Source organism: Rutidosis leptorrhynchoides, chromosome 4 (assembly GCF_046630445.1).
Source record: "Rutidosis leptorrhynchoides isolate AG116_Rl617_1_P2 chromosome 4, CSIRO_AGI_Rlap_v1, whole genome shotgun sequence".
Taxonomy (NCBI): domain Eukaryota; kingdom Viridiplantae; phylum Streptophyta; class Magnoliopsida; order Asterales; family Asteraceae; genus Rutidosis; species Rutidosis leptorrhynchoides.
This window is the reverse complement of record NC_092336.1, coordinates 492,855,993-492,928,081: the sequence shown is the minus strand read 5'-3', so window position 1 is coordinate 492,928,081 and position 72,089 is coordinate 492,855,993. Positions and strand designations below refer to the sequence as shown.

At 35.7% G+C, this 72,089-nt stretch overlaps 1 protein-coding gene across 1 annotated transcript; it reads right to left on the bottom strand.

The window, feature by feature from the left end:
• Positions 1–42,230: 42,230 nt before the first annotated feature.
• LOC139844678 (protein RICE SALT SENSITIVE 3-like) lies at positions 42,231–45,700 on the bottom strand. Its single transcript, XM_071834903.1, has 7 exons — positions 45,546–45,700; positions 45,318–45,365; positions 44,716–44,898; positions 44,519–44,624; positions 44,142–44,183; positions 43,962–44,018; positions 42,231–42,941 (listed from the first exon to the last, which is right to left on the bottom strand). Exons 1-7 carry the CDS (start codon positions 45,683–45,685, stop codon positions 42,390–42,392), a joined length of 1,128 nt encoding a protein of 375 aa, XP_071691004.1. The 5' UTR covers positions 45,686–45,700; the 3' UTR covers positions 42,231–42,389.
• Between the last annotated feature and the right edge of the window lie 26,389 nt (positions 45,701–72,089).

The window sequence follows — 72,089 nt, the reverse complement described above, 5'->3', positions numbered from 1 at the left end:
TTCCGGGATTTCAGGTTGTTGAAGTAGACCTGATGGTTTCTGATGCTCAGCTTTGACCTTAGAACACGTCAAACATTCTCCTACGTATTTAGCAACATCGGCTTTCATACCCGGCCACCAAAAATGTTTCTTGAGATCCTTGTACATCTTCCCCGTTCCAGGATGTATTGAGTATCTGGTTTTATGAGCTTCTCTAAGTACCATTTCTCTCATATCTCCAAATTTTGGTACCCAAATCCTTTCAGCCCTATACCGGGTTCCGTCTTCCCGAATATTAAGATGCTTCTCCGATCCTTTGGGTATTTCATCCTTTAAATTTCCCTCTTTTAAAACTCCTTGTTGCGCCTCCTTTATTTGAGTAGTAAGGTTATTATGAATCATTATATTCATAGATTTTACTCGAATGGGTTCTCTGTCCTTCCTGCTCAAGGCATCGGCTACCACATTTGCCTTCCCCGGGTGGTAACGAATCTCAAAGTCGTAATCATTCAACAATTCAATCCACCTACGCTGCCTCATATTCAGTTGTTTCTGATTAAATATGTGTTGAAGACTTTTGTGGTCGGTATATATAATACTTTTGACCCCATATAAGTAGTGCCTCCAAGTCTTTAATGCAAAAACAACCGCGCCTAATTCCAAATCATGCGTCGTATAATTTTGTTCGTGAATTTTCAATTGTCTAGACGCATAAGCAATCACCTTCGTTCGTTGCATTAATACACAACCGAGACCTTGCTTTGATGCGTCACAATAAATCACAAAATCATCATTCCCTTCAGGCAATGACAATATAGGTGCCGTAGTTAGCTTTTTCTTCAATAACTGAAACGCTTTCTTTTGTTCATCATTCCATTCAAATTTCTTCCCTTTATGCGTTAATGCAGTCAAGGGTTTTGCTATTCTGGAAAAGTCTTGGATGAACCTTCTGTAGTAACCAGCTAGTCCTAAAAACTGGCGTATGTGTTTCGGAGTTTTCGGGGTTTCCCACTTTTCAACAGTTTCTATCTTTGCCGGATCTACCTTAATACCTTCTTTGTTCACTATGTGACCGAGGAATTGAACTTCTTCCAACCAAAATGCACACTTTGAAAACTTAGCGTACAATTCTTCTTTCCTCAATACTTCTAACACCTTTCTCAAATGTTCACCATGTTCTTGGTCATTCTTTGAGTAAATAAGTATGTCATCAATGAAAACAATGACAAACTTGTCAAGGTATGGTCCACACACTCGGTTCATAAGGTCCATGAACACAGCTGGTGCATTAGTTAAACCAAACGGCATGACCATAAACTCGTAATGACCGTAACGTGTTCTGAAAGCAGTCTTTGGAATATCATCTTCTTTCACCCGCATTTGATGGTACCCGGAACGTAAGTCAATCTTTGAATAAACAGACGAGCCTTGTAGTTGATCAAATAAGTCGTCGATTCTCGGTAGTGGGTAGCGGTTCTTGATGGTAAGTTTGTTCAACTCTCGGTAGTCGATACACAACCTGAATGTACCATCTTTCTTCTTGACAAACAAAACAGGAGCTCCCCACGGTGATGTGCTTGGTCGAATGAAACCATGCTCTAAAAGTTCTTGTAATTGGCTTTGCAGTTCTTTCATCTCGCTGGGTGCGAGTCTGTAAGGAGCACGAGCTATTGGTGCAGCTCCTGGTACAAGATCTATTTGAAATTCAACGGATCGATGTGGGGGTAATCCCGGTAATTCTTTCGGAAATACATCGGGAAATTCTTTTGCAATGGGAACATCATTGATGCTCTTTTCTTCAGTTTGTACTTTCTCGACGTGTGCTAGAATAGCATAGCAACCTTTTCTTATTAGTTTTTGTGCCTTCAAATTACTAATAAGATGTAGCTTTGTGTTGCCCTTTTCTCCGTACACCATTAAGGGTTTTCCTTTTTCTCGTATAATGCGAATTGCATTTTTGTAACAAACGATCTCCGCTTTCACTTCTTTCAACCAGTCCATACCGATTATCACATCAAAACTCCCTAACTCTACTGGTATCAAATCAATCTTAAATGTTTCGCTAACCAGTTTAATTTCTCGATTCCGACATATATTATCTGCTGAAATTAATTTACCATTTGCTAATTCGAGTAAAAATTTACTATCCAAAGGCGTTAATGGACAACTTAATTTAGCACAAAAATCTCTACTCATATAGCTTCTATCCGCACCCGAATCAAATAAAACGTAAGCAGATTTATTGTCAATAAGAAACGTACCCGTAACAAGCTCCGGGTCTTCCTGTGCCTCTACCGCATTAATATTGAAAACTCTTCCACGGCCTTGTCCATTCGTGTTCTCCTGGTTCGGGCAATTTCTAATAATGTGGCCTGGTTTTCCACATTTATAACAAACTACATTGGCATAACTTGCTCCGACACTACTTGCTCCGCCATTACTCGTTCCGACACCATTTGTTCCTTTCGTTCTATTAACCCCTGGTCCGTAGACCTCACACTTCGCCGCGCTATGACCATTTCTTTTACACTTGTTGCAAAATTTGGTGCAGAACCCCGAGTGATTCTTTTCACACCTTTGGCATAGCTGCTTCTGATTGTTGTTGTTGTTGCGGTTATTATTGTTGTTGGAATGATTGTTGTAGTTGCTGCTGTTGTTGTTGTTGTTGTTGTTGTTGTTGTTGTTGGGCCGTTTGTTGTAGTTGCGATTGATGTTGCGATTGTTGGGATAATTGTTGCGATTATTGTTGTAATTGCTGTTGTTGTTGTATTGGTGATTCTTATCACCGTTTTCCTCCCACTTTCTTTTGACTTGCTTCACATTGGCCTCTTCAGCAGTCTGTTCTTTAATTCTTTCTTCAATCTGGTTCACTAGTTTGTGAGCCATTCTACATGCCTGTTGTATGGAGGCGGGCTCGTGTGAACTTATATCTTCTTGGATTCTTTCCGGTAATCCTTTCACAAATGCGTCGATCTTCTCTTCCTCATCTTCGAATGCTCCCGGACACAATAGGCACAATTCTGTGAATCGTCTTTCGTACGTGGTGATATCAAATCCTTGGGTTCGTAACCCTCTAAGTTCTGTCTTGAGCTTATTGACCTCGGTTCTGGGACGGTACTTCTCGTTCATCAAGTGCTTGAATGCTGACCACGGTAGTGCGTACGCATCGTCTTGTCCCACTTGCTCTAGATAGGTATTCCACCATGTTAACGCAGAACCTGTGAAGGTATGCGTAGCGTACTTCACTTTGTCCTCTTCAGTACACTTACTTATGGCAAACACCGATTCGACCTTCTCGGTCCACCGTTTCAATCCGATCGGTCCTTCGGTTCCATCAAATTCCAAAGGTTTGCAGGCAGTGAATTCTTTGTAGGTGCATCCTACACGATTTCCTGTACTGCTAGATCCAAGGTTATTGTTGGTATGTAGCGCAGCCTGTACTGCGGCTATGTTTGAAGCTAGAAAAGTACGGAATTCCTCTTCATTCATATTCACGGTGTGTCGAGTAGTCGGTGCCATTTCCTTCAAAATAGTTAAATGGAACAAGTTAATCATACAGAATATTAAGAGTAGTTAATAGTATTTCGTAGCATAATATGAACTCATTTATAAAAGCTTTTTCTTCATATTAGCGTTTTATAAGTTTAAATTCGGGTAGTACCTACCCGTTAAGTTCATACTTAGTAGCTAATATACAATTCAACTACTACAATTCTATATGAAAAACTGATTATAATAATATTTCGCGTTCAAACTTTTATACAATATTTTACAAACTTACAATACCGCTTATTTTACATAAAGCATGAAATATAGCACACAATAACTTTGATACAAGATAGTTGTGAAGACAATTCTAGCTAGTACACAAGTCGTTCAGCAAAGGCAATAAAGACACGTAATTCATACGTCCAGAAACAAGTCATGCATTCTGGTTTTACTAGGACTACTTCCCATCCTTGGTCTTGTGCAACATAACCGTTATGGCCGTTGATAAGACAGCGTGTTGTAACGTCATCAAAGGGATGAGGGTTACGTAATGTCCAACAGTCCCGTAATAATCTAAAAACCTCATTTCTTACCCCAATTACCGACTCCGTCACTTGTGGAAACGTTTTGTTTAATAGTTGTAGCCCGATGTTCTTGTTCTCACTTTGGTGAGAAGCGAACATTACTAATCCGTAAGCATAACATGCTTCTTTATGTTGCATGTTAGCCGCTTTTTCTAAATCACGAAGTCCAATATTCGGATATATTGAGTCAAAATAATTTCTTAACCCGTTGCGTAAAATAGCATTTGGGTTCCCCGCAATATATGCGTCAAAGTAAACACATCGTAACTTATGGGTTTCCCAATGTGATATCCCCCATCTTTCAAACGAAAGTCTCTTATAAACCAAGACATTCTTGGAACGTTCTTCGAATGTCTTACAAACTGATCTCGCCTTAAATAGTTGTGCCGAAGAATTCTGGCCGACTCTAGACAAGATTTCATCAATCATGTCTCCGGGTAGGTCTCTTAAAATATTGGGTTGTCTATCCATTTTGTGTTTTTAAACTGTAAAATAGACAAGAGTTAGATTCATAAAAAAAAATACTTATTAATACAAGCAATTTTTACATATATCATAAAGCATAAGAACACTATATTCCATATATTACACCACACGAATACAACTATCTTATTCCGACTCGCTCGTTTCTTCTTCTTCGGTTTTGGTTCGTTTTGCCAAGTTTCTAGGGATATATGATGTTCCCCTAATACGAGGTTTAGAAAAACCTGGTGGTTTAGAGGTTCCCGGGTCATTGTTACAACTTAAGGACTTCGGGGGTTGACGATACATATAAAGTTCATCGGGGTTGGAATTAGATTTCTCTATTTTTATGCCCTTTCCCTTATTATTTTCTTTTGCCTTTTTAAATTCAGTTGGGGTAATTTCTATAACATCATCGGAATTCTCGTCGGAATCCGATTCATCGGAGAATTGGTAATCCTCCCAATATTTTGCTTCCTTGGCGGAAACACCATTGACCATAATTAACTTTGGTCGGTTGGTTGAGGATTTTCTTTTACTTAACCGTTTTATTATTTCCCCCACCGGTTCTATTTCTTCATCCGGTTCCGATTCTTCTTCCGGTTCCGATTCTTCTTCCGGTTCCGACTCTTCTTCCGGTTCCTCTTCGGGAACTTGTGAATCAGTCCACAAATCATTCCAATTTACATTTGACTCTTCATTATTATTAGGTGAGTCAATGGGACTTGTTCTAGAGGTAGACATCTATCACATAATATCAAACACGTTAAGAGATTAATATATCACATAATATTCATATGTTAAAAATATATAGTTTCCAACAAAAATGTTAAGCAATCATTTTTAAAGAAAACACGGTCGAAGTCCAGACTCACTAATGCATCCTAACAAACTCGATAAGACACACTAATGCAAATTTTCTGGTTCTCTAAGACCAACGCTCGGATACCAACTGAAATGTCCCGTTCTTATTGATTAAAAACGTTCCATATTAATTGATTTCGTTGCGAGGTTTTGACCTCTATATGAGACGTTTTTCAAAGACTGCATTCATTTTTAAACAAACCATAACCTTTATTTCATCAATAAAGGTTTAAAAAGCTTTACGTAGATCATCAAATAATGATAATCTAAAATATCCTGTTTACACACGACCATTACATAATGGTTTACAATACAAATATGTTACAACAAAATAAGTTTCTTGAATGCAGTTTTTACACAATATCATACAAGCATGGACTCCAAATCTTGTCCTTATTTAAGTATGCGACAGCGGAAGCTCTTAATAATCACCTGAGAATAAACATGCTTAAAACGTCAACAAAAATGTTGGTGAGTTATAGGTTTAACCTATATATATCAAATCGTAACAATAGACCACAAGATTTCATATTTCAATACACATCCCATACATAGAGATAAAAATCATTCATATGGTGAACACCTGGTAACCGACAATAACAAGATGCATATATAAGAATATCCCCATCATTCCGGGACACCCTTCGGATATGATATAAATTTCGAAGTACTAAAGCATCCGGTACTTTGGATGGGGTTTGTTAGGCCCAATAGATCTATCTTTAGGATTCGCGTCAATTAGGGTGTCTGTTCCCTAATTCTTAGATTACCAGACTTAATAAAAAGGGGCATATTCGATTTCAATAATTCAACCATAGAATGTAGTTTCACGTACTTGTGTCTATTTTGTAAATCATTTATAAAACCTGCATGTATTCTCATCCCAAAAATATTAGATTTTAAAAGTGGGACTATAACTCACTTTCACAGATTTTTACTTCGTCGGGAAGTAAGACTTGGCCACTGGTTGATTCACGAACCTATAACAATATATACATATATATCAAAGTATGTTCAAAATATATTTACAACACTTTTAATATATTTTGATGTTTTAAGTTTATTAAGTCAGCTGTCCTCGTTAGTAACCTACAACTAGTTGTCCACAGTTAGATGTACAGAAATAAATCGATAAATATTATCTTGAATCAATCCACGACCCAGTGTATACGTATCTCAGTATTGATCACAACTCAAACTATATATTTTTTGGAATCAACCTCAACCCTGTATAGCTAACTCCGACATTCACATATAGAGTGTCTATGGTTGTTCCGAAATATATATAGATGTGTCGACATGATAGGTCGAAATATTGTATACGTGTCTATGGTATCTCAAGATTACATAATATATAATACAAGTTGATTAAGTTATGGTTGGAATAGATTTGTTACCAATTTTCACGTAGCTAAAATGAGAAAAATTATCCAATCTTGTTTTACCCATAACTTCTTCATTTTAAATCTGTTTTGAGTGAATCAAATTGCTATGGTTTCATATTGAACTCTATTTTATGAATCTAAACAAAAAAAGTATAGGTTTCTAGTCGGAAAAATAAGTTACAAGTCGTTTTTGTAAAGGTAGTCATTTCAGTCGAAAGAACGACGTCTAGATGACCATTTTAGAAAACATACTTCCACTTTGAGTTTAACCATAATTTTTGGATATAGTTTCATGTTCATAATAAAAATCATTTTCTCAGAATAAAAACTTTTAAATCAAAGTTTATCATAGTTTTTAATTAACTAACCCAAAACAGCCCGCGGTGTTACTACGACGGCGTAAATCCGGTTTTACGGTGTTTTTCGTGTTTCCAGGTTTTAAATCATTAAGTTAGCATATCATATAGATATAGAACATGTGTTTAGTTGATTTTAAAAGTCAAGTTAGAAGGATTAACTTTTGTTTGCGAACAAGTTTAGAATTAACTAAACTATGTTCTAGTGATTACAAGTTTAAACCTTCGAATAAGATAGCTTTATATGTATGAATCGAATGATGTTATGAACATCATTACTACCTTAAGTTCCTTGGATGAACCTACTGGAAAAGAGAGAAATGGATCTAGCTTCAATGGATCCTTGGATGGCTCAAAGTTCTTGAAGCAAAATCATGACACGAAAACAAGTTCAAGTAAGATCATCACTTGAAATAAGATTGTTATAGTTATAGAAATTGAACCAAAGTTTGAATATGATTATTACCTTGTATTAGAATGATAACCTACTGTAAGAAACAAAGATTTCTTGAGGTTGGATGATCACCTTACAAGATTGGAAGTGAGCTAGCAAACTTGAAAGTATTCTTGATTTTATGAAACTAGAACTTTTGGAATTTATGAAGAACACTTAGAACTTGAAGATAGAACTTGAGAGAGTTCAATTAGATGAAGAAAATTGAAGAATGAAAGTGTTTGTAGGTGTTTTTGGTCGTTGGTGTATGGATTAGATATAAAGGATATGTAATTTTGTTTTCATGTAAATAAGTCATGAATGATTACTCATATTTTTGTAATCTTATGAGATATTTCATGCTAGTTGCCAAATGATGGTTCCCACATGTGTTAGGTGACTCAAATGGGCTGCTAAGAGCTGATCATTGGAGTGTATATACCAATAGTACATACATCTAAAAGCTGTGTATTGTACGAGTACGAATACGGGTGCATACGAGTAGAATTGTTGATGAAACTGAACGAGAATGTAATTGTAAGCATTTTTGTTAAGTAGAAGTATTTTGATAAGTGTATTGAAGTCTTTCAAAAGTGTATAAATACATATTAAAACACTACATGTATATACATTTTAACTGAGTCGTTAAGTCATCGTTAGTCGTTACATGTAAGTGTTGTTTTGAAACCTTTAGGTTAACGATCTTGTTAAATGTTGTTAACCCAATGTTTATAATAACAAAAGAGATTTTAAATTATTATATTATCATGATATTATGATGTACGAATATCTCTTAATATGATATATATACATTAAATGTCGTTACAACGATAAACGTTACATATATGTCTCGTTTCAAAATCATTAAGTTAGTAGTCTTGTTTTTACATATGTAGTTCATTGTTAATATAATTAATGATATGTTTACTTATCATAATATCATGTTAACTATATATATAACCATATATATGTCATCATATAGTTTTTTTACAAGTTTTAACGTTCGTGAATCACCGGTCAACTTGGGTGGTCAATTGTCTATATGAAACCTATTTCAATTAATCAAGTCTTAACAAGTTTGATTGCTTAACGTGTTGGAAACATTTAATCATGTAAACATCAATCTCAATTAATATATATAAACATGGAAAAGTTCGGGTCACTACATTACCAATTCTACGATGAATCGGATTCCGACGAGAATTCCGATGATGTTATAGAAATTACCCCAACTGAATTTAAAAAGGCAAAAGAAAATAATAAGGGAAAGGGCATAAAAATAGAGAAATCTAATTCCAACCCCGATGAACTTTATATGTATCGTCAACCCCCGAAGCCCTTAAGTTGTAACAATGACCCGGGAACCTCTAAACCACCAGGTTTTTCTAAACCGTTGTGGAAAACGAAAGCTCGTATTAGGGGAACATCATATATCCCTAGAAACTTGGCAAAACGAACCAAAACTGAAGAAGAAGAAACGAGCGAGTCGGAATAAGATAGTTGTATTCGTGTGGTGTAATATATGTAATATAGTGTGCTTATGCTTTATGATATATGTAAAAATTGCTTGTATTAATAAGTATTTTTTTTATGAATCTAACTCTTGTCTATTTTACAGTATAAAAACACAAAATGGATAGACAACCCAATATTTTAAGAGACATACCCGGAGACATGATTGATGAAATCTTGTTTAGAGTCGTTCAGAATTCTTCGGCACAACTATTTACGGCGAAATCAGTTTGTAAGACATTCGAAGAACGTTCCAAGAATGTCTTGGTTTATAAGAGACTTTCGTTTGAAAGATGGGGGATATCACATTGGGAAACCCATAAGTTACGATGTGTTTACTTTGACGCATATATTGCGGGGAACCCAAATGCTATTTTACGCAACGGGTTAAGAAATTATTTTGACTCAATGTATCCGAATATAGGACTTCATGATTTAGAAAAAGCAGCTAACATGCAACATAAAGAAGCATGCTATGCTTACGGGTTAGTAATGTTCGCTTCTCACCAAAGTGAGAAAAAGAACATCGGGCTATAACTATTAAATAAAACGTTCCCACAAGTGACGGAGTCGGTAATTGGGGTAAGAAATGAGGTTTTTAGGTTATTACGAGACTGTTGGTCATTACGTAACCCTCGTCCCTTTGACGACGTTACAACACGCTGTCTTATCAACGGCCATAACGGTTATGTTCCACAAGACCAAGGATGGGAAGTAGTCCTAGTAAATCCAGAATGCATGACTTGTTTCTGGACGTATGAATTACGTGTATTTATTGCCTTTGCTGAACGACTTGTGTACTAGCTAGAATTATCTTCACAACTATCTTGTATCAATGTTATTGTGTGCTATATTTCATGCTTTATGTAAAATAAGCGGTATTGTAAGTTTGTAAAATATTGTATAAAAGTTTGAACGCGAAATATTATTATAATCAGTTTTTCATATAGAATTGTAGTAGTTGAATTGTATATTAGCTACTAAGTATGAACTTAACGGGTAGGTACTACCCGAATTTAAACTTATAAAACGCTAATATGAAGAAAAAGCTTTTATAAATGAGTTCATATTATGCTACGAAATACTATTAACTACTCTTAATATTCTGTATGATTATGTGACGATCGCTCCAAATCCATATGGACGAACACGTCATTCATCGATTTCATTGCGAGGTATTTGACCTCTATATGAGATGTTTTGTAAACATTGCATTCTTTTGAAAAGGCACACCATAAATGAATATTTAAATCAAAGGTTTTCGACATTTGATGATTTCTACATATAGACAATCACCGTAAATAATAGTTTACAATAGTACTTCCATTGACAATGCAGTCAAAATAAGATACACGGTGATGATTTGGTGAATGCAACGTTTCCTTGATAAACATGTCATGTAAGACTCCATGCACATAGCTTGTCTAACATATAAACAAACAGCGGAAGACTTCTAGGGAACCTGAGAATAAACATGCTAACAAGTGTCAACACAAAGGTTGGTGAGTTCATAGTTTTAATGTTTCGTATAATCTGTATATAAAGGTGGATCACAAGATTTCAGTTGTTTCATCCAGAAACGTTTATCAAAATATTCTACAAGATTGAGCACCCTGGTAAATAAACTTAACGTATATATAATTTGTACCCTTTGTATAATCATCTTAAAAATGCACGCAAACCAACGTGTACGCTTCTCAAATAGCATACGTCCGTTAAAAGGCTAGTGCTCTAGCTCGGACGAGGATGTCAAGTCCTATGGATCCATATACTACTACTCGCGCCCACCAGTTCTTATAACTGGCAGTTACTAGTTACCAAAGCTAAGGGATTTTCGGTTTGAACTCAGTGTAGAATTTAGTATGTACTTGTGTCCATTGCGTTTAAAATAAATTGCATGTATTCTCAGCCCAAAAATATAGATTGCAAAAGCAATTAAAAAGGGAGCAAATGAAACTCACGCATATAAATATTGTATATCGATTAATAAAGCATTTGCATGTATTCTCAGCCCAAAAATGTAGAGAGTAAAAGGGATCATATGAAACTCACTGTTTAATATTGATATACAATATTGCAGAAAAGCACGTAGACGCATCGGAGATGATAAACACGAGGTTTGATTCACAAAAAAATACCCCCGAACATTACCCATAACCTCCTTGGCAATAACCCATAATTTCCTTAGCTCTAGCTTGCTCGAAAACTCATTTTGAAAATTACTTGGACAGCACTCCGTCGTAATATTTGATGTACATTATTATTTTTGTATCGCAAAAATAATAACACTAATAATAAAAAAATAATAATAAGATTAATAATAATCTTATTAATAATAATAATAATAATAATAATATAAATAATAAATAAAATAAATACGGAGTAATATGTATGTGTGTGTTTTTTTTTTCTTTATTCGGCAGAAAATGTTGCAATTTATAGAACCTGGCCTGAAATCTGCAGTCATGCGACTCGCATGGAAATGGCCTTCTGGCCATGCGACTCGCATGAGGACCAGGGACAGCTCACATTGTTTTGGCTCCTAGCTTGTCGACATAATATAAAATAAATATAAATATATAAATAATTAATATAATTATTTATATATTATATTTTATTCTTGTGCATAGTAGACTAGATATTTTTGGTCCGTTGCGTCGGGCGTTTCTTCTTGACTCGGGTCCCGGTTCCGGATTTTCAGACGTCCTTGCGTACTATTTTATATCGTGTACTTTGCGTTCCGCAACTTGTACTCTTGTCATTTTTAGACGTTCTTCATCAATAATTTGAACCTTTTTAATTGTATCTTGTACATTTGAGCATTTTGGACCTTTCCGTCTTCAATTCTTCGTTTTCGCCTTTTGTCTTCGCACTTATTAAATATAAACGAATATTACTTGAATATGGAACAATTACAACTAAAATCCTGTCTTTCTTGGGAGATAATGCTATGAAATATATGTTCCTTTTTAGCCTTATCAATAGCCTTAAATTATCCCTTAATTATATCACTCAAAGTGTATCTTAAACTTTCGAGTGTTTTGGTCATTTACTTCTATAAATCATCGTCTCGCTATTTGTTAAAATACATTTTTATAATAGCGTTTTACTGTAGCAATTCACTGTAGCAAAGTCAATTTCACTGTAGCAAATAGTGATTTTCGAAAACACTGTAGCATTTTGAGTAATGTGGCAATTTGAAAACACTGTAACAAATTAGTGTTTAACTGGTTCATCTTAAACGCTTTAGTTAACTTATCTAAATATCAATTGAATCAATAAACGAATGTTACTATCGTTTATTATATATATGTATATATCTTTTTAATATACATAAATCAGTTTTTAAATACACATTGGAAGTTATTTATAAATAAATTTTAATAATAAATATTTCAACTTATCATATACATTCAAATAGATATTTAAACCAATAAGTTTAATGTACGGTATCAAACAATTAATACATTGTTACCTTTTCATGTTATAGTATATATGTATCTATTTACATATAATTGTTCGCGAATCGTCGAAAACAACCGAAGGGTATTTAAATATATAAAAGTAATTCAAAAATTTTGAGATTCAGTTTTACAGACTTTGCTTATCGTGTCGGAAATGTTAATCATACAAAGATTAAGTTTAAATTTAGTCGAAATTTCTGGGTCATCACAGATTAACTTGTTCCATTTGACTATTTTGAAGGAAATGGCACCGACTACTCGACACACCGTGAATATGAATGAAGAGGAATTTCGTACTTTTATAGCTTCAAACATAGTCGCAGTACAGGCTGGGCTACATACCAACAATAACCTTGGATCTAGCTGTCATAACCCGTCCTTAACCATAAGAACGTGTTAGATAACGTATGATTTCATTGCGAGGTATTGACCTCTATATGCGACATTTTTAAAAAGGAAAACTGCATATATTATACATTACAAACCAAACCATTATTTTTGTACAAGCTTTAGACAATAAAAAGATGATTATCGTTTAACGATAATCTTCGACTTACAAACTTTACAAATGATAATAACAACACGATTTCTAGCATATTTTACAACACACGTCCTCGGATATGCAGTTTTATTTTTGACACAAATATGAGTACGCATGATCCTGCTTAGATTCAACATAATGCAGCGGAAGCTTTAATTATCACCTGAGAATAAACATGTTTAAAAACGTCAACATAAAGTTGGTGAGATATAGGTTTAGTGCGCAGCAATATATATATATATAGACCACAAGATTTCGTATATAAACATTTCAATAAAAATATTCTAAGTGGTTGAGCACTTGGTAACCATACTTAACATTTTCACGTCGCATATTCCCTTTAATATGAAATCTTACTACACCGTACCAAGTGTAGTCACAAAACGAAGTACTGTGCAACCGTTGAATACTGGTCGTCCAGTCCGATTGGGGTTGTCAGGCCCGATAGATCTATCAACAGGATTCGCGTTTACAATACCGCTGTAAATATTAGTTACCAAGCTACAGGGAAGTATGCCAGTGGTACAACTCAACGTAGAATATATTTTTCAGTTACTTGTGTCCATAATGTAAAACATAAAATACATGTATTCTCATCCCGAAATATTTAGAGTTTAAAAGTGGGACTATATACTCACTCTTGTCTTGATGATATATATATTTTGACTCGGTCTTCCGGTTGATATCACGAACCTATCCATATATAATATATCAATATGTTTTCATTTTAAAACAAACGTTATATATATATATACTTGTTATACTTTTAATATTTTGAATATTTCCTTAGTCCGTAGTTAGCATTCCGATGTTAGTAATTCAATTTTTAATGGTTCATTTTTAGATGTTTAATATACCCGCAATAAACAAAACCCCCAACGAAATAAATAAAACCCCATCGTATATGTATTGGTCGAGATTAATCTTGACCCATGGTACCGGTGTTGTCAAATGACGTGTTGCGTACAATCATGGGATCTTATGATTAATCTTCTCGTGTTGTTTACGGGTGATCCTGAACCATATAAAATTGAATTATAAGTACATATATATAAAATATCATGTTATCTTAGAAATATGTGATTTATATCATTTTTTCCAATTGATCCCGTAGTTGAAATGATCTAGGATAACCAATTTTGTTTCGGTCATAGTTTCTTCGTTACAAATCCGTTTTCGTTGATTCAAATTGCCATCTTCTTGGATCGAGTTCTTCTTTAAGACTATGAACTGTAAATACCTTGGTTTGTATTCAAAATCACACGGCATAAGTGAAACATTAGTGAAACATATGAAGTTAAACATTTTTGTTACAACAAAATCATTTAATGACCATTTTTCTAAAAATACTTATACTTTGAAAAACCAAGTTTTACCTTATTAAATTAGTATATACATAAGTTATATTACAGGTCTTGAAGTATTTTAAAAGTTAAGTTAGAAGGATCTATTTAGTTTGCAAACAAGTTTGAAAACATTCAAACTATGTTCTTGTTGTTAAACTTTTGTACCACAAAATAAGATAGCTATATATATATGAATCGAATAAGGTTATGAACATAGATTCTACCTCAAGTTCCTTGGATAAGTTTGCTGTAAAAGAGGAGTAAGAAGCTAGAATCAAAAGGGTGATAGAAGTGGATGAAAGATTGGAAGTAAGTTGGTGTTCTTGGAGGGTTTTCTTGAAGTGTTTTTGTATGGTTTTCTTATGGTGTTTTAGTATGGTTTTTGAAGCTAGATCTTTATGGAACTTTGCTGGATTGTTATGGAGTTTAGAGAGTAAGAAAGAGTGTGTGTTTTTAGTTAAGAGATTGAAGTAAAAATGAATCAAAAATGATGATACATATATACTCCTAAAAATGTGATCTTTAAGGATAACATGACAAAATTTTAGTTTGTATTTTTGTAATTAGTCTTGCAATGATTCAAAAGTAATTACCTTATACATAAGGCATGAATAAGGGCTGGTTAGGTGGTGATTTGATGTGTATATACCAATAGTAAATACGTATAGAAGCTTGGTATGATACGAGTACAAATACTCTAGGTATACGTATAGAAATTTTGTGAAAAATGGAATGAGGATTCAAATATAGCTATCTTTTGTGAATACACTTATATGATTTTATGTATTTAAGTTCTTAAAAGTGATTAAATACATTACTTATACAATATATGTATAAACATTATAGTCTTAAGTATTTAAGTCAAATAACGTTACGTATTGTTATCGTTTTGAAAACTTAAGTTAGTAGTTTCAAAATACACATATAACTTGTTGTTATTAATACAAAATGAGATATTAAAACATTCATTAATCATGTTAAATATGTATATATACATATATATACACAAACGTATAATTATCATATATTGTATAGTTCGTGATATCATCGGTCAAACTAGACGGTCAAACGTTGTGTAAAACTCTTTTCGGAAATATAAGTCTCGACAATTTGGATTGCTTATCATGTTGGCAAGGTTTAATTTATGTAAATATTAATCTTATAAGTATAGTATGATCGAAAAAGTGCGGGTCGTTACATTACCTCCCCGTTAAATAAATTTCGTCCCGAAATTTTAAAATTGTACCTATTTTGCGTCATCGAGAAACAAGTGTGGATACTTTTGCTTCATCTGATCCTCTCGTTCCCAAGTAAACTCGGGACCTCTTCTAGCATTCCAACGAACCTTAACAATCGGTATATTACTCTGTTTGAGCTGTTTAACTTCACGGTCCATGATTTCGATTGGTTCTTCGACGAATTGTAGTTTCTCGTCGACATGAATTTCTTCAAGAGGAATGGTGAGGTCTTCCTTTGCAAGACACTTCTTAAGGTTTGAGACGTGAAAGGTATTATGTACTCCGGCGAGTTGTTGCGGTAACTCGAGTCGATAAGCTACCGGTCCAATGCGTTCGATGATCTTGAACGGGCCTACGTACCTTGGGTTCAGTTTACCCCTTTTGCCGAAACGTATTACACCTTTCCAAGGTGACACCTTTAGCATAACCATGTCCCCAACCTGAAACTCTAATGGTTTCCTTCGAACATCGGCGTAGCTCTTTTGGCGACTACGGGCTGTTTTCAATCTCTCCTTGATTTGCACTATCTTCTCAGTCGTTTCATGTATGATCTCGGGACCAGTTAATTGTCGATCTCCTACTTCATTCCAACAGATAGGAGATCTATACTTCCTTCCGTACAATGCTTCGAATGGCGCAGCTCCAATGCTCGCATGATAACTATTATTATACGAGAATTCTGCTAACGGTAGATATTTATCCCATCCGTTTCCAAAATCGATCACACATGCCCTGAGCATGTCTTCGAGAGTCTGAATCGTTCTCTCACTCTGTCCATCGGTTTGTGGATGATATGCGGTACTCATATCCAACCGAGTTCCTAGTGCCTCCTGTAGTGATTGCCAAAACTTTGAGGTAAATCTACTATCACGATCGGATATAATGGAAATAGGTATGCCATGCCTTGAAACAACTTCCTTTATATACAATCGTAATAGTTTCTCCATTCTATCCGTTTCCTTTATAGGCAAGAAATGTGCAGACTTGGTGAGACGATCAACAATCACCCAAATGGTGTCGTATCCCCAGGCAGTCTTTGGTAACTTCGTGATGAAATCCATGGTAATACCATCCCATTTCCATTCTGGGATTTCTGGTTGTTGAAGTAACCCTGACGGCTTTTGATGTTCTGCTTTGACTTTGGAACAAGTCAAACATTCCCCAACATATGTTGCAACGTCGGTCTTTAAGTTAGGCCACCAATAACGTGTCTTAAGATCTTGATACATCTTTCCAACTCCAGGATGTATCGAGTATCTTGTCTTATGTGCCTCGTTCAATATCAACTTCCTTAATCCACCCAACTTCGGTACCCAAATACGATTTGCAAAATATCTAATTCCGTCTTCCCGTATAACGAGTTGCTTCTCATACTTCTTCATTATTTCATTCTTTATGTTTTCTTTATTGAGTGCTTCTTGTTGAACTTCTTTGATTTGTGAGTTGAGATTCATGCGAATTTTTATGTTCATTGCTCGTACTCGAATTGGTTCTCGTTCCTTTCTGCTTAAAGCGTCAGCCACCACATTCGCTTTCCCGGGATGATAACGAATTTCACAATCATAGTCGTTTATTAACTCGACCCACCTACGTTGCCTCATGTTCAGCTGTTTTTGATCGAAAATATGTTGAAGGCTTTTATGATCAGTAAACACAGTGCATTTAACCCCATACAAATAGTGTCTCCATATCTTCAATGCAAACACGACTGCTCCCAGTTCTAGATCATGCGTCGTATAATTCCGCTCGTGAATCTTCAATTGTCGGGATGCAAATGCAATTACTTTCTTTCGTTGCATAAGAACACAACCAAAACCTTGTCGCGAAGCGTCACAATATATTTCAAAATCATCGTTCCCTTCTGGTAACGATAAAATAGGCGCCGTAGTTAACTTCTTCTTCAGTATTTGAAATGCGTTCTCCTGCTCCGAGGTCCATTCATATTTCTTCCCTTTTTGCGTTAACGCTGTCAACGGCTTAGCTATTCGGGAAAAATCTTGAATAAACCTTCTATAATAACCGGCTAAACCCAAAAATTGGCGTATCTGCGTTGGTGTCTTAGGAGTCTCCCATTTTTCAATGGCTTCAATTTTTGCTGGATCAACCTGAATTCCTTTGCTACTAACAATGTGGCCAAGAAATTGTACTTCTTTCAACCAGAAAGCACACTTAGAAAATTTAGCATAAAGTTGTTCTTTTCTCAACAACTCCAGTATCAACCTTAAATGCTCTTCATGCTCTTGCTCACTCTTGGAATAGATAAGAATATCATCAATGAAAACGATAACAAACTTATCTAAATACGGACTACAAACTCGATTCATGAGGTCCATGAATACAGCTGGCGCATTCGTCAATCCAAACGGCATAACCAAAAATTCGTAATGACCATAACGTGTCCGAAAAGCAGTTTTCGGAATGTCCTCTTCTTTAACGCGTAGTTGATGATAGCCCGATCTTAAGTCGATTTTTGAATAAACACATGATCCTTGCAATTGATCAAATAAGTCATCAATTCTCGGTAGTGGATACCGATTCTTGATAGTTAACTTATTTAATTCACGATAGTCTATACACATCCTAAAAGATCCATCTTTCTTCTTAACAAACAAAATTGGAGCTCCCCACGGTGAAGTACTCGGTCGTATGAATCCACGGTCCAGTAATTCTTTTAACTGACTTTGAAGTTCTTTTAACTCGGACGGTGCAAGTCTATATGGAGCACGAGCCACTGGTGCAGCTCCTGGTACTAAATCTATTTGAAATTCTACCGATCTAAATGGAGGTAATCCCGGCAATTCTTCCGGAAAAACTTCAGGAAAATCTCTTGCCACAGGCACGTCGTTGATGCACTTTTCTTTCTTTTCGACTTTATTAACATGTGCTAAAATAGCGTAACATCCCTTTTCTAAACACTTCTTGGCTTTCAAACAGCTAATGAGTTTTAGCTTTGAATTACCCTTCTCTCCATAAATCATCACTGGCATTTTATCCTTACCAGGAATACGAATTGCCTTCTTGGCACAAACAACTTCCGCTCCTATTTTGGACATCCAGTCCATGCCGACTATTACATCAAAACCTCCTAATTCTACGGGTATTAAGTCGATTTTAAACGTTTCTCCGGCTAAATTTATTTCACAATCACGACAAATTTTATCGGCTTCAATTAGTTTACCATTAGCTAACTCAATCAAGTACTTAGCATCTAAAGGTAATGATGAACAATTCAATTTAGTGTAAAAATTTATACACACGTAGCTTCTATCGGCGCCAGTATCAAATAAAATAGATGCTGATAAGTTATTAATGGTAAACGTACCCGTAACAAGCTCCGGGTCTTCTCGTGCCTCTCTAGCATTAATAACAAACGCTCTTCCACGTGCAGGTCCGCCATTCTGATTCGGGCACTGACTCTTATAGTGACCTTGTTTTCCACAACCAAAACAAGTAATGGTAGCCAAAGCAGTTCTATTTGCGTTGGTGGCAGGAGTCTTGTTGCCATTTGTAACGAGAGCCTTACAATCTTCCGCAAGATGACCTTGTCGATTACACTTGGTGCATAACACACTACAGTAACCAAAGTGATGTTTGTGGCAACGGTTGCATAAAGGATTTTGTCCTTTATAACCAAAGCCTGAACCACTACTCGCACCTTTTGTGGTTTCTTGTTTCTTATAAGGTTGTTGTTGGTTACCTCGATCATAACTTCCATTCCACTTTTTCTTGTTTCCCAATACCTTCACCTCAGTATTGAATGCTTTCTTGTCCAAAATGACCTGATCCATTAGCTCGTTCGCCATGGTTATAGCTTCATGAATTGTCTTAGGTTTCGATGCTGTAACATTTGCCTTGACCTTTTTGGGCAAACCAGCTTTGTACATTTCAATCTTCCGTTCTTCGGTTGGAACCAATTCAGGACATAGCAAAACTAATTCCATGAATCGCTGGTTGTAGTTGGTGATTTCAGTACCAACCACCTTCAAACTTCGTAACTCATCTTCTAACTTAATAACCTCATTCCTTGGACAATACTCGGTGATTATCATTGCTTTGAATTCTTCCCATGGAGTATCATAAGCTACATCTCCTCCTACCGCCTTCACATAATTCTTCCACCATGTGAGTGCACTATCTTGTAAAGTGCACGATGCAAACTTGGTCATGTCTTTTTCATCACAACCGCTGATTTTGAACACCGTCTCCATCTTTTCTATCCATCGGGTTAAACCGATAGGTCCTTCCGTTCCACTGAATGATGATGGCTTGCAAGCTTGGAACGTCTTGTAGGAGCATCCTACACGAGGATTTGGATTAACTGCAGCAGCTCTTGCAGCCTCAACCCATAACATTCTGTCGTTCACTCGCTGGTTGATGAGTTCCTCGAGTTCTTGTTCCGTCATTCGATTCAATCGCGCCATTTCCTAATGAAAGAAAATAATTATTCACATGGATTATTATAGATGTAGTGTGTATTTATAGTACATTATAGCTTATTAATAATATGAACTAGGTATTATTATAAAAGCCTTTTCTTCTTATTAGCGTTTTATAATTATATCTTGGGTAGTACCTACCCGTTAATGTTCATACTTAATAGCTTAGTACAGAATCAATTACTACAATCTAAATAATACTTAACCATGGAAAATTATTGCATTTCATACTTCAATATTTTACATATGCTTATCTTACATCGAACATTAAGCAAACCACACTATTAATATTATACAAAACATTATTCGGTTCCATGGTTTGACACAGCAGCGCATCGTTTGATCTATTTTCTAGGACGTTTAGACACAAAGATTTGCTTAACGCTTATCCTAACTGTCTGCCTATATTTTGGCTGTGGGACTGAAGAACTGGATGCCGGGACAGAACGAATAGGAATAGCGGGGGTAGGGGTGGTAGTGTTGAGTGGAATTGGTGCCACATCATTCTCATTAAACTCGGGATTTGGATTTTCTAATTCATTAGCCTTTCGTTTCTTTCCTAGTTCGAACTCGTCTTTTGTAATTTCCTGTATTTCTTCCTCGGGTTCACTTTCCTCCTCGGGTTCACTTTCCTCCTCGGGTTCACTTTCCTCCTCGGGTTCACTTTCCGGGTTCTCTATAGTTGGTTCATTCGGAATTTGTGAGTCTTCCCCAAGGATATCATTTTCGTCATCGGACAGGTTAATGACTGGAACGCCATCTGAAGATTCTGATTCGGAGTCGTTGATTGTGATAACAATTTTTGAGCTCGACATCTATCACACAACAACTAACCCATTAGTACTTATATAATATTTACATATAAATTTTAACCAACAGTGATAAGCAATGGTTTTTTTTTTTAAATCAGACCCGGTCAAAGTCCAGACTTACTAATGTATCCTAACGGCTTCTCGGTTAGACACACTAATGCAGACCTGGTTCGCTAAGACCAACGCTCTGATACCACATGTCATAACCCGTCCTTAACCATAAGAACGTGTTAGATAACGTATGATTTCATTGCGAGGTATTGACCTCTATATGCGACATTTTTAAAAAGGAAAACTGCATATATTATACATTACAAACCAAACCATTATTTTTGTACAAGCTTTAGACAATAAAAAGATGATTATCGTTTAACGATAATCTTCGACTTACAAACTTTACAAATGATAATAACAACACGATTTCTAGCATATTTTACAACACACGTCCTCGGATATGCAGTTTTATTTTTGACACAAATATGAGTACGCATGATCCTGCTTAGATTCAACATAATGCAGCGGAAGCTTTAATTATCACCTGAGAATAAACATGTTTAAAAACGTCAACATAAAGTTGGTGAGATATAGGTTTAGTGCGCAGCAATATATATATATAGACCACAAGATTTCGTATATAAACATTTCAATAAAAATATTCTAAGTGGTTGAGCACTTGGTAACCATACTTAACATTTTCACGTCGCATATTCCCTTTAATATGAAATCTTACTACACCGTACCAAGTGTAGTCACAAAACGAAGTACTGTGCAACCGTTGAATACTGGTCGTCCAGTCCGATTGGGGTTGTCAGGCCCGATAGATCTATCAACAGGATTCGCGTTTACAATACCGCTGTAAATATTAGTTACCAAGCTACAGGGAAGTATGCCAGTGGTACAACTCAACGTAGAATATATTTTTCAGTTACTTGTGTCCATAATGTAAAACATAAAATACATGTATTCTCATCCCGAAATATTTAGAGTTTAAAAGTGGGACTATATACTCACTCTTGTCTTGATGATATATATATTTTGACTCGGTCTTCCGGTTGATATCACGAACCTATCCATATATAATATATCAATATGTTTTCATTTTAAAACAAACGTTATATATATATATACTTGTTATACTTTTAATATTTTGAATATTTCCTTAGTCCGTAGTTAGCATTCCGATGTTAGTAATTCAATTTTTAATGGTTCATTTTTAGATGTTTAATATACCCGCAATAAACAAAACCCCCAACGAAATAAATAAAACCCCATCGTATATGTATTGGTCGAGATTAATCTTGACCCATGGTACCGGTGTTGTCAAATGACGTGTTGCGTACAATCATGGGATCTTATGATTAATCTTCTCGTGTTGTTTACGGGTGATCCTGAACCATATAAAATTGAATTATAAGTACATATATATAAAATATCATGTTATCTTAGAAATATGTGATTTATATCATTTTTTCCAATTGATCCCGTAGTTGAAATGATCTAGGATAACCAATTTTGTTTCGGTCATAGTTTCTTCGTTACAAATCCGTTTTCGTTGATTCAAATTGCCATCTTCTTGGATCGAGTTCTTCTTTAAGACTATGAACTGTAAATACCTTGGTTTGTATTCAAAATCACACGGCATAAGTGAAACATTAGTGAAACATATGAAGTTAAACATTTTTGTTACAACAAAATCATTTAATGACCATTTTTCTAAAAATACTTATACTTTGAAAAACCAAGTTTTACCTTGTTAAATTAGTATATACATAAGTTATATTACAGGTCTTGAAGTATTTTAAAAGTTAAGTTAGAAGGATCTATTTAGTTTGCAAACAAGTTTGAAAACATTCAAACTATGTTCTTGTTGTTAAACTTTTGTACCACAAAATAAGATAGCTATATATATATGAATCGAATAAGGTTATGAACATAGATTCTACCTCAAGTTCCTTGGATAAGTTTGCTGTAAAAGAGGAGTAAGAAGCTAGAATCAAAAGGGTGATAGAAGTGGATGAAAGATTGGAAGTAAGTTGGTGTTCTTGGAGGGTTTTCTTGAAGTGTTTTTGTATGGTTTTCTTATGGTGTTTTAGTATGGTTTTTGAAGCTAGATCTTTATGGAACTTTGCTGGATTGTTATGGAGTTTAGAGAGTAAGAAAGAGTGTGTGTTTTTAGTTAAGAGATTGAAGTAAAAATGAATCAAAAATGATGATACATATATACTCCTAAAAATGTGATCTTTAAGGATAACATGACAAAATTTTAGTTTGTATTTTTGTAATTAGTCTTGCAATGATTCAAAAGTAATTACCTTATACATAAGGCATGAATAAGGGCTGGTTAGGTGGTGATTTGATGTGTATATACCAATAGTAAATACGTATAGAAGCTTGGTATGATACGAGTACAAATACTCTAGGTATACGTATAGAAATTTTGTGAAAAATGGAATGAGGATTCAAATATAGCTATCTTTTGTGAATACACTTATATGATTTTATGTATTTAAGTTCTTAAAAGTGATTAAATACATTACTTATACAATATATGTATAAACATTATAGTCTTAAGTATTTAAGTCAAATAACGTTACGTATTGTTATCGTTTTGAAAACTTAAGTTAGTAGTTTCAAAATACACATATAACTTGTTGTTATTAATACAAAATGAGATATTAAAACATTCATTAATCATGTTAAATATGTATATATACATATATATACACAAACGTATAATTATCATATATTGTATAGTTCGTGATATCATCGGTCAAACTAGACGGTCAAACGTTGTGTAAAACTCTTTTCGGAAATATAAGTCTCGACAATTTGGATTGCTTATCATGTTGGCAAGGTTTAATTTATGTAAATATTAATCTTATAAGTATAGTATGATCGAAAAAGTGCGGGTCGTTACACTAGCAGTACAGGAAATCGTGTAGGATGCACCTACAAAGAATTCACTGCCTGCAAACCTTTGGAATTTGATGGAACCGAAGGACCGATCGGATTGAAACGGTGGACCGAGAAGGTCGAATCGGTGTTTGCCATAAGTAAGTGTACTGAAGAGGAAAAAGTAAAGTACGCTACGCATACCTTCACAGGTTCTGCGTTAACATGGTGGAATACCTATCTAGAGCAAGTGGGACAAGATGATGCGTACGTACTACCGTGGTCAGCATTCAAGCACTTGATGAACGAGAAGTACCGTCCCAGAACCGAGGTCAATAAGCTCAAGACAGAACTTAGAGGGTTACGAACCCAAGGATTTGACATTACCACGTACGAAAGATGATTCACAGAATTGTGCCTATTGTGTCCGGGAGCGTTCGAAGATGAGGAAGAGAAGATCAACGCGTTTGTGAAAGGATTACCGAAAAGAATCCAAGAAGATATAAGTTCACACGAGCCCGCCTCCATACAACAGGCATGTAGAATGGCTCATAAACTAGTGAACCAGATTGAGGAAAGAATTAAAGAACAGACGGCTGAAGAGGCCAATGTGAAGCAAGTCAAAAGAAAGTGGGAGGAAAACGGTGATAAGAATCACCAATACAACAACAACAACAGCAATTACAATAATAATCGCAACAATTATCCCAACAATCGCAACATCAATCGCAACTACAACAAACGGCCCAACAATAACAACAACAACAACAACAACAACAACAACATCAACTACAACAATCATCCCAACAACAATAACAACCGCAACAACAACAACAATCAGAAGCAGCTATGCCAAAGGTGTGAAAAGTATCACTCGGGGTTCTGCACCAAATTTTGCAACAAGTGTAAAAGAAATGGTCATAGCGCGGCGAAGTGTGAGGTCTACGGACCAGGGGTTAACAGAACGAAAGGAACAAATGGTGTCGGAACGAGTAATGGCAGAGCAAGTAGTGTCGGAGCAAGTTATGCCAATGTAGTTTGTTATAAATGTGGAAAACCGGGTCACATTATTAGAAATTGTCCGAACCAGGAGAACACGAATGGACAAGGCCGCGGAAGAGTTTTCAATATTAATGCGGCAGAGGCACAGGAAGACCCGGAGCTTGTTACGGGTACGTTTCTTATTGACAATAAATCTGCTTACGTTTTATTTGATTCGGGTGCGGATAGAAGCTATATGAGTAGAGATTTTTGTGCTAAATTAAGTTGTCCATTGACGCCGTTGGATAGTAAATTTTTACTCGAATTAGCAAACGGTAAATTAATTTCAGCAGATAATATATGCCGAAATCGAGAAATTAAACTGGGTAGCGAAATATTTAAGATTGATTTGATACCAGTAGAGTTAGGGAGTTTTGATGTAATAGTTGGCATAGACTGGCTGAAGAAGGTGAAAGCAGAGATCGTATGTTATAAAAATGCAATTCGCATTGTACGAGAAGAAGGAGAACCCTTAATGGTGTACGGAGAAAAGGGCAACATGAAGCTACATCTTATTAGTAATTTGAAGGCACAAAAACTAATAAGAAAAGGTTGCTATGCTGTTCTAGCACACGTCGAGAAAGTACAAACTGAAGAAAAGAGCATCAATGATGTTCCCGTCGCAAAAGAATTTCCCGATTTATTTTCGAAAGAATTACCGGGACTACCTCCACATCGATCTGTTGAATTTCAAATAGATCTTGTACCAGGAGCTGCACCAATAGCTCGTGCTCCTTATAGACTCGCACCCAGCGAGATGAAAGAACTGCAAAGCCAACTACAAGAACTATTAGAACGTGGTTTCATTCGACCAAGCACATCACCATGGGGAGCTCCTATTTTGTTTGTCAAGAAGAAGGATGGTACATTTAGGTTGTGTATTGACTAACGAGAGTTGAACAAACTTACCATCAAAAACCGTTATCCACTGCCGAGAATTGACGACTTATTTGATCAACTACAAGGCTCGTCGGTTTATTCGAAGATCGATTTACGTTCTGGATATCATCAAATGCGAGTAAAGGAGGATGATATTCCAAAAACTGCTTTTAGGACGCGTTATGGTCATTACGAGTTTATGGTTATGCCGTTTGGATTGACTAACGCACCAGCTGTGTTCATGGACCTTATGAACCGAGTGTGTGGGCCATATCTTGACAAGTTTGTCATTGTTTTCATCGATGACATACTTATTTACTCAAAGAATGATCAAGAGCATGAAGAACATTTGAGAAAAGTGCTAGAAGTATTGAGGAAAGAAAAACTGTACGCTAAGTTTTCAAAGTGTGCATTTTGGTTGGAAGAAGTTCAATTCCTCGGTCACACAGTGAACAAAGAAGGTATCCAGGTGGACCCGGCAAAGATCGAAACCGTTGAAAAGTGGGAAACCCCAAAAACTCCGAAGCATATACGTCAATTTTTAGGATTGGCTGGTTACTACAGAAGATTCATCCAAGATTTCTCCAAAATAGCAAAACCCTTGACTGCATTAACGCATAAAGGGAAGAAATTTGAATGGAAGGATGAACAAGAGAAGGCGTTCCAGTTATTGAAGAAAAAGCTAACTACGACACCTATATTGTCATTGCCTGAAGGGAATGATGATTTTGTGATTTATTGTGACGCATCAAAGCAAGGTCTCGGTTGTGTATTAATGCAACGAACGAAGGTGATTGCTTATGCGTCTAGACAATTGAAGATTCATGAACAAAATTATACGACGCATGATTTGGAATTAGGCGCGGTTGTTTTTGCATTAAAGACTTGGAGGCACTACTTATATGGGGTCAAAAGTATTATATATACCGACCACAAAAGTCTTCAACACATATTTAATCAGAAACAACTGAATATGAGGCAGCGTAGGTGGATTGAATTGTTGAATGATTACGACTTTGAGATTCGTTACCACCCGGGGAAGGCAAATGTGGTAGCCGACGCCTTGAGCAGAAAAGACAGAGAACCCATTAGAGTAAAATCTATGAATATAATGATTCACACTAACCTTACTACTCAAATAAAGGAGGCGCAACAAGGAGTTTTAAAAGAGGGAAATTTAAAGGATGAAATACCCAAAGGATCGGAGAAGCATCTTAATATTCGGGAAGACAGAACCCGGTATAGGGTTGAAAGAATTTGGGTACCAAAATTTGGAGATATGAGAGAAATGGTACTTAGAGAAGCTCATAAAACCAGATACTCAATACATCCTGGAACGGGGAAGATGTACAAGGATCTTAAGAAACATTTTTGGTGGCCAGGTATGAAAGCCGATATTGCTAAATATGTAGGAGAATGTTTGACGTGTTCTAAGGTCAAAGCTGAACATCAGAAACCATCAGGTCTACTACAACAACCTGAAATCCCGGAATGGAAATGGGAAAACATTACCATGGATTTCATTACTAAATTGCCAAGGACTGCAAGTGGTTATGATACTATTTGGGTAATAGTTGATCTTCTCACCAAGTCAGCACACTTCCTGCCAATAAGAGAAGATGACAAGATGGAGAAGTTAGCACGACCGTATTTGAAGGAAGTCGTCTCCAGACATGGAATACCAATCTCAATTATCTCTGATAGGGATGGCAGATTTATTTCAAGATTCTGGCAGACATTACAGCAAGCATTGGGAACTCGTCTAGACATGAGTACTGCCTATCATCCACAAACTGATGGGCAGAGCGAAAGGACGATACAAACGCTTGAAGACATGCTACGAGCTTGTGTTATTGATTTCGGAAACAGTTAGGATCGACATCTACCGTTAGCAGAATTTTCCTACCACAACAGCTACCATTTAAGCATTGAGATGGCGCCGTTTGAAGCACTTTATGGTAGAAAGTGCAGGTCTCTGATTTGTTGGAGTGAAGTGGGGGATAGACAAATTACGGGTCCGGAGATAATACAAGAAACTACCCAGAAAATCATCCAAATTCAACAAAGATTGAAAACCGCCCAGAGTCGACAAAAGAGCTACGCGGACAGTAAAAGAAAAGATATAGAGTTTGAAATTGGAGAAATGGTCATGCTTAAGGTTTCACCTTGGAAAGGCGTTGTTCGATTTGGTAAACGGGGGAAATTAAATCCAAGGTACATTGGACCATTCAAGATTATAGATCGTGTCGGACCAGTAGCTTACCAACTGGAGCTACCGCAACAACTTGCGGCTGTACATAACACTTTTCACGTCTCAAATTTGAAGAAATGTTTTGCTAAAGAAGATCTCACTATTCCGTTGGACGAAATCCAAATCAATGAAAAACTTCAATTCATTGAAGAACCCGTCGAAATAATGGATCGTGAGGTTAAGAGACTTAAACAAAACAAGATACCGATTGTTAAGGTTTGATGGAATGCTCGTAGAGGACCCGAGTTCACCTGGGAGCGTGAAGATCAGATGAGGAAGAAATACCCGCATTTATTTCCAGAAGATACGTCAACACCTCTAACTGCTTAAAATTTCGGGACGAAATTTATTTAACGGGTAGGTACTGTAGTGACCCGAACTTTTCCATGTTTATATATATATTGAATGAAATTGTTATTTACATGATTAAGTGTTTCCAACATGTTAAGCAATCAAACTTGTTAAGACTTGATTAATTGAAATAGGTTTCATATAGACAATTGACCACCCAAGTTGACCGGTGATTCACAAACGTTAAAACTTGTAAAAACTATACGATGACATATATATGGTTATATATATAGTTAACATGATTTTATTATAAGTATGTATCTCATTAGGTATTTTAACAATGAGTTATATACATAAAAATGAGACTATTAATTTAAGAAACTCGAAAACGATATATATATAACGATTATCGTTATAACAACGTCTTACTAGGTACATATGAATCATATTAAGATATTGATACACTTGGTTAATTATGTTAAATGATAAGTAAATATATTATTAAGTGTATTAACAATGAAATACATATGTAAAAATAAGACTACTAACTTAATGATTTCGAAACGAGACATATATGTAACGATTATCGTTGTAATGACATTTAACTATATATATATCATACTAAGATATATTATATATCATAATATCATGATAATATAACAATTTAACATCTCATTTGTTATAAGAAATAATGGGTTAACAACATTCAACAAGATCGTTAACCTAAAGGTTTCAAAACAACATTTACATGTAACGACTAACGATGACTTAACGACTCAGTTAAAATGTATATACATGTAGTGTTTTAATATGTATTCATACACTTTTGAAAGACTTCAAGACACTTATCAAAATACTTCTACTTAACAAAAATGCTTACAATTACATCCTCGTTCAGTTTCATCAACAATTCTACTCGTATGCACCCGTATTCGTACTCGTACAATACACAGCTTTTAGATGTATGTACTATTGGTATATACGCTCCAATGATCAGCTATTAGCAGCCCATGTGAGTCACCTAACACATGTGGGAACCATCATTTGGCAACTAGCATGAAATATCTCATAAAATTACAAAAATATGAGTAATCATTCATGACTTATTTACATGAAAACAAAATTACATATCCTTTATATCTAATTCATACACCAACGACCAAAAACACCTACAAACACTTTCATTCTTCAATTTTCTTCATCTAATTGATCTCTCTCAAGTTCTATCTTCAAGTTCTAAGTGTTCTTCATAAATTCCAAAAGTTCTAGTTTCATAAAATCAAGAATACTTCCAAGATTGCAAGTTTACTTCCAAGTTTTCTAAATCCATTCCAAGTAATCATCCAAGATCAAGAAACCTTTGTTACTTACAGTAGGTTATCTTTCTAATACAAGGTAATAATCATATTCAAACTTTAATTCAATTTCTATAACTATAACAATCTTATTTCGAGTGAAAATCTTACTTGAAATTGTTTTCGTGTCATGATTCTGCTTCAAGAACTTTCAAGCCATCCAAGGATCCTTTGAAGCTAGATATATTTTTCTCATTTCCAGTAGGTTTATCCAAGGAACTTGAGGTAGTAATGATGTTCATAACATCATTCGATTCATACATATAAAGCTATCTTATTCGAAGGTTTAAACTTGTAATCACTAGAACATAGTTTAGTTAATTCTAAACTTGTTCGCAAATAAAAGTTAATCCTTCTAACTTGACTTTTAAAATCAACTAAACACATGTTCTATATCTATATGATATGCTAACTTAATGATTTAAAACCTGGAAACACGAAAAACACCGTAAAACCGGATTTACGCCGTCGTAGTAACACCGCGGGCTGTTTTGGGTTAGTTAATTAAAAACTATGATAAACTTTGATTTAAAAGTTGTTATTATGGGAAAATGATTTTTATTATGAACATGAAACTATATCCAAAAATTATGGTTAAACTCAAAGTGGAAGTATGTTTTCTAAAATGGTCATCTAGACGTCGTTCTTTCGACTGAAATGACTACCTTTACAAAAACGACTTGTAACTTATTTTTCTGACTATAAACCTATACTTTTTCTATTTAGATTCATAAAATAGAGTTCAATATGAAACCATAGCAATTTGATTCACTCAAAACGGATTTAAAATGAAGAAGTTATGGGTAAAACAAGATTGAATAATTTTTCTCATTTTAGCTACGTGAAAATTGGTAACAAATCTATTCCAACCATAACTTAATCAACTTGTATTGTATATTATGTAATCTTGAGATACCATAGACACGTATACAATGTTTCGACCTATCATGTCGACACATCTATATATATTTCGGAACGACCATAGACACTCTATATGTGAATGTTGGAGTTAGCTATACAGGGTTGAGGTTGATTCTAAAATATATATAGTTTGAGTTGTGATCAATACTGAGATACGTATACACTGGGTCGTGAATTGATTCAAGATAATATTTATCTATTTACTTCTGTACATCTCACTGTGGACAACTAGTTGTACGTTACTAACGAGTACAGCTGACTTAATAAACTTAAAACATCAAAATATATTAAAAGTGTTGTAAATATATTTTGAATATACTTTGATATATATGTATATATTGTTATAGGTTCGTGAATCAACCAGTGGCCAAGTCTTACTTCCCGACGAAGTAAAAATCTGTGAAAGTGAGTTATAGTCCCACTTTTAAAATCTAATATTTTTGGGATGAGAATATATGCAGGTTTTATAAATGATTTACAAAATAGACACAAGTACGTGAAACTACATTCTATGGTTGAATTATCGAAATCGAATATGCCCCTTTTTATTAAGTCTGGTAATCTAAGAATTAGGGAACAGACACCCTAATTGACGCGAATCCTAAAGATAGATCTATTGGGCCTAACAAACCCCATCCAAAGTACCGGATGCTTTAGTACTTCGAAATTTATATCATATCCGAAGGGTGTCCCGGAATGATGGGGATATTCTTATATATGCATCTTGTTAATGTCGGTTACTAGGTGGTCACCATATGAATGGTTTTTATCTCTATGTATGGGATGTGTATTGAAATATGAAATCTTGTGGTCTATTGTTACGATTTGATATATATAGGTTAAACCTATAACTCACCAACATTTTTGTTGACGTTTAAAGCATGTTTATTCTCAGGTGAATACTAAGAGCTTCCGCTTTTGCATACTAAAATAAGGACAAGATTTGGAGTCCATATTTGTATGATATTGTGTAAAAACTGCATTCAAGAAACTGATTTCGATGTAACATATTTGTATTGTAAACCATTATGTAATGGTCGTGTGTAAACAGGATATTTTAGATTATCATTATTTGGTAATCTACGTAAAGCTTTTTAAACCTTTATTTATAAAATAAAGGTTATGGTTTGTTTTAAAAATGAATGCAGTCTTTGAAAAACGTCTCATATAGAGGTCAAAATCTCGCAACGAAATCAATTAATATGGAACGTTTTTAATCAATAAGAACGGGACATTTCAGTCGGATCAGGTAATAGAACATTGGCAATTTCTAGCTCAGTTAACAGGTTCACAAAAGATTTAGAGGAAAAAATATTGTTGCTACAAAATTTCCAAATCCATGAGTCTTTATTTTTACCCGAGCAGGTGAACCCATTAACCAAATCAGTGAGTTTCTCTAATTCGGTAGCAGCACGCCATTTGGACTCAGATGTCCAGGCCCAACTGAAGGAGGTCCTCTGGTCAGGCCACTTAATACGCTCATCAACACTAACAGATTTTGACGATTCCAGTCGAAACAATCTCGGGAAGTTAGTCTTCAGGGTAACATTGCCACACCATTTATCATTCCAAAGACTATCTTCATTCCTTTACCTATCACTTTAACAAACGCATTAGAAATATCGCACCCTAACTTGTTTGGGGTGTGTTCAACATTTAAAATAATGCACCAAGTTCGGCCCGATAATTTTTTGAGAGCGTTTTCGGGTGAAGGAGATATACAAACCAACCCACCGTTCCTCCCATAAAATACTTTTGATTACACGTACCCAAAAAGGTTTTTCATATTTAGGAATCTCCACCACCATTTCACAAGAAGAGCATAATTTTTATATTTCAGAGAGCCAACATTTAACCCACCCGAATCGTAAGGTAATAAAATTTGTTTCCATTTAACCCAAGCCATTTTTCTTTCTTCCAAAGACCCACCCCAAAAAAGATTACGAGCATACCTTTGAGTTCATTGATGACTCGTGAAGGAGCTTTGAAGATGGAGAAGTAGTATAAAGGTAAGCTACTTAAAACCGATTTGATTAATGTAAGTCTTCCCCCGAATGAAATTGTAACAGACTGAAACCCGGGCTAGTTGTAAGTTGCCTATTTTGCCCTTAGGGTTTGTGCTTAGTCTTAAGTGCTTTTATTTTAATTATTTTATTAGTGTTTTAATATATTTGTGTTGTGACCAGTTTGTGACAAGGGTCTCAGATCAGGTTTGTTTATTTTATTTGGACCTCGTTTGGGTTACCTAATCTTGTGCGAAAGATATCAGACAACTGGTAAATACCCGTGTGTTGTGGGGTATGGGGTTTTAACCCCAAATTAAGTGTATGAGCAGCTAATTTCCCTCATTTATTTCCTGAACCTTCCTCTCACTCACACCTTCACCTAACCTCATCTTCACCATCTCAAACAACCCTAAATCATTTGATCTCGAATTGAAGCTTGATTTTGGTGTCAAAACGTTCCTTGTGTCATTGTGATTCTAACAAGGTAAATTTTGTAAGATTTCATGATCAAATCTGTGATTAAATGGGTTTTTAAGTTAGTTTTGTTAAAATGGAGTTTTGTGTCAAATTGGTTCAATTTGTTGTTGTTTGTGCATAAAAGTTGTGGGTTTATGTTTCTAAATGTCTAGTGTAAAAGATGTAACCAGATTTGAGGTCAAAAACGTGTCCAAAGTCGAGATTTGGTGATTTTGGGTTGAAACCCGTCACTTTGCTGCTGTTGCAGCTGATGAACTACCTTCGGCCGATGGTCGTTGACCATCGACCGATGGTGAGGACGATCGGCCGATGGACGAGACCATCGACCGATGGTGTATGATTTCTGACCAGCGGATGTAATTTTGACGATCGATCGATTGGGGGAGACCATCGACCGATGGTGTGTTGACGATCGGCCGATGGATGGGACCATCGACCGATGGTCTTAGACAGTGAAAATTTTACTAAGTGTTGATTTATAGCCGTTATGTTGTCCGTGTATTTTTTAAGATTTTCAGGATGTAAATTTTGAAAGTGCATGAAAATTTTAGCGGACGCATTTTTTTACTAATTTCCTATAATTCGCTATCAGTGTGTTTAATCATGATGAGAACACTATTCTAACTTGGTTTTTGCTGTTCTCAGGAGATAAGGACAAGGAGGAAGCTCAGAAATAATAACTGAGCAGTTGCTGGTAATTGGTGAGTGGGTCTATCTACGGATAGAGTTTAAGTAGCATATCATGCTAATGTGGTTGACTCTTTTACCATGCATAGTGTAGAAATTGCCATGTTAGAATAATAATATCGTTGCCTGATGTTGTATGTGAATTTTGTGTACACTATGTGAATGGCACCAGTCGGGCCTAGGGAGACTGGGGACTCGAGACCGTGCCTAGGAGAGGTTAGAGTCCGTATGAGGTCAACCGTGCCTAGGGGAGGTTGGGTCCATAGGCTACTAATTGTGGAGTATAGTGTGAACGATGCACCCCCTGCATCTGGATAACTATACTGTGAATTGAGTAGCAGGGACTATCGGTAGACTCAGGCCCGATCAGCTGAGAGTCGTGTGCTCGTACAAGCCGCCGATCCTCGTATTGTCTTATTGTATGCTAGTTGGTGGTTAGCATGTATTTTTGTTCGTATATAGCTTGTGTGTGGCTTAAGCTATATCTGTTAGATAGATTCCATTCACTTAGCGGTGCGCTAATCCCCCACATATTCTCCCCTTGCAGGTTTAGGTACTGCTAGTCGGGATGGGTGCTGTTGCAGAAGACATGTTTGACAACCCAACTCTGATGTGAACTTTTGTATAAATAATGTTTTGTAATAACGTAACACCGTTGTGTAAACTTAAACGTAATTACACGGATTAATGTAATGACGTGACATATATAGTGTTTGTAAATAAAGTCTTCCACTGTGTGTTAAAAAAAAAATGGCCGGTGTTACAAGTTGGTATCAGAGCATGGTTTGGCAGCAAATATGTGAGCGTACTTTGTTCCCAAACCCTGAGGCAAGTCAAACATGTCTGTGGGAGTGGGGGTTAAGTGAAAATAGGATATACGTGTGTTAGTTGTGATTGAACTAACTGTTATCCACTAAGCTTTTGTGTAAGCTGTTTTGTAGCACAGGTATGGCTGATAGAAACGCAACTGGCCCATCCAACCCCGGAACATTCAGATCACCAGAAGAGGGTGTTGAGTCTGATGATGATCAGAGTAGTTACATCCTTCAATTAGAAAGTAAGCTAAAAGAGGCTGAGGACAAAATTAATGAGCTTGAATTAGCGAGGCATTCTGGAAATGACGATACACCACCTGGATTCCCAACCGCACAATCCCAAACGATACCTAATGTGCACCAGAACCAGTTTCAGAATCAAATACCTAACCAATACTATATGCCACCGCAAAACACTTTTACTTACCAAAATCCCATGATGATGAACCCGTACCAAATGCAAATGTTTCAACAACCTTACATGCAACCACCCAAAAAGTGTACTTATAAGAACTTCCGTGATTGCAAACCCTCTGAGTTCTCTGGAAGTACTGATCCGACTGTAACTCTCAATTGGTTGCGAGAAATTGAAAGGGTATTTGAAGCGTGCCAGTGTGAACCCGAGCAGAAAGTGACATATGCTAGCCGAATGTTTAAAGGTAGGGCTATGATTTGGTGGGATTCCTTGATTTCCAGTATACCAAAAGAGCAAGTGAGTATGATCACGTGGGAGCAGTTTCATGGAAAGGTGTGTGAACAGTATTGTAATCCGTTTGATATGAACCGAATCAAGACTGAATTTCTTGAAATGAAGATGACACCTCAAATGACGATCGATGAGGTAGTAGAGAAGTATATGGATTAACTGAGGTTTGTACAACAGTGGGTGCCAGACGAAGCGTCTCGTATACAACATTTTGTTAATATCATTTTTCCAGAGTACCGAACATTTGTTAGAACAGCTACGTCATTGTCTCAAGCTGTTGTGATGGCTAAGATGGTAGAAAGTGATGTTCAGGCCGCCAGAAACAGAATGTTTGGTAATGTGATACAACAAGGTGGGCAAGTATCTGGTCAATCAGGATCTAAATCCAAAAAGTCTAATGGGTTTAAATCGAAGGGTAAAAGTGGTCAGAGTAGTTCTGGGTCTGGATCAGGTAAGGGGAATTGGTGTCACACGTGTCGATCTTCTCATAGTGGTCAGTGTTCTGAGGCTACAAGAAGATGCTTAAAGTGTGGTGTTGTTGGGCATGAGTCTTCAGCATGTCCGTATCCAAATAGTGTGTATTGGAGTTGTCACAAACCAGGGCATCGTGCGGTTAGTTGTCCGTCGAAGAGTGGTAGTTCCGGGGCAGGGTCAGGAGCGTGTTCGGTATCAGCCGGAGGGTCAACTGCCTAAAGTGGGCAGAAGAGGAAGAACCCTCCAACAGCAGAGGCTAGAGCTTTTCTGATGTCAGTTGAGAATGCCGTGGAAACCGACGAAGTGATCACCGGTATGTTTCTAATCAACTCAATACCTGCTCGCGTATTGTTTGATTGTGGTGCCAATAGATGTTTTATGTCCCTAGATTTCTGTGCTAAATTGAAATTACCAGTTACTGTGTTACCCAAGCCGGTTAGTGTAGAAGTAGCCGATGGTAAGATCACACCCGTCACAACATATGTGTCTGGGGTTTGTATAGAGATTGAAGGGAAGTCTTTCCCGGTGACTTGTTTAGTGTTACCTATTCCTAGCTTTGATGTAGTATTAGGAATGGATTGGTTGAGCTCGCTTAGGGCTAATATTAAGTGTGATAGGAAAATGATTACCTTTCATTCGACCGATGGAACCCGTGTTGTGGCCCGAGGGGAGCGGGGTGGGTATAATTTTCCATTGATAAAAATGATGAAAGCGAAAAAGTCGATGGCAAAGGGTTGTGAATCATTTCTTGCATATGTGATTGATGCGAAGAAAGAAAAGAAATCTGTGGCTGATATTCCGGTAGTATCAAAATTTCCCGAAGTGTTCCCAGATGAGTTACCAGGTCTGCCGCCGGTAAGGGAAGTCGAATATAAGATTGAGTTGGTTCCTGGAACAACTCCAGTTGTAAAAGCTCCATATCGATTAGCGCCGTCTGAAATCCGTGAAATGATGTCACAGATTCAAGAGTTATTAAATCGTGGGTTTATCCGACCGAGTTCTTCACCGTGGGGTGCTCCGGTATTGTTTGTTAAAAAGAAAGATGGGTCAATGCGTATGTGTATTGATTATCGTGAATTGAACAAAAGAACTGTGAAGAATAAGTATCCGTTACCTCGAATAGACGATTTGTTCGATCAGTTACAGGGTGCTTCATTCTTTTCTAAGATAGACTTACGATCCGGATATCATCAGGTTCGTGTTGCTGAATCAGATATACCGAAAACAGCGTTCAGAACAAGGTATGGTCATTATGAATTTCTTGTCATGCCGTTTGGGTTGACGAATGCGCCAGTAATCTTCATGGATCTAATGAATAGAGTGTGTCGTCCGTTCTTAGATAAGTTTGTGATTGTGTTTATAGATGATATACTAGTGTATTCAAAGACCGAAAGTGAACATGCTAAACATCTGAGACAGGTTTTGAACTTGTTGAAACGTGAACAACTATTTGCAAAATTTTCAAAGTGTGAATTTTGGTTACGTGAAGTGCAGTTTTTGGGTCATGTGATTTGTGCCGAGGGTATAAAAGTAGATCCGACAAAGATAGAAGCGGTAATGAATTGGAATTCTCCGAAGACTCCGACTGAGATTAAGAGTTTTCTGGGATTAGCCGGTTATTATCGCAGATTTATCAAGGATTTCTCGAAAATTGCGGGTCCGTTGACTAAGTTGACTCGTAAAGATGTATCCTTTCGATGGACTGATGAACAGGAAAAGGCTTTTCAGATTTTAAAATAGCTACTGTGTCAGGCACCAGTGTTAGCTTTACCAGAAGGTTCAGACGACTTCGTGGTATATTGTGATGCATCATATGCTGGGTTGGGTTGTGTATTAATGCAAAGAGATAAAGTAATCGCCTACGCCTCGCGACAGTTGAAAGTTCATGAGAAGAATTATCTAGTGCATGATCTTGAAATGGCTGCAGTAGTGTTTGCTTTGAAACTGTGGAGACACTATTTGTATGGAACCCATTGTGTTATTTGTACAGATCACAAGAGTTTGCAGTATATCTTCTCACAGAAAGAAATGAATATGAGACAGAGACGGTGGCAAGAGTTGATCAAAGATTATGATTGTGAAATTAAATATCATCCGAGTAAGGCAAATGTGGTTGCAGATGCGCTAAGTCGTAAAAAGTCAAGTGAAAATGTAAAATTCCTTTGTTTAAATATAACTTCAGATTTGATTAACAGTTTAAGAACCGTTCAGGCCTGTGCTTTGGAGGACGAACATATTAAATCTGAACAAATGATCAAACGAAAAGTGGACTTAATTGATGACTCACGTGGACTAAAGACCTTAAACAATCGTGTTTGGGTGCCTAAGCTTGGAGATTTGAGGGATTTAATCCTGACAGAAGCTCACAAATCCAGATTAACAGTACATCCGGGTAGTACTAAAATGTATCATGACATGAAAACAGTGTATTGGTGGCCAACAATGAAATCAGATATCGCCCGTTATGTCAAAAAGTGTCATATTTGTGCTCAAGTGAAGGCAGAACATCAGAAACCTTATGGTTCGTTACGTTAGTTACAGATTCCAGAGTGGAAATGGGAACATATAACGATGGATTTTGTGACCAAATTACCTCGAACTCAGAAAAGACATGATATGATTTGGGTAATAGTGGATCGTCTAACTAAAAGTGCTCATTTTCTTGCTACTCGTGAGACAGCTTCGTTAAGTGAGTTAGCCGATTTGTACGTGAAAGAGATAGTTAGTCGATATGGTGTGCCGTTATCGATTATTTCAGACAGGGATTCTAGATTTGTGTCGAATTTCTGGAATAGTCTTCAACAAAATCTAGGTACACGTGTGAATTTAAGTACAGCTTATCATCCTCAGACAGATGGTCAGAGTGAAAGAACGATACAGACTTTAGAGGATATGTTAAGGGCTTGTGTGTTAGAATACGGAGGTTCTTGGGATACGCATTTACCGTTGGTCGAATTCGCGTATAATAATTCATATCATTCGAGTATAGGGATGCCGCCCTATGAAATGTTGTACGGTCGTCGTTGCAGAACTCCGACTTGTTGGTTAGAAGCCGGGGAGAAACAATTTGCAGGTCCAGAAATTGTTCAATTGACAGCCGAAAAAGTTGAAATTGCGCGAGAAAAGTTGAAAGCCGCTAGAGATAGACATAAAATGTATGCTGATCCGCGTAGACGTTCGGTAACCTTTAGTGTGGGTGAACGGGTGTATCTGAAAGTTTCGCCGTGGAAAGGGGTTATCAGATTCGGTAAACGTGGTAAGTTAGCACCAAGATTTATTGGTCCGTTTTCGATTAGTGAAGTGTTGAATGATCAGACTGTGGTGTTAGATCGTCCACCAGAGTTAGCCGGTATTCATAATACATTCAACGTGTGTTATCTTCGTAAGTGTAAAGTCGATGATGAAACGCAACTTCTTCCTTTAGAAGATTTAAGGGTCGATTAGAATAAGAAATTGGTGGAAGAGCCGGTCCGCGTAGTTGACCGAAAGGTGACTAAGTTGAGAAATAAAGAGATACCGATGATATTGATCGAGTGGAAACACAGTTTGGGTTCTAATCTTACGTGGGAAACGGAAGAGTTGATGAGAAATCGCTACCCTCATTTGTTTGACCAAGACCAGATTCCGAGGACGGAATCTCCTTAAGGGGGTGGATTTGTAACAGACTGAAACACGGGCTAGTTGTAAGTTGCCTATTTTGCCCTTAGGGTTTGTGCTTAGTCTTAAGTGCTTTTATTTTAATTATTTTATTAGTGTTTTATTATATTTGTGTTGTGACCAGTTTGTGACAAGGGTCTCAGATCAGGTTTGTTTATTTTATTTGGACCTCGTTTGGGTTACCTAATCTTGTGCGAAAGATATCAGACAACTGGTAAATACCCGTGTGTTGTGGGGTATGGGGTTTTAACCCCAAATTAAGTGTATGAGCAGCTAATTTCCCTCATTTGTTTCCTGAACCTTCCTCTTACTCACACCTTCACCTAACCTCATCTTCACCATCTCAAACAACCCTAAATCATTTGATCTCGAATTGAAGCTTGATTTTGGTGCCAAAACGTTCCTTGTGTCATTGTGATTCTAACAAGGTAAAGTTTGTAAGATTTCATGATCAAATCTGTGATTAAATGGGTTTTTAAGTTAGTTTTGTTAAAATGGGGTTTTGTGTCAAATTGGTTCAATTTGTTGTTGTTTGTGCATAAAAGTTGTGGGTTTATGTTTCTAAATGTCTAGTGTAAAAGATGTAACCAGATTTGAGGTCAAAAACGTGTCCAAAGTCGAGATTTGGTGATTTTGGGTTGAAACCCGTCACTTTGCTGCTGTTGCAGCTGATGAACTACCTTAGGCCGATGGTCGTTGACCATCGACCGATGGTGAGGACGATCGGCCGATGGACGAGACCATCGACCGATGGTGTATGATTTCTGACCAGCGGATGTAATTTTGACGATCGACCGATTGGGGGAGACCATCGACCGATGGTGTGTTGACGATCGGCCGATGGATGGGACCATCGACCGATGGTCTTAGACAGTGAAAATTTTATTAAGTGTTGATTTATAGCCGTTATGCTGTCCGTGTATTTTTTAAGATTTTCAGGATGTAAATTTTGAAAGTGCATGAAAATTTTAGCGGACGCATTTTTTTTTTTACTAATTTGCTATAATTCGCTGTCAGTGTGTTTAATCATGATGAGAACACTATTCTAACTTGGTTTTTGCTGTTCTCAGGAGATAAGGACAAGGAGGAAACTCAGAAATAATAACTGAGCAGTTGCTAGTAATTGGTGAGTGGGTCTATCTACGGATAGAGTTTAAGTAGCATATCATGCTAATGTGGTTGACTCTTTTACCATGCATAGTGTAGAAATTGCCATGTTAGAATAATAATATCGTTGCCTGATGTTGTATGTGAATTTTGTGTACACTATGTGAATGGCACCAGTCGGGCCTAGGGAGACTGGGGACTCGAGACCGTGCCTAGGAGAGGTTAGAGTCCGTATGAGGTCAACCGTGCCTAGGGGAGGTTGGGTCCATAGGCTACTAATTGTGGAGTATAGTGTGAACGATGCACCCCCTGCATCTGGATAACTATACTGTGAATTGTGTAGCAGGGACTATCGGTAGACTCAGGCCCGATCAGCTGAGAGTCGTGTGCTCGTACAAGCCGCCGATCCTCGTATTGTCTTATTGTATGCTAGTTGGTGGTTAGCATGTATTGTTGTTCGTATATAGCTTGTGTGTGGCTTAAGCTATATCTGTTAGATAGATTCCATTCACTTAGCGGTGCGCTAATCCCCCACATATTCTCCCCTTGCAGGTTTAGGTACTGCTAGTCGGGATGGGTGCTGTTGCAGAAGACATGTTTGACAACCCAACTCTGATGTGAACTTTTGTATAAATAATGTTTTGTAATAACGTAACAACGTTGTGTAAACTTAAACGTAATTACACGGATTAATGTAATGACGTGACATATATAGTGTTTGTAAATAAAGTCTTCCGCTGTGTGTTTAAAAAAAAAAATAGCCGGTGTTACAGAAATCGATTTGGCTTTCCAATTTGCTAGCCGTTTTTTGAACTTGTCAAAAAAGGGTTAACAATTATGATGTAGCTTGAGGTTTCCGCCAATAGGTAATCCGAGATAGTTGAATGAGAAGGACCATTCTTTACATTCGAACCAATTTGCAAGCAAGGTTAATTTACTTTTTGAAATTCGAATTCCATAGACACAACTCTTGTTTAGATTGATTTTGAGACCCGAGAGATCTTCGAAGCATTTAAGAATTTGTAGTATATTTCTAACTTCCATTTTGTTCCATTTTCCAAAAATAATCGTGTCGTGCGCGTATTGTAGATGAGCAACGACAACTTTGTCATTGCCTACTTCCACTCCTTTTATTAAATTTTTTTAATAACCACATTAAGGAGGTAATTTATACCTTCACTTGCAATGATAAAAAAAAAAAAGGAGAGTGCGGGTCTACTTGTCTAACTTATCTTTTGGGGAAAATTTGGTCGGTTGGGGAATCGTTTATGAGAACGGATATAGATGTAGAGTTTAAGCACGCTTAGATCCACTTGATCCGTTTAAACTCGAAACCCATAAATTTCATAATGTCGGTGAGGAAATCTCAATCAATACAATCAAATGTTTTTTCAAAGTCAACTTTAAAGATATAGCTTTTTTGTTTTTTTTAGCATTGAGATCCTCAACCTTTTCGAGGGCAATTAGAACACCATCAAGTATGTTCCTATCACGAATGAAAGTACTTTCCTCATGCCCGATTAGTCTTGGAACAATTTTCATAATTCTATTTGCAAGGATTTTTGATACGATTTTGTAGTAACTACCAATGAGGCTAATGGGACGATAATTTGAGAAATTTAGAGGATCATTTACCTTAGGAATTAGAGTGATGAAACATGCAATTTTTTCTATATTTGCAAATTAATATAATCAAGCTAGTTTCTTTTCTCTTTTCTTTTTTTTTTTTTTTTTTTTTTTTTTTTTTTTTTTTTTTTTTTTAAATTTACACACCAACAAACGTTGTAAGCTTTATACAAGAAAAGGAATCCGTAAAAAACACACTAATATTGGATAAACTCAGACTCAGCACATACTACTATACTAAACAATCTTTTACTAATATCAATTAACCACTATTCATCAACTTATATACTAGTTCTTAATTAACTAATAACCATTATTGTTCATGCAACTGCTTACATTCAAATCATGATGATGATGATACCCATAATTATAATGTTCTTGATTATCATAACAAGTCATTGAACTACTACACTCTCCACCATCTTTTACATCATCCTCCGCTTCAACCTCTTCTTTTGCCGCCACACCCCAATACTCCGTCATCGGCGGCCTGCTTACCTCCGCCAAGTATTGCGGTTGTGCCGCCTCACAAAACGGTGGGACGGGCGGTGATGATGAAGAAACCGGCACAACTGATGGTAGTTTGGACAGAAGTGCTTCAAGGCTGCTCATTGAAGGAGTTATATTATTCAATGGTGGTGGGTTGTAATTATTGTACCTGTGACAAAATTCAGGTGGTGGCACCATTGATAAGTTGCCACCTTGATAATGCCATGCTTCAGAGGTGTTGTACCCTTCTGCTTTAAGTGTGTACGTTGAAGATGATGATGGGTGTGGCAATAATACTCCTGGGATGCTTTCTATGTAGCTGAACTTTTTTCTTAGTAGTACCATATAGCTCAAGTCTTCAGTTACCTTTTGTAACCATTAATTTGTATTTAATTAGTTGTTAATTATGATCAAATTATTGATGTACTTGTTTAGAAAGGTAGAGAGTACTTTGTTTTCTGCTACATATTCTGAAAAATAATCAAAGTTGTACTTATATTCAAACATTCAATTAATTAATATTAGTATTATTATTGTATGTGTATGACTTTTCATGACTGTATAGACATAGTACCTTAATGTGACAGACTATATAAATATATACTCCGTATATATATGACTGTCACAATCATCAAAAATCACAAAAATCACTAGCTACCTAATGTTCGTTTTTTTTGCAAAATATAATTAAATAAAATAACAGATAGTTTTATGTTTGAATTGATAAAAAGTTATAAAAACACCATCTTTTTGAAAAAATTATTAGAAAATAAATAAAAATCAAATACGTGCTTAAGTTGAATTTATGTTTAGAAGTTTTTTTTTTGAGATAAAACAAGGATATGTGAAATGTGATGCAAGGTTTTCCAGATTTCCTATTTTGCAAAATGAAAACTCCATCCATTATATTTAAACACGTTTTCCAGATTTTTAATAGTTTTAAAAGAAACAAAATTCAGGAAAAATATATCATGAAATTACTTTTTTCATAACTAAAAACATCATTGACTTTAAAGTCTAAAACATTCACCCAATTGCATTTTTAGCAGGGGCGAAGCTAGAGTAGAGTAACTAGGTCTCGTGACACTATTCGTTTGGAAAATTTTCTTTTAATATATATATATATTTCAAATTGTGTCGGACAACACCAAATTTAACTATAGGATCCCTTTAAGTTTTCATCATAAATTCGCCGTTGAAGATTAGTAAAAATTAACACTTATATAACGCTAACTAATTACTTTGATTGCATGAGATGAATATATAACATCTCAATGAATTCAAGAATCTTTTTGTATCAAAAGGGTTATGAATTGAACTACATGATACTGTGTGTGCACGTGCGCGGTGCGTGCGTGTTTTGAGAGGCAGAGAGTGAGAGGGAACCTTGTGCATGGATCCTAGTTGAATGACACCTTCCCTAACAGCAATTAAAGCAATGGTCTGCATAAATAAGCATTACTAATACTATTACTATTGCTATTTCTTAATAAATCAACATGTAATAAACAGCATTAATCTTTGTGAGTGTAAAATAACTGTTAATTGTGCACAATGCACTTGTACCTTTATGCCAGACTGAAACTGAGCTTCCCATGTCCTTGGATGCTGTTGCAATATTGAACCAACCATAAATAAGTACTTTGCAGACTCATGGACAGATCTTGAACGACTTTAGTGGGAGGGTCAAAATCGTTTCAAAAACTTATCAATTATATTAAAAAGAAATTCTATAATTTGGAGGGGCTATTATATAAAATATTCATATTTTAAATTCAAATAATATAAAATTTATACTAAGAACATAAAATTTTGGAGGGGCCACTCCTGCCACCCCAAAGATCCGTCCATGTTTGCAGTCATGAATAATCTCCTGAATCAACCAAAAATTTTGATCAAAGAATGAATTAAAATGCTGTTAAAAAATGTGCATATATGCTTACTGAGTCAGCTGAATTGTGCCAAGCAGACAAAAAATTGATTTCTTGATCACTTGCCTCTTTGTATATCCACTTATGACTATGATCTGCTGCTACTTTTCCAATTAATCTGATTTTTTTTTTTTATAATTCAAACGGTACTTAGATTATATGATATGATTATATAGCTTAATTAAAACAAGAATATAAATTATTAGTACCCTTCGCCGTAATTGTAAATTTCATGGGACATCTTGAAGAAGAGTTCAGGTTGAAGGCCTTGAGATTGTTGGTATTCATGATCAGCATAAACTGATGAAGAACAATCTCCAGGGTTTATATCTGTTGTCGTTGTTGTTGTTGCTGCTGCAAAATTACAGAAACCATCTTCCCATACCAATATCCTGTTATTGATTGTATAATAATATATAGTTACAAGGATGAAAAATCAAGTGATCAAGATTTGTCCTGTTTTTTCTTTAAAATAGACAAAATATGTATATACAATGTCATATATAAACATATATACTGTAATCATATATCATATAGTGTAATACAGGAATAAACGAAAAGGCTTTTGGTCTAGGGATATCAATAGAACTCATCAACCTTGAAGTTGTAAGTTCGAGTCCCACGGATAAAAAGAGTGTGTGTTTGTAGTTCTAAAGATATACCGTAGTAAAGATGATTCGGAGTATATAAATCTATAATAATAATAATATTTGAAAATTTTAAAAAATAAGTTAGCAAAAAGTAAATGCAAATTTTCAAAATTTTAAAGAAATGTAGCATCATTTTGTGCATAATAAAGTTAACAACGTACCAATTTCTCCTGTTGCTTCTTGACCTATCATATGCTACACCATCCCACCTGTAGCAATATTAGTGTAAACATTGACTATAGAGATGTGGGATTGAATTTACATATATTGGTAAAAGAATTTTGCACATAACATATGTCTTGTAAGACAATATAAATTTGGAATAAAATTACTCAAAAAGTAGTGATATTGATATAGACATTTTAATAAAAATAAAAATGTTTACTTACTTGGGTGGAGGGTAGTTTCTTGGCAAGATTCTCCAGAAAACTGCATAAACCCATTGTGAGTTTTCATGAATGCAAAAACTTCTTAATGTATGTTGAAGCAGATGAGTTACTGCTACTTGGTTTAGCTGCATCTCTTCCATAAATTGAATTACTTGTCACCCTCTACCTTACTATATATATATATATATATATATATATATATATATATATATATATATATATATATATCCTAATATATTAATGTATATGTATGAATATATCCTAATATATTAATGTATATATCTATCTGAAAAATATGGGAATTTAAAAAACACACCCTTTACTTCCTTTTATAATTAAGGTGATCACCTTCATGGGTACATCACAGTTAATTATACCCCCTCTCTCAAGTACTGATGATTTTACTGTTTATTAATAATGGTATCTACCTTTAATATTGTATTTTCACAGAAATGATATATGAACAGGCCCACAAGTATCCACATTTTTCAAACTTGTATTGATAAACTCCTATCTACATTTACATCTACATCACCTTTATAATAACACCTACTCCTCAATTTTAAGACTTATCACTATGACCAAACCTTATAATTCCATACACATCATGACACTAGTTACCTCCTCTACACATATACTTACATTATACTACTATCTCTATCATTACTCTGACACACCACTACTTACTCAATTCAGTCCCAAAAAATTACTCAAACTTTGTAATGCATTAGCCTCCTTTTACAAGTGTTCAAAAAAACAGTCAATTCTGGACCATATATGTATGTCAGTTTATACATGCCTTTTACTTTCTTGGTAAATTTGTACTTCACTTAATAACTAACTTGCAAATCCCTTGCTTATATAAGTGTCTTTTGATTTTTTCTTAAATATTTAAAACAAGCCATTTACTTCAAGATGCACAACATTTTCTACAGTACTAGTCCTTCATCAAGATAATCAATGAAGGGTACATAAGGATTTACTATGCTGTCCTAAAGTTGACCAATTGTTAGGATCAAATATTTAGTGAGTGTGTGGACCAATTCACCAAAACTAATTATTAGCCGCATTGGCACAATTTTGTAGTAATTGTACAAATGCATATCAAGTACATATACATAATATTTCACCAACAAAATATAAACTTTAAGCAATAATATTAGTCATTAATTTGTATGTGAAACAATAAAGACCAGAGTAATTTTCAGCCATCCATTTCTAGTCAAAGTAATGGTAGTACTCCAATTAATATACAACAATTACAGTGTATCTTTATACTAAAAAGATTATTTTATCTATACTTGTTAATTACATAACTTTTTATTTAATTATACACATATAAAAAGTAAATGTTACGGAGTAGATAGTAGTAAAATTAAAATCTTGAACTCAGCTGATTTCAAGAGTAAACATTTAGTTTCTAATGTAAAAAAAATAAAAAAATGTAGCAACGTACTTACCGTTTTTTGTTACTAAAAACATGTGTATCGGCAGGGACATGTTAGCCCTGTGTTGACTATGTCAACCCATCCAGCCGCACCCCGTATGCCCCTGGAGCCTGGCGAAACACCATCACCAATAAACCCCTACAACATGTCAGGAACGAGAATCGAACCTGCATAGTTATTGTTACCATCTTTACATGCGTGGGGTCAAGGATCATTTGGGTCGGGTACCGTTGGACCACAGGTCCGTTGGCACGTACCGTTTTTGTACAGGGCTGTAATAAGAGTCAGAAAGAAGGGTTAAAAAGGTAAGTAATATAAAATGATTAACATGGACCAACTCTGACTAGCCCAGTAGCCCAAAAAGAAATCTTTACAGACAATAATAATAAGTCTCAATTTGACCATTCAATTCATCCACACAAGTACGATACTTATGTACCACGACTCGTCTTTATGTACAACTCACCATTGCAATATTCAACTATACGCGTATTACTATAGTACTATCTATCATATTTTTTTGATAAATCTTTTAAAGTCGTGGATTCTAAGTTTGTACCCTGTAAGCCTTCAATATGTACACAAATTTGATGGATATGTAACAAAGAATGATTGATATAACAATAACCATACTATCGGTTGATTTGTGTTGTTATCTTTATAAGACTCTTTTTAATAGTGACGGGGATGATGGGGTGATGGGGTTTTTGTGGGGTATAGTGCTGATGTGTCAAAGGTGATGAGGGTGATGGGGTGATGGAGTTCGTAATGGTAGGCGTGATGGGGGTGTGATGAGGGTTATTGGTCCCACAATTTTATTTTATTTTTAATTTTTGTTTGAGTTATTATTATTATTATTATTATATTATTATTATTATTATTATTATTATTATTATTATTATTATTATTATTATTATTATTATTATTATTATTATTATTATAGTAACAGATTTTATATTTTTCAAATTTATATTTATATTTTTCAGGGTTCAAATTGTATTTTTTGATACTTTATATAACTATTTTATAAACTCATATAAAGTCCAGGTACTTAATATGTAAATAAATTATTTCTAAATCCCATCTTTATTTCATCAGCATCTTCATCGATGAAGAACCCTAAAAATACAGACCATTAAAAATTAAAAATCATAATACAAATCAAAATCAAAATCAAGATAGAGAATGAGTTTGGATGCTTTTCAATTGATATACCATCCACCAACCACCATCGAACACGTCTCCCTCACGCCTCATTTCTCTTCCGTGAAGCAGCCATCGCGCCGGAGGAATTCTTCTCCGATCACGCCGCGTTAAGGCGCCATCAAGGCGTGATGGTGATGATTTTGGGGTGTTCACGCTGCGTTAAAAAGAGTCTAATATCACTCACTATCGGTGTTAAATTCTCCATCAAAGGTATTTGACGGCCGTCAATTCTTTCACAAGATAGGCACGAGGTTGTACGAAATTTCACCGTGAGAGCACAGGGTGTCGACAATCAATTTTGCCGTTTTCGTAAATCCCGGGGATGCACCATAAATCGGCATCACACCGGTGTTCTTGATCACCGTCGAGTTTCTGACGGCATCTTTCCACGCGTTTTGACAGTTGATATTTAAATTTATATCCCTTTCATGAGAAAATTCAGCCATATATTTCATTTCTCAAACCATTCTATCCCACTTATATAAACACAACTCCACTCATATTTTTTACACATATTTTTATACATTTTATCTTAAACTCTCTACAATTCCTCACACAATGAGATGCTGAAAAATAACGAGCTAGGATACACTCTTCTCCAATTGAGTTGTATCTTATATTCTTTGATAAAAATCTCTTGAGTAATTCAAGTCAGATGAGAGTCACTTTCAATCAATTCGAGTACTCTTGTGTCACGATACGTGACTCATGACTCGATTGAAGAAATATTAAATTTGTTTGTATAATTGTATTAACTTTTAGGATTTTAAAATCATTTTAATTAATTAATTTATTTATTTTTAGGACGTTAAGTAATTGTAATTATTTATTTTTTGGACTATAATGTAATCGTTAGTTATTATTAATATTTTTTATTTAATCGTTATTATTATTTATATTAATTTTATTTAGAGAGAAATAAATATTAAATATTAATCATAATTGAGAATATAAAAATAAAAATAGACACCGAAAAAGTAACACTGAACTACACCTTCATTTTCTCTAAGCACACATCAATTTCAGTGTCTCTAATAGACACTAAAAATACACACTTAACGACACTTTCTGTTCAGAAAAGAAATCATAAGGCACCGACGATTACGGTGGAGGAAGAATGGGACCGACTTGCTTACTTTAAGTTTTTTAGAAAATGTTTTACATGTTTTGCATTTTGAATTTTGTGGGGTTATATATGAGTAATTATGTAAATGATAGCTAGGGTTTATTTATGTATTAGTTATGAGTTTAGTGCTACATAGTTTGTAATGTTGATATAGTGCTGACGTGGCGTAAGAGAAATTTAATGAAAAGTGCTATGATAGTTAGTGGTCTAAAATATGTTTCTAAATGTTTGGTTTGTCAGACCATATGTTATAGGCACTGTGACGTAGGGGCAATTTAAGGTTTTTGGGAGGTTTTAAGGATTTTTGGCACGCATTGTTAAATTTTGATGAGTTACTAAAACACCAACAATCGTGACAGTGACGTGGTGTTAGATTTTGTACTTTTTGAAAAAAAGGTTTTTTTGATTTTGACGTGGCAATGTCAAATTAAGAAAATAAATAGTGATTGTGTCATATTTGAGTGTTAAATTGAGAGTTGAGTATAAAATAATTGAATTTATAATTTATAAATACATGTGTCAAATTGGGATTGTATATCAAAATCTAATGGTATTTTTTTATTCCATCAAGAATTTGACTGATGCTATAAAGGCGTCACCTCTAACAATTCACTATTGGCATTACCAAACGTAAGATGTAACGACCCGACTTTTTCGACTTATATTTTTGTGCTCTATACTTTCACGAAACTGCGTATTTGTGCGTACTGAGCTAGTTTATGCTCTGGGATCTTTATTCATGATTAATTACTTTCGTTAATGTCTTAAAACGTGCTATTAAGTGTTTAATCACTTAACTTGATCCTCGAATGCTTTTACGACCGTTAGTGTCACTTGTCGTTTTGAACGAGCTACGTACTTGGACACATTTAACTTTTGTCATAATTGGAATATTATGACTACGTAATACTAATTGTTATTTTCTAATGACAATTACTTGGTTTATTGGTTGCTTAATTACGCTTAGTAATTTACTAATGCACACTAGTTAGTCTTATTGGACTTTTTACCTTAATGGACTTAAGCCCACCCTACTCTAGTTAATGGACCATTAAATTAGCCCATTTATGATCCATTAAGATGTAGGACAAAAACTCATTAAAATGAGCCAACATACTAGCATTTTTATTAACCATTACTACACATATTGCATGGGATCCCAACAACAAGCACCACCTTTAGACCACCACCATGCAAAAAGCAAAAAGTTGTCCCCTTGTCCCCTCATGAAACCCACAGCCATACGCACCCTCCACCACTATAAATATCAAGCCTATTTCATCCACTTCACACTTGATCTCATTCTCATTTTACACACACTTGCTCTCTAATTTTCTCTCTAGTCTTTCTCACACTAAAAATGGTAAGCTTTAAATTTTCTTCTTCTTCTTCTTCTTCTTCCCTTTTTAAACATGACATCATCATTATCATCATCATCATCATCATCATCATCATGAGATCAAGCTTTTTAGCTTTTTGATATTGTTATATCTTGTAGATTCAAACTTTGATTTGAATCCTTCAAGAACATGAAAGATTCAAGCTTTTTAGCTTTGAATCTTCATTACTTTGTTAGATCTAAGTTTTGAAGCTTAAGATCACTTTATTTTGTTAAAAGATCAAAACTTGTGTTTATGATCTTCATGTAACTTGTAGATCTAGCTTTTTGGTTTAAGGATCTTCAAGAACATTAAATATCCAAGCTTTCTAGCTTAGGGTTTCATTATTTTGTTGAAGATCTAAGCTTTTTAGTTTATGATCTCATTACTTTTACTAGATCTTAGCTTTCTAGCTTATGGTCTCATTAATCTTGTAAAGATCCAAGCTTTCTAGCTTAGGGTTTCTTAACACTTGAGATCTAAGTTATTATTGTAGATATCACTTAATTGGAACCTTTTTATGATTTTTATGGTGATAAAAATCAAGTCTTCATCATCTCATATGATGAAGATGCATAAACTTGTATCAAAAGGACAATGGTTGAAGCTTTATTGTGTTTATACAATAAAGAGACAACCTTGATGTTCAAAACTTGTAAAAAGTTAGCTTTTAATTTTAGTTGTGTGTTTGTGGTTAAAACTTGGTCATAATGATGCTAAAACGTCAAAGAGTTGTACACTTGAAGCTTATGCGCATCAACGATGAGAACCGTGATGAGCATCAAGCATCAAGAAACCCACCGGAGCACTTGTTTTCTATTTTTCGTTGTCTGATCAGAATCCTGGGACTTCTTAAAGTTGATTTTCAGATTTTTAGGTTCGAGTATATGACTTTTCATTTAAGACTCGCCTAAATCCGATATACGGTTTAGGATTTATAGCCTTCTGAAAATCACTACGCCTTCGTAACGACGTGCTGAAATTTCTGACCTACTCGCGCTTGAACCGTCGCCACGGCCAAACGACATCGAGTTAGGATCTGAAAATTGGATAGTGGTAAGAGGACTCACAAACGGAGCCTCGGATACTGGCCGTGCGTCATTTCAGTTTGTATAGAGGTCGTAGCATCTGTCCGAAGTCAGCCCTTTGTTTCGATCTCTATTCTTGTTGAAAACTTACTTTATCTTTTACGAATGATGATGATGATGATGATACTTAAGACTTAATTTATTCACTTTTAAACTTTTGGGGACAATTTACTGACCTAGTAACCTTTGACTTAGGTTGAGGACCTTTCGGACCGACTTACTACTTGCATACTTTTCATAGCGACTTTTACCGCACATTCACTGTGAGTTATAACTCCCTTTTTATTTTAACTATTTTTAGGTCTGAGAATACATGCGTTTTTTTATGTTTTACATACTAGACACGAGTACATAAACTTTATATATGTGTGGGTGCCATAACGGCACAAAGATTCCCATTAGCTCGGTAACGTTTAACTATTGGTTTATGAACCGGTAGACGCGAATCTTAGATATGGATCCATAGGGTTTTGACATCCCCACTCGGGCTAGTCGTGCTAGCATTCAACGGGTGTTTAATACTTCGTAAACATACGCACTCGCCAAGTGTACTTTTAGGGGGTGCTATATTACTTGTTAAGTTAGTTTCCGGGTGCCCACGGATAAGCATATACTTTATCATACGGATTTGAGATATTGTTTTGAATACGAAATCTCGTGGTCTACATTACATTGTTGTTTACAAACAAACTATAGCTCACCAACATTCTTGTTGACATTTTAAAGTATGTATTTCTCAGGTGCTTAGACGTTGTTACTTCCGCTGTTAGACTTGCTGTTATAGTCTTGGTGCTATAGACATGCTGTTACAAACTCGCTGTGTTAGACTTCCGCTGCATTGTTTAGAGATGTCTCAATCATGGAACTTTTACTTTGCATTCACAACTAATGTTACATTTGAACAATGTTTGTAATGACCTTTGTGTCACATAGTTATGTTAATGCTTTCTATTCTTAGAAGCACGTTACCTTTTGTAAAACATTTGACGTTGGTAAAGACGTCATCTTTTGTAAAACATTCGACGTTGGTAAAAACGTTACCTTTTCATGAATGCAAAACTTGTTTTAAAACAACATATAGTATTATACCGTGTAATGGACATGTTGTTGATGATCCGTACATGATGGTTTTGTACGGGGCGTCACATTTGGTATCAGAGCATAGGTTGTAGGGATTTAGGTTGCATTAGTGCGTCTTGAACGAGTCTAGTAGGATTCACTAATAGGACTAATCTACAACTTGCTCGTTTACTTGTTTCTGCGGAACTGCTGCATGCTTCTGCTTACTTTACTGCTATATGATCTTGATGTATGCTACTGCTTATTCTCGCTACTGCATGCTACTATCTGCTTTTTGCATGATACTTCTGTTTGATACTGTTATTTTTGCCATGCTATGTACTGCTGTAGACGATCTAGGCTGCTGTAGTTATTATGCCTAATTACGTTCTAGCTACATGTCTGCTATTCGCTGTACCGACTTGGAAAATTTATCTTTCCTAGTTCAGATTATTTTCTGAACCCTTTTCCCACTCGTCTAAATCCTAAGGACTAGTATTGTAATCCACCTGTTACTACCGTTCCACCGTCCCAGAGATCGAAACATTACTTCACGCAATCTAGGAAGAGTACCCCTCGGATTGCACGCCCACTAAAGTTAATTCTCGAAGGAGGAGATTTGTGAGGACTTATCGGAGTAACCGCACCTCGCCCTACCCCCGAGCTCACCCTAATTAGCCACGTACAACGTATGAGCATTAGAAGGTTGTTCAGTTTTCTCAAGTTGACCCGTATCCCGTACGCTTTCATGACCGTCACTTATTGTGACGACCCGGAAATTTTCGACCAAATTTAAACTTAATCTTTATATAGTTTCGACACGATAAGCAAAGTCTGTAATGTTGATGTTTCAAAAACTTTGAACTGTGTTCATGTAATCAATTACCCTTCGACTATTCCCGATGATTCATGAACCATTATGTGTAAATAATATATATATATATATATATATATATATATATATATATATATATATATATATATATATATATATATATATATATATATATATATATATTAATTATTATAAATTAAAATATTATATCAGTTAATTAACGATGTAAATAAAATAATATATGATATTAAAATAAATCTATATATATATATGTAAGGTATATTGAATGTATATTTATAGGGTTTCGAATTTATTTAGTAAACGATAATAGCACTCGTTTGTCAGTCGATTGATATTAAGTAAGTTAAACTTATATGTGATTTTTAAATAAACGGTGATCCAAAAATAAGTTTTATAAATTATAGGCTTATTAATAATACATTTAGAAGTTATTAGATAAATTTTAAAAAAATTTTATATTTTACTTGGGGGTTGGGAGTGAACAATTAATGTAATATTTATTTAATAGTTAATGATCGAATTTTATGCCATAATGACCACAATAAATAAATGGACCCAAATTTAAAATTTGGGGATTTTAGGAACACTTTTATAGATTAACTGTTTAGCAATGGACACGATATACTTTTCATAAATAAACTGTCGGTAGAGAAAGACTCCAAATAGGCCGGTTGCTTAACTATTACATACTTTCCATTCACATATTACAAATCAATATTATTATATTATAATTATTAATTATTATTATTATGATCAATAAGTTATATATAGATAAATATAGGAGGGATACATTTGATTAAACACACCAACTGTGATACTCCGTACAAAACCATCGTGTACGAATCATCAACAACATGATCATTACAAGGTCAAACACTATATGCTATTTCAAAATACGTTTGCATTCATGATAAAAGGAGATGTCTTAACCAACATCAATGTTTAACAACCAAAGTATGCTTCAATGAATAGAAGCAAGGATAATAGTATGTGACCCATAGGTCGTTACAAATCATAGTTTCAAAAGTAATAATATTTATGAATGTAAGATAAACGTTCATGCGGTGATAACTCTAGAGCAGCGGGTGTCTACAGCAAGACTAGTACACAGCGGAAGCAACCTTAAGCACCTGAGAAAAACATGCTTAAAAACGTCAACACAAAGGTTGGTGAGCTATAGTTTAAGTATAACAGTATGTAAGGTAGGCTACGAGATTTCAGTGCTAAAAAGAGATTTTCAAAACAGTATGATAAAGTATATGTTTAACCGTGGGCACTTGGTAACTAACTTAACGTTTATACCCCCTGAAAGTACACTTGGCAAGTGCTTATGTTTACGAAGTATTAAACACTGGTTAAATGCTAGCGCGACTAGCCCGAGTGGGGATGTCAAACCCTATGGATCCATATCTAAGATTCGCGTTCACCGGTTCAAAAACCAATGACTAAACGTTACCGAGCTAAAGGGAATGTTTATGCCGTTGTATAACCCACACATATATAAAGTTTAAGTACTCGTTTCTAGTATGTAAAACGTAAAATGTGCATGTATTCTCAGTTCCCAAAATAAGTTAAATTAAAAAGGGATGCTATAACTCACAGTGGTAAAATAGTGGTAAAGTCGAGTCGGGAAGTAAGCAAGTACATAGGTCTGGAAGGTACTCAACCTAAGTGAAATAGTACTAAGTCAGTAAATCGTTCCAATAGGTTTAAATGTATGTAAATTTGGTCTTAAAGGTCATCATAATTCATCATCAAACAAAAGGCGTAAAGTAAGTTTTATTCTAGAAAAGAGTTTAAAACAAAGGCTGACTTGGATCAGTCACCACGGCCTCTATACCAACTGAAATAAGGTGAGACAAGTGTCCATGACTCCGTATATGAGTCCTTTAGTTTTGGTAAAAATCCCAGAAGCAAACTCTTCTTCGTTTGACCGTGGCGACGGTCTAAGTGCGAGTAGGTCAGAATTTTCAGCACAACGTTAAAAGGACATAGTGACGATCGGAGGGCCATAAATCCTAAACCGTAACTCGGATTAAGACGAGTCCTAAATGAAAAGTTATCTACTCGAACAGATCTAACTGAAACTAATCTTTACAGTAGCCCAGGTCATACTGATCAGACCCAGAAACAGTAAAACAGTAGGTTCCGGTGGGTTTCTTGGTACTCGATGCTTATCACGGTTCTCATCCTTGATGCATATAGCTTCAAGTGTACAATTCGTTGATGTGTTTGCATCATCTTAAGCAAGGTTTGACCATCATAACACTTGTGTAAGTCTAAGACATGTAGCAAAACTCACTTAAGTGTTGCAAGTGTTTTGATGAACCAAAGTTACATCAAAGTCTTAGATTTAACACATACATGAACTATAAAAGTAATATTGAACTACAAACTTGAAAGTAAACTAACTAATCAAGATCTTAAGATGTAGAACATAGTTCTTAGTTAGATCTTGAAGATCCAAGACTCAAAGGTCTAGATCTAAAGTTATTGAGTTAAATCCTAAGTATTAATACTTGAATCTTTACTTTCATGAAACCATAAGTTACAAAACATAGATTATCATCTTGTAAAGTGTATGTAAGCTCATAAGCTCTTGATTATGACAAAGTTAGAAGACCATAAGCTATATAAACTTAGATCTTACATAAGTATTTGAAGTTATAACTAGAAAGTTATACTTCTATGTTCTTGAACTTTTAAAGTTAACTTTAGTTCAAGATTATTGAGATGAAAGTTAACTAGTAACACTTGACCAACAAGAACATGAATCATGAAATTAAAGTGCAAGTAAATGAAGTAATAAACTAAATAAACAAGTTAATAAGTCATGGTTGTTCATACTTTTAAAGATTCAACCAAAGCTTTGATCTTTAAGGAAGTAGACTTTAAGTTTACTTCATGAACACAAGTAATGATTTTCAACATATGAACTTACAATCTTTTGAAACAATAAATGTAGAACATAACTAGTAAGTTAGGTTCTTGTGTGTTCTTGTAAATACAAGATAATATGAAGAATTAAACTAGGTAGTTTGATTCTTGTAACTAGTAAGTAATATCTAACAAAGACATGTAACAAAATAATAACAATGAACAAGTAATTAAACAACAACATAAAACAAGTGATGATGATGATTATGTGTGTGTGTGTTTCGGTTTTTACAAGAGAAAAAGAAGAAGAAAACTCAAGTTACTTACAAAAATGTAGAGGAAAGATGAGAGAAAAATGAGAGAAAAGTAAGATGCAAGTTTGAAATGAAGTGTGTGTGTGAGAATACAAGTAATAAGTAACAAAAAAAAAAAAAAATTTGAACTCTCCCCTCCCTCATGCTAGCCGACGGTTTGGGGGTTCCAAGGGGGGAAGGAAATTGTTCACTAGATCATGCATGTTAAAGTCTTTAAAAGTTGGTTCATAGGGTTGCTTACATGGGAACTAGGTGTATGTATTATGTAACTTGATTCCTTATGCACTAAACTAACTAGTTAAGCCATAAATAATACTTACATGGAAGTAATGGGCTAATAAGTCCATTAAGGTGTGTAGTGTGGGCTCTTAAGTCCATTAATCAAGAGTCCATTAATAAAAGATCAAGTATGTAACAAATAATCCAACAAAAGCCCAAGTAATTAACTAGTATCCATAGTTAATTAAAAATGATTAATAAAACTTAATCATGAATGTAAATAATATTCTAAAAATATTATTCGTGTAATGTACGTGTGTCACAAAGATGTTTCAGGCATTCAAAGTTAATCGCGGTAACAAGTAAATGTATGTAAACAATACATTTATTTAAACACAAGTATTAATAATAAATATTAATAAGTAAAAGTTGGAAAAATCCAGGGTCGTTACATTACCCACCTGTTAAAGAAAATTTCGTCCCGAAATTTTAAGCTGAGGTAGATGGAGGAGTCGGGAAAAGGTGAGGATACTTCCGCATCATTTGATCCTCTCGCTCCCAAGTAAACTCAGGTCCTCGTTTGGCATTCCATCTTACTCGGACGATCGGAATCTTGTTGCGTTTCAAAGTTTTGATCTCACGATCCATAATTTCAACAGGCTCTTCCACGAAGTGGAGTTTGTCATCAATTGTAAGTTCCTTAAGTGGTATGATAAGTTCGGGTGCAGCAAGACACTTCTTCAAGTTTGACACGTGGAAGGTAGGATGAACTGAGCTCAATTATGCTGGTAGATCCAAACGGTAAGCAACGGGTCCAACACGTTCCAAGATTTCAAAAGGACCAATATATCGTGGGTTTAACTTTCCACGTTTTCCAAAATGGATCACACCTTTCCTAGGTGCAACCTTCAACATTACATGATCACCAACGTTGAATTCAAAGTCTTTACGTTTAAGATCGGCATAACTCTTTTGACGATCACGAGCAGTCTTAAGTCTAGCTTGAATCTGAGCAATCTTCTCCGTTGTTTCATGGACTACCTCGGGTTCGGTGATTTGCTTTTCGCCTACTTCGGCCCAACAAATAGGAGATCGGCACTTGCGGCTATACAATGCTTCAAAAGGTGCTGCATTAATACTCGAGTGATAACTGTTGTTGTAAGAAAATTTGGCGAGTGGCAAATGCCTTTCCCAAGCCTTTCTGAAATCAATAACACATGCACGCAACATGTCTTCCAAGGTCTGAATCGTTCGTTCACTTTGCCCGTCGGTCTGTGGGTGATAAGCAGTACTCATGTCGAGACGGGTTCCCATGGCTTCTTGTAAAGAACGCCAAAATCTAGAAGCAAAACGGGGATCGCGATATGAGATGATCGATAAAGGTACACCATGACGAGATACAACCTCTTTGATGTATAGTTGAGCAAGTCTTTCCATCGTATCTGTTTCCTTCATGGCCAAAAAGTGTGCAGATTTGGTAAGGCGATCAACGATAACCCAGATGGTATCGTATCCGCCCACCGTCTTCGGTAACTTGGTGATGAAGTCCATCGTTATCCTTTCCCACTTCCATTGCGGGATTTCCGATTGCTGAAGTAATCCAGAGGGCCTCTGATGTTCGGCCTTAACTTTCGAACAAGTCAAACACTTACCAACATAAGTTGCAACGTCTTTCTTAAGATTCGGCCACCAATACTGTTCTTTAAGATCGTGGTACATTTTCCCCACTCCGGGGTGAATCGAATATCTCGATTTGTGTGCTTCATCAAGTATAAGGTTCCGTAGATCTCCATAAAGAGGTACCCAAATTCTTCCGGCATAACATCGGAGTCCAGACTCCCTAACCTCGAATCGAGAGACAAGTATGTTCAAATGATCATGAGATATATTCTCCTCCTTGAGAGCCTCATCTTGGGCTACTCTGATCTGGCTGTTGAGGTTCGAATGGATGGTGATGTTCAGTGCCCGAACACGAAGAGGTGCCATTCTCTCCTTCCGGCTCAAAGCGTCAGCTACAACATTAGCCTTGCCCGGGTGATAACGAAGTTCACAATCATAGTCGTTTAGCGTCTTGATCCATCGACGCTGTCTCATATTCAGTTGTTTCTGATCAAATATGTGCTGGAGACTCTTGTGATCGGTGAAGATAGTGCTCTTAGTTCCATACAAATAGTGTCTCCACAATTTAAGCGCAAAGACAACGGCTCCAAGTTCAAGATCGTGAGTAGTGTAGTTCCGTTCGTGAATCTTCAGTTGACGAGAAGCATAGGCAATAACCTTTGATCGTTGCATTAGTACACAATCAAAACCACTTTTCAAAGCATCGCAATAAACAACAAAGTCGTCACTACCCTCAGGAAGTGATAAGATAGGTGCGGTGGTTAACTTCTTCTTCAAGGTTTGAAATGCTGATTCGTGTGCGGGTTCCCAAATGAACTTCTTCCCTTTATGAGTCAGCGCTGTCAAAGGACGCGCAATCAGAGAGAAACCTTCAATAAACCTTCGGTAGTAACCGGCGAGACCTAGAAATTGGAGAATATGAGTCGGAGTAGTGGGGGTCTCCCACTTGCTGATAGCTTCAATCATGGCGGGGTCAACTTTGATACCCTGGTCGCTCACAACATGACCCAGAAATTGGACTTCCTTCAACCAAAATTCACAGTTGGAGAATTTGGTGTAAAGTTGCTCTTGTCTCAAGAGTTCAAGTACTAGTCGGAGGTGTTTCTCATTCTCTTCTTCGCTCTTAGAGTAGATGAGGATATCATCTATGAAGACGATAACGAACTTATCCAGGTACGACTTGCAGACACGATTCATGAGATCCATGAACACGGCAGTGCATTGGTTAGACCAAATGGCATCACGAAAAACTCATAATGACCATAACGGGTTCTGAATGCAGTTTTCATCACGTCACTTTCCTTCACCCTCAACTGGTGATAACCGGATCGCAAATCGATCTTTGAGTAAACGCTCGATCCTTGTAGTTGGTCAAAAAGATCGTTAATACGGGGAAGAGGATACCGATTCTTGATTGTCAATTTGTTGAGTTCACGGTAGTCGATACACATACAGAAGGATCCGTCCTTCTTCTTCACAAACAAAACAGGTGCGCCCCAAGGCGAGAAACTTGGTTGGATGAATCCACGGTCTAGTAGTTCTTGTAACTGGCTCTGTAACTCTTGCATTTCTGAAGGTGCGAGCCGATAAGGTGTACGAGCTACAGGTGCAGCTCCTGGCACTAAATCGATCTGAAACTCTACTGCTCTCGGCAGCAGTAATCCAGGCAATTCTTCAGGGAAGACATCGGAAAATTCGTTCACAATTTGAACGTCGTTCACACTCTTCACCTCGGTTTCTACCGTTTTCACATGTGCTAGGACAGCAAGACGTCCCTTCTTCATGATCTTTTGCGCTTTCATGCAACTAATGAGGTTCAGCTTCGAGGTACGTATCTCTCCATAAATGATCAGTGGCTCACCATCTCCTTGTGGTATTCGAAGAGCTTTATCTCCACAGATAATATCGGCCCTTATCTTGGTCAACCAATCCATACCGATGATCAAGTCAAAACTTCCCAACTTAATGGGTATCAGGTCAATCTCGAAATTCACACCAGCTATGTTGATAATAGCTCCTCAACTAATATGGTCAACTTTCTCAAGTTTTCCATTGGCGACCTCGACAAGCATACTCTCTGTTAACGGGACTAACGACCAATTAATCTTATCGCAAAAATGTCTACATACATAAATTCTATCGGCACCAGTATCAAATAGGACAGAAGCTAAAAGATTGTTGATAGTGAATATACCTGTCACCAAGTCGGGATTCTCGCGTGCATCCCTTGCATTAACGTTGAAAGCTCTACCACGGGTTGGTCCGCCATCTTTTCTTTTGTTGGGGCACGCATTTCTGAAATGGCCCGTCTGTCCACATTCGTAGCACTTTTTCGGTCCATTGGGGTTCGCCTTCACATTCAGGGTGGTAACCTTGCAGTCCTTGCCGATATGTACAGTCCGTTGGCACTTTTCTCAAACAACATTGCAATACCCAGTATGGTGCTTGTAGCACCGCTTGCATTGTGATAAGGTTCCCTTGTAGTTCGGGTTGGAGTTCCCACCATTGTTATTTCCTTTGAAACCCTCATGTCGCTTCGCCTGGTTTTGATCATAGGTCCTTCCCCTGTTGTTATCCCATTTGCGCTTCTCACTACTACCCGCTTCAGACTTAGCCTTCTCAGGTTCATCGATGATGATTTGGTTCATTAAAGTATGAGCCATGCGCATTGCCTCCGGGACATTAGGTGGTTTAGACGAGGTGACATTTCCCTTAATGCTCTTAGGAAGTCCCCAGAAGTACCTTTCCATTCGTTTAAACTCCGAGGTAACCATTGTCGGACACATCAGGGCTAATTCCAAAAACCTCCAGTTGTAACTATCAAGGTCGTTCCCGACGGCCTTTAACTGCATAAATTCAATCTCCATCTTCTGGATCTCGGTCCTAGGGCAATATTCCTCAATCAGGGCCCCTTTGAACTCCTCCCATGGGGTAGCAAACACCTCATCAATACCTTTTGCTTGAGCCAACGTGTTCCACTACGTTAGTGCGCCGTCAGATAGCGTGCATGAAGCAAACTTGGTTTTATTCTCCTCTGAACAGTTACTAACTCGAAACACAGATTCTAACTTCTCGAACCATCTAGTGAGACCAACCGGCCCCTCCGTTCCACTGAAGTTGTGGGGTTTGCAGCTTTGGAACTCTTTGTACGTGCACCCATTATGAATGGGCGGGATAATCGGTGGCAGTGGTGGTGGAGCTTGGAGGTTTCTTTCTGCTAAAGCTGCGGTGACTCGCTCATTGATCATCTCCTCGATTTGGGCTGCGGTAGGTGTTGATGTTGATCGTCCGTTGACCATGGTGTTCTAAACAAAAATTTTGACTCCAGTCAAAATCCAGTATTCAAATAGTAATAATACAGTATATGGTAACCAACATGGAATTAACACATCACACGTTTATTAAGTAATGCAACCAGGTACAAATACCATAGAATCATACAGTAACGTAAATAGAACACCGTGCAAGAATTAAATAACGCAAAGTTCCATTCATTAATAATAATAAGTTGCATACATTCGCATAATTTCATACAATACATAAGTGAAACATAAAACTACAACTAGATTACATAATGAAATCTACTACAAAAGTCCTACGGTGATGGTGGGTGTAGGATGTCTAATACGTGGGACATCTGGTTCTCGAGCTCAGTTACCCGAGCATGGAGGATCTCCACCTCCCTCATCAGTTACTCGACAGAGGGAGTGGGTGGGACAGGCTGTGCAGTCGGCACGGGTGGTGCTGGTGGAGCTGGTGGTGCAGACGGTCCGGCTCCAAAAGTAGAGGCTGCCAAGCGGTAAGGCTTACGGATGAAGGGATCAGCAGGATATGGCACAAGCCGCTTATGGACGGTAACCCTACGACGCTGACCATATGCGTCAGTGAATGCTCGACCTCCATTAATCCCTGGAATAATGGTGCTATCAAAACGGTACCGCTTCTTCGGTGGGGTGGAGGGTGGCTGAACAGGTGTATCATCGGGGTCCTCCTCGTCGGAGTCATCGTCACTTGAGTCGTCTGTGGATGAATCATCGGATGAGGAGTCATCTGAATCATGTGGGGGTGGCTGTACGGGTGGTTGTACTGGCTCTCCTCGGGCGGCCATCATCTGTCGGTATCTAAAAGGTGGGATCGGCACGAGTCGTCCATCAGGAGCGCGTCGGCACCAATGACGATACTGATTACGGAATGGACCTTCCCCAAATTCTGCAGGAATCACAACACCATCGGGATGGTTCTGTGGCTCCTGAGGTACCGGGGCAAGTGGAGCTGGAATCTCCGGGAGGTCCTGGGCTCCGTCTGCAGTACCCACTGGGGCAGGCGCATGACTGCTAGCTCTAGAAGACGAAGCGCCTAAGTTACTAGAGGGTGTCGCCGACGGGATCGGTGGATCGGCAACAGTGGCAGGTGAAGTGGCTGAAGTGTTTGAACTGCCCAAAATGATAGCAGGTGGAGTATCCGACATCTGAACAAGGAAAAATAAATTTTCCATGTCAGTAAGTCATAAAGCAAGCACGTATTAGGCCAAGTAACTACAACAGTCTAAATCATGTGTAACAGTAAGTATCATGGCAATAATGACATGTATCATGCAATCGAAAATAGATAATAGCATGCAGTAGTGAAATCATGTAATAACATACGGCATATAGTAGTAAAAGTAAGCAGCAGCATGCAGCAAGTTCAGCGGAAACAAGTAAACTAGCAAGTTGTAGATTAGTCCTATTAGTGAATCCTACTCGGGTCGGTCTTAGACTCACTAATTCAACCTAATTCCCTACAACCAATGCTCTGATACCAAATGTGATGCCCCATACAAAACCATCGTGTACGAATCATCAATAACAGGATCATTACAAGGTCAAACACTATATGCTATTTCAAAATACGTTTGCATTCATGATAAAAGGAGATGTCTTAACCAACATCAATGTTTAACAACCAAAGTATGCTTCAATGAATAGAAGCAAGGATAATAGTATGTGACCCATAGGTCGTTACAAATCATAGTTTCAAAAGTAATAATGTTTATGAATGCAAGATAAACGTTCATGCGGTGATAACTCTAGAGCAGCGGGTGTCTACAGCAAGACTAGTACACAGCGAAAGCAACCTTAAGCACCTGAGAAAAACATGCTTAAAAACGTCAACACAAAGGTTGGTGAGCTATAGTTTAAGTATAACAGTATGTAAGGTAGGCCACGAGATTTCAGTGCTACAAAGAGCGTTTCAAAACTGTATGATAAAGTATATGTTTAACCGTGGGCACTTGGTAACTAACTTAACGTTTATACCCCCTGAAAGTACACTTGGAAAATGCGTATGTTTACGAAGTATTAAACACTCGTTAAATGCTAGCGCGACTAGCCCGAGTGGGGATGTCAAACCCTATGGATCCATATCTAAGATTCGCGTTCACCAGTTCAAAAACCAATGACTAAACGTTACCGAGCTAAAGGGAATGTTTATGTCGTTGTATAACCCACACATATATAAAGTTTAAGTACTCGTGCCTAGTATGTAAAACGTAAAATGCACATGTATTCTCAGTTCCCAAAATAAGTTAAAGTAAAAAGGGATGCTATAACTCACAGTGGTAAAGTAGTGGTAAAGTCGAGTCGGGAAGTAAGCAAGTACGTAGGTCCGGAAGGTCCTCAACCTAAGTCAAATAGTACTAAGTCAGTAAATCATTCCAATAGGTTTAAATGTATGTAAATTAGGTCTTAAAGGTCATCATCATTCATCATCAAACAAAAGGCGTAAAGTAAGTTTCATTCTAGAAAAGAGTTTAAAACAAAGGCTGACTTGGATCAGTCACCACGGCCTCTATACCTACTGAAATAAGGTGAGACCAGTGGCCATGACTCCGTATATGAGTCCTTTAGTTGTGGTAAAAATCCCAGAAGCAAACTCATCTTCGTTTGACCGTGGCGTCGGTCTAAGTGCGAGTAGGTCAGAATTTTCAGCACAACGTTAAAAGGACATAGTGACGATCGGAAGGCCATAAATCCTAAACCGTAACTCGGATTAAGATGAGTCCTAAATGAAAAGTTATCTACTCGAACAGAGCTAACTGAAAATAACCTTTACAGTAGCCCAGGTCATACTGATCAGACCCAGAAACAGTAAAACAGTAGGTTCCGGTGAGTTTCTTGGTACTCGATGCTTATCACGGTTCTCATCCTTGATGCATATAGCTTCAATGTACAACTCGTTGATGTGTTTGCATCATCTTAACCAAGGTTTGACCATCATAACACTTGTGTAAGTCTAAGACATGTAGCACAACTCACTTAAGTGTTGCAAGTGTTTTGATGAACCAAAGTTACATCAAAGTCTTAGATTTAACACATACATGAACTATAAAAGTAATATTGAACTACAAACTTGAAAGTAAACTAACTAATCAAGATCTTAAGATGTAGAACATAGTTCTTAGTTAGATCTTGAAGATCCAAGACTCAAAGGTCTAGATCTAAAGTTATTGAGTTAAATCCTAAGTATTAATACTTGAATCTTTACTTTCATGAAACCATAAGTTACAAAACTTAGATTATCATCTTGTAAAGTGTATGTAAGCTCATAAGCTCTTGATTATGACAAAGTTAGAAGACCATAAAATATATAAACTTAGATCTTACATAAGTATTTGAAGTTATAACTAGAAAGTTATACTTCTATGTTCTTGAACTTTTAAAGTTAACTTTAGTTCAAGATTAATGAGATCAAAGTTAACTAGTAACACTTGACCAACAAGAACATGAATCATGAAATTAAAGTGCAAGTAAATGAAGTAATAAACTAAATAAACAAATTAATAAGTCATGGTTGTTCATACTTTTAAAGATTCAACCAAAGCTTTGATCTTTAAGGAAGTAGACTTTAAGTTTACTTCATGAACACAAGTAATGATTTTCAACACATGAACTTACAATCTTTTGAAACAATAAATGTAGAACATAACTAGTAAGTTAGGTTCTTGTGTGTTCTTGTAAATACAAGATAATATGAAGAATCAAACTAGGTAGTTTGATTCTTGTAACTAGTAAGTAATATCTAACAAAGACATGTAACAAAATAATAATAATGAACAAGTAATTAAACAACAACATAAAACAAGTGATGATGATGATTATGTGTGTGTGTTTTGGTTTTTACAAGAGAAAAAGAAGAAGAAAACTCAAGTTACTTACAAAAATGTAGAGGAAAGATGAGAGAAAAATGAGAGAAAAGTAAGATGCAAGTTTGAAGTGAAGTGTGTGTGTGAGAATACAAGTAATAAGTAACAAAAAAAAAAAAAAAATTGAACTCCCTCCTCCCTCATGCTAGCCGGCGGTTTGGGGGTTCCAAGGGGGGAAGGAAATTGTTCACTAGATCATGCATGTTAAAGTCTTTAAAAGTTGGTTAATAGGGTTGCTTACATGGGAACTAGGTGTATGTATTATGTAACTTGATTCCTTATGCACTAAACTAACTAGTTAAGCCATAAATAATACTTACATGGAAGTAATGGGCTAATAAGTTCATTAAGGTGTGTAGTGTGAGCTCTTAAGTCCATTAATCAAGAGTCCATTAATAAAAGATCAAGTATGTAACAAATAATCTAACAAAAGGCCAAGTAATTAACTAGTATCCATAGTTAATTAAAAATGATTAATAAAACTTAATCATGAATGTAAATAATATTCTAAAAATATTATTCGTGTAATGTACGTGTGTCACAAAGACGTTTTGGGCATTCAAAGTTAATCGCGGTAACAAGTAAATGCATGTAAACAATACATTTATTTAAATGCAAGTATTAATAATAAATATTAATAAGTAAACGTTGGAAAAATCCAGGGTAGTTACACCAACCACTTCTATTCTCCTTCTTCAACATCCCAACCACGGCCACCATCTCCGGCAACCACAGTCCTTCATCACCATCGACCACCTTCTTGAACAATCCCACCATCACTCGTGATTATTTTTATGTTTCAAATAACCGTCACCATTTCACCACCTACAAAACCCACTACCAACACATGAAACCGTTTTCAATTCTATCAATTCCTTCTATCAACATAAACCATCATTTTTGAACTCTTGTTATCATTTTATATCACCACCTTCATCTCTTTTTCTCTCTCTTTTATTCTAATCAAGAACCATCTTAGTCTTCTTCTTCTTTTAGTTTTTCTGTTTGAGTAAACCGAACACCATCATGAACATCTTATCATTTTAAAGACTGCACGTGTTACAGCTATATTTTTTGTTAGCTACGAACCCACAACAATCACCAATAATAACAACCTGTTGCGAAAACATTTCTGTTTCTGCTATCAAACCGAGACAAGAACCACATATATTTATTGTTACTATATATATGTATATATCTAGGAAGTTTAATGTGTACGGGATGGTTTAGGTATTGCTTTATGAATTGCCTTATATACAAAGAAGAAGGAATTCTAGCCAAATGATAGTGGGACAAAATGCTCGACCCATTTTAGCAAATTAAGTATTAAGTATTGGATTCTAATGATTAGCGATTTATAATAAACAAGTGTGAATGGAAGTCTTCATTACCGACATCCACTAGTTCCTTCTCAATTATATAATCTAGAATTGATGTTAATGGAAGATGAGGTAACCATGATGAGGTGATGAGGTGATGCATGCGTTATATTTTTTTTTTATTCAGTACGGTCGAACTCAGGAAAAGAGATCAAAACAGAGCCCAAATACAACCTAGATTCATTTAATTAATAGATTGGGCCACGTTCCTGTTGGGCTGAAAAGCTTGGACTGTCAGTTGGGCCGAGCTTATTTTAGGCCGGGTGGGTTATAAGAAATTCCATATATATGATGATTTCGATTATGATTGCTATGGTGATGATGTTTAGATTATGACAGGAGTATGATTATGATCATGATGATGGTTAGGATGACAATGATAAATAGAATGATGATGATAGATATGAAGAAGAGAACAGACGGGTTTAATGGCTTAAATGTTTTAGGGAACTAGTTATAACAGAAAAATGAGATAGATAAAATGGTTGGGCGTGGCTTAGCGGGAGGTCGCGGGTTCGAGCCCATGCTGCGACACTATATTTTTAGCTATTTCCTTAAGGTAGTATACTTATTATTCCTATTATTATTATTATTATTATTATTATTATTATTATTATTATTATTATTATTATTATTATTATTATTATTATTATTATTATTATTATTATTATTATTATTATTATTATTATTATTATTATTATTATTATTATTATTATTAAAATAAGTATTATTATTAATAATATCAAAATTATTATCATTATCATTATTATTTTTACTACTAATACCATTATTATTATTATTATTATTATTATTATTATTATTATTATTATTATTATTATTAATATTACTAACTATAACTATAGTTTTAAATGTATTTTGTATATGAAATATAACTACATTTTTATGATCTTAAACTAAAAAGATAGATATCATAAGATAGATACAAACATTAGATATATAAAAGTATAAATAATAAGTATACTACTTTTACTAATAAAATACTTTTCGTTCATTTACGTTTTAATATAACTCGTATTTATTAAAAATACTATCATATTAAAAATTATGACTATTTAAAAATATTAATACTAAGTATTTATTTAAAATATATCAATAAGGTATATAATATATTATTATGATAATTTAATATAATATATATATAAAATAAAAATAATTAAGTAAGTATTAATATTAAGTTTAATATCACAAGTATATTACTAATATCAAAATATATATATTTATTTGAATATTATTATATGTGTTAATATATATACTTGATATAGGTTCGTGAATCTGAGGCCAAACCTGCATTGTTCAGTATCGTCGTATAAATATTTTTACTACAAAATATCGTATAGTGAGTTCATTTGCTCCCTTTTACTCTTTATATTTTTGGGACTGATAATACATGCGCTGTTTTTACAACTGCTTTATTAAATGCTTTTGAAATATATTTTGAACTGCGAATACATGAAATGCTTTTATAAATGTTTGACGAGATAGACACAAGCAAAACATTCCTCGAATGAATTATTATGCAGACGGAAGTTCTGTGGATTATTATTGAATTAGTTGGACATTATAATTGCCACTAATTGTTGTGAATATTTCCCCTGATTATTATTGCTTGGTAACCTAAGAATTAGAATCGGGTATGACCCTAATTCACGCGAATCCTAAAGGTAGCTACCGGGTTTAACACCCCCACCCAAAATGTTCACTAGACGGAAGAGCTAGTGGGCGTGGTGTTTAGTACTTCAAAGTTTATATATTATACAGACGAGATGTTCTGTTTTGGGGATATTATATATGGGCATTATATGTTAAGGTTAGTTACCAAGCCAAGAAATGAATGAAAAGTGAATGTTATGTATCGAGTGAATGATTTTATACACAGGTTATGTGTATGATATTTTTGTACACGAGATATGTGTACGGTTATTAAGATTTATGAAAATGGTTTCGTACACGAGATATGTGTACTGTATTTGAATCTTGTGGTCTATCAAAATGATGAATTTTATTGTTTACGATAAACTTATGAACTCACCAACCTTTTGGTTGACACTTTAAAGCATGTTTATTCTCAGGTATGAAAGAAATCTTCCGCTGTGCATTTGTTCATATTAGAGATAATACTTGGAGTCATTCATGACATATTTCAAAAGACGTTGCATTCGAGTCGTCGAGTTCATCAAGATTATTACTAAGTCAATTATAGTTGGATATATTATGAAATGGTATGCATGCCGTCAACTTTCGATGTAATGAAAGTTTGTCTTTTAAAAACGAACGCAATGTTTGTAAAATGTATCATATAGAGGTCAAGTACCTCACTATGTAACCAAAAGTAATGTATTCGTCCAGATGGATTAGGACGGGTTGTTATAGGTGGTATCAGAGCGGTGGTCTTAGCGAACCAGGTCTTGCATTAGTGTGTCTAACTGATAGTTGTTTAGATGCTTTAGTGGGTCTGGACTTCGACCGTGTCTGCATGTCAAAAGTTTTGCTTATCATTTAGTGTCGAAAATTATTTGCTTATCATCCTTAAAGTCTAGACACATCTTACTGCCTCTATTGCATAGACAGTGTATAGATAAATTCATATCTTAGCGTATCTGTTATTGTTACCGTTGCCTGACAGCTTCCGTAGATTCCTCCGTAACTTATGAGATTTTAGTATTATATATGAATATGTAAATTATGTATTGCAGGGTACTAATCTACATCCTATAATCTATTTCTTATCTAAAATCCTTCATCTGATCGTACGAGATGAACCCCTCAACCAGTTCGAATTCCTCGGATTCTGACAGCTATTCCGATATGGAGTTTCACCTAAGCTCCGAAAGCAGTGTCACCAGAATGAATCAACCAATTCATTTGATGGGTTCATAGCCTACTTAATCATTGGAGACAAAAAGAAGGTGATCCTTTCCATCAACCAAATTCACCTCTTGGCGAAGAACCTGAAGAACTTACCGGTGAACCAGTCCAAAATACCATTTTCACCCTCATTTCCCGAATATCTTGTCATGATTACATACTATATCAGATTCTAAACTTTATTCATTCGCTCGTTCTTACCGACAATCATCCCGGAGTAATAAGTCAACGAGCTTCGCGCCCGAGTTGTAGCCTTGGAAAATACGGTGCAAAATGTACCAGCTTCAGCAACATCACCGGCACCAACAGTACCACCAACATCAATACCAGTACCACCAACAACCCAAGTTTCCATATGAAATGTCCCGTTCATATTGATTATAAACGTTCCATATTAATTGATTTTGTCGCGAGGTTTTGACCTCTATATGAGACGTTTTTCAAAGACTGCATTAGATTTTAAAACAAACCATAACCTTTAAAATATAACGATGATTATCAAATAATGATAATCTAAAATATATCATTTTTCACACGACCATTACATAATGGTTTACAATAATATTACACATCACATAAGTCTTCGAATGCAGTTTTTAAACAATATTATACAAGCATGGTGTAACGACCCGGATTTTTCCGATCGTTTTACACTTATAAGATTAATATTTACATAAATTAAACCTTACCAACATGATAAGCAATCTAAATTGTTGAGACTTATGTTTTTGAAAAGAGTTTTACACAACGTTTGACCGTCCAATTTGACCGATGATATCACGAACTATATAACATACGATAATTATACGTTTGTGTATATATATGTATTTTTATATATTTAACATGATATAAGAATGTTTTAACATCTCATTGTGTACTAATAACAATGAGTTATAAGTATATTTTGAGACTACTAACTTAAGTTTTCAAAACGATAACTATATGTGACGTTCTTCGACTTAAATACTTAAAACTTATAATGCTTATACATGTATCGTATAGATATGTATTTTATCACTTTTAAAGGATTTATATACATAAAACAATATAAGTATATTTACAAAAGATAGCTATATTTGAATCCTCGTTCCGTTTTCTCAAGATTTTTATACGTATATCTAGGGTATATGTACCCGTATCATACCCAGCTTCTATACGTATTTACTATTGGTATATACACATCACAATCACTTTATTAGCAGCCATGAGTCAGCCAATTTTGGATCTTAGCATGCATGATTAATCAATTTGGCATATTACAAGACTTTTGCACAATATTACAAATTTATACATCTTTTCACCACCATTTATACTCCATTCCATTTTCATTTTTACTACACATTTTCTCTAACCAAAAACACACTCTTAGGAACCTTAAGTGTTCTTCACAATCTCAGCAAATAACCATGAAGATCTAGCTTCAAAAACAACCCTTAATCATCATAAGAAAATCCATTCAAGAACATTTCAAAAATCCTTCCAAGTAAACAAGTTTACTTCCAACCTTTCAATTCAACTCCACCACTCTTTTGATTCTAGGATTTTTCTCATCTCTTACAGTAACTTTGTCCAAGTAACTTGAGGTAGTAACCTTATTCATAATCTTATTCAATTCATATTCATATAGCTATCTTATTTTGTGGTATAAAATTTTAACAACAAGAACATAGTTTGAATGATTTCAAACTTGTTCGCAAACTAAATAGATCCTTCTAAATTGACTTTTAAAACAATTCAAGACCTGTAATATATCATAATGATATGCTAACTTAACAAGATATAACTTGGTTTTACAAAGAACACCTTAAAAACTGAATCTACGTCGTCGGAGTGCAACCGGGGACTGTTTTGGGTTGGATAATTAAAAACCATCTTAAGCTTTGAATTGGAAGTTCATATTCTGG

Bases quoted from the DNA above. Each gene is read 5' to 3' on its own strand.
- LOC139844678 (XM_071834903.1), bottom strand. From the start codon at position 45,685: ATGGAAGAGATGCAGCTAAACCAAGTAGCAGTAACTCATCTGCTTCAA. The intron at 45,366-45,545 runs GTAAGTAAACAT...ATATTGCTACAG, and splicing joins AGAAACTACCCTCCACCCAA to GTGGGATGGTGTAGCATATG. The intron at 44,899-45,317 runs GTACGTTGTTAA...AATCAATAACAG, and splicing joins AGAAGCAACAGGAGAAATTG to GATATTGGTATGGGAAGATG.